Genomic DNA, 60,948 nt, shown 5'->3' with positions numbered 1-60,948 from the left:
GTCTATTGGCCTATAACGTTATAAATAATATTGCTGCCTATGAATCAAGTTGTTATCATTACCTGGAACAGCAGATGCGGTTATCTCAGCACACAGCCCTGCAACTACATCATGTTAGTAAACCCTCAATACTCAGCTTTAATGACATGAAGTCAGTGTCTGATGAATTGCAATTCAACTGACAACTCGATGAATGGATATGCTTTAGACAGGAAGTCAGTGCGTCAGTCCACGACAGAACACACACGACTGACATACCTGAGGCTGCAGGAGAGACAGGTTGCTCCACGACGAAGGAAGGGCACCAGACATGAGCGACCTTTGACACAGGCTGAGCTTTTGGCAGAGGCCAAGATAACAGCAGAGATGAATCTACGATCACTGGGTGAGGAATATAAATACACTGTACCATTTTACTCAACATGATATAATGACATTTTCTGCACATTCGTTCTACATGCATTGGTTGCTTATTGACATCTGATAATTGTTTGTTATTGTCTATGAATCTTGTTTATAATGGTATGGGTTAAGTGGCTGTACTGTGTGTTTGTACTGCAGAAAATTATGAGCGTTTGGAGGCAGATAAGAAACGACAGGTCCATATGAAGCGACAGTGTGTGGGTTCTGTTATCCGGTATCACTCTGTACTCATGCCCCTGGTGTCTGATGTCAGTCTCAAAGAGGAAAACGTGGATGTAGAGGGGTATTTCACGTTTTTTTGGTCCACCTTATAGATGGTTGGAAGTAAAGCACCAACAAAGTTTGGGTATTTTAAAATAAAACGAGTGCATAAATGGTATTTCATCTTATTACCAGGCTGGACCAAGATGCCCAACCAAATCCAGGCCCTCACCCTCCACAAACTCTCTCCCAAACAGAATCAACCCTTGCTGTACCACCTAATGCCCAATCCACTAGCGCTGCTTTTGTATATATTCTGCCACCAGGGGCCGCCAAATGTTCCCGCACCTACATTACATTCAGCGATGATAAAACCTTCCAGAGTTGCTTTCCTCAATCACCAACTCCTCGCGTTCCTGTTCAAGAGGTCTGCCCCGTTACCCATAAGCCTGCACTTTACCGAGACCCCATCACAGACATTCCGTACGCTAATGTACAAGCCTTTAGGATCATCCGGGAAGCTTATAAAAAATATGTGGCTGCCCACGGCCTGCCCTGCACTGCCACAGCGACTTCAACTGACACTGTTGCAAAAAACCTTCGTCAGAAGATCATTATCAAACAAGGAATGTAACAACACACATATAATAAATGCGAAGAGAAAGAAATGGCAGAGGTCAAACAGTGGTGCGTCACCGGAAGTTTTTGTTTCACAATCATGTCTTTTTAATAATAGCTAAATCTGTTCTTTGGTGTCATAGAACTTCATAAGACTGTCACAGTAGGCATCAAAACTCTTTCCAGTGTATTTGTAGTGGTAATGAGATGCTAAGTTTGATGTATTATTCAAACTAAACTTTTAAATATTTATTGTATTCTTTAATGTTTTATTTATTTATTTACTTTCAAAGTTTGCTGTTATAGCCTATACCCCACACTGTATTTATTTGCAATGGCACTGTTTTAAGTGAATGTGAAAGTTATGTGTCTATAATGTGTTAATATGATTGAATAGCAGTATACTAAATTGCTATTAAAATATGAAATATTGCTCTATTTTTCAGACCAGTCTACCTGTACAATGTGCCTGCAGTACCACTACTCTACGCTAGAGTTCACTTTTTCGTAATTTTGATTAAGTGACGGCAAAGATCACATGCCCCTTCTCTCTCTCTCTCTCCCTCTCTCTCTCTCTCTCTCTCTCTGTCTCTCGCTCTCATTCACAGTCACTACTCTCTCAAAGCCCAAATAATTAAAAGCTGACCTCATGAAGAGTTGCTAGTATCCCTGTCTTAGCACAGAAAGCAGGCGAGCTAGAGAGACAGACAGCACGGAGAGGAGGGGGAAAGGGAAAAGGCGACTGGGTGAGAGAGAGAGAGAGAGAGAGAGAGAGAGAGAGAGGCCATTCTCTGATTTCAAACATAGAGTTGCTGCACAGAAGATCCCAGCAGCTCTGACACTTAGTAAGGGTAGGTAGTACACAACCTGTTTTTCTGTAATCTGTGCCTGTTTTGTAGCATCAGGGACCCTAAAACCTGTTGTGTTTAAATGGTTATTGTCATGCGTTGGTTGTATTTAGGGTTTTCCTCCTTGATATATTCATATTGACTATATACAAACATTTAATAAATTCTTATTATGTTTGAGAATGTTAATGGTTTGGAGCCACTGTGTTTTTTTTAAATGTAGAATGTGTCAAGAGTACAGTTAGTATTTACTTTGGGTTAGGATACAGCTTTTGAATTCAAGCAAGGTTTTATGTGAAACATTGCAAACTGTTGAATGGCCTGCATGCGATGCACCTGTTGATTGGTTAAAGGAATATGTGAAAAAAGCAGGTTTCGACAAGCTTTTTAGGCTGTCTTGTGTACAACCTTCTGATTTATTTAAGAGATATATTGTTCTTTAACATTTTTGTTTTAAAGTCCTGATTTCCAAGACAGCTTGCAGTGTTACCAAGTACTGCAGTTTTGCTGACTTGTGAAGCTAAAATTAAGCTGGGATTGATTTGGAATTTTACACTTGGGCAGTGAGAGCTTTTGAAGTCTACTTGCGAATAGTTTAATATCTTTTGAGCTGGAAGGAGTGTTTTAATCTCAAGTCTGCAGACCTGAACTGTTCTCAGATCAGCCATGTAACTGAACTATGAATCTGACTTAGAATGTTGTTTTTAGGCTTGCTGCATGTTTTGGGAATATTGACCTCTGCAGTCATCGTGGCAGGTTCGCATTCGGTGTTGAATGATACGATATCCGACATCTCCGTGCCTGATATTCGTTCAGCACCTTGTGAAGTACCAGAGGGGGAATAGAGTTTCTGAGAACCAAGTCAACTTTTTGTTTAGTAGGGGACAATAACAGCTTTTAAGAAAAGCACGGAGCTGGGTCGTGTTGCTTTTGAAAATGCATTCATTGTTTTTTCTGCTAAAGGTCAAGTTGTGAAATATTGGTTTGCACTATTATGACATTTCACAAATGATGTCTGGTCAATACAAATTAGTTTAAGGCAGATCAGATGAGCCTGCTAGGTTCTAGGATTATAATTTAGTGTTTTTAAATTGCAATTTTTAAGATTTTTTTTAATAATGAACTAAAAATAAATTCAGTTTAAGAAATGCTTTCCCATTTGGAAAGGTCACATGTTGTCTGCTGCCTCGCGACAGTGGAATAGCAGAGATTCCTTCTTGAAGGACTAATTTAAAAAGACCCACTTCAGAACCGGAGAGGTTGAACAGGTGAACCTAGTCATTTTTAGGGTCGAGTTGGAAACAGCTGCTCTTTCCTGGAAAACAGGCACAACACAAAAAGATATCACCTGACTGACGGAACGTCATCTTTTACTTTGATTGTTTATTCTAAGGTTAAAGAAGAAAGCCTTGTTAATGCTATTTATGTCTCTAAGCCAGTGTAGTCTAAACTGGTGTATGCGAGGTGTGAAAAAATAATTGTAGTATACAATAACTTTTTAACCGAGTTCATGTACTTTTCATATGCAAAACTTTTATTTTTGCACCCTCTTGTGTACAAACAGCACAATGCTATTTTCAGTGTAAAAAAACGGTCAATATACAGTATCTCACAGGAATTCGTAACCATTTCACGAGGTGGCTAATTCGTATGACTTTGTATGTTGGCACAAAAGCAAATTATACTAAAATGTACAAAATTAGATCATACGATTTCAAGCCTAAAAACAATTAGACACCTCGTAAAATAGTTTCGTTTTTGCTGTAAAAGTGTGTTGCATGAGACATGAAGACCAATGCCACTTACATAGCCATAGCCCTGTGATGCCAATATTGGCATGAAAATCCTAATTCACACATTATACTATGTGACGTCTGTAATCTTTAGCTTTACTTTAGCTTTCTGATCTTGTGTTTGTATAACTGGCTTTACAAAGTAGCCTCTGATAGGGCAAACAAACAGCCTCACATACCCAAAACGTCTTTGAATGTGAGATCACCCTTCAACATCTCTAGTAATGTCTTATAGTCAGAATCTAAATAAAATTATTCCTAAATCTTCGCGTAGTGAGCATAATATTACAGAAAACGTTGTGTTTTGGACTACCAGAAGCAGTATGTGATGGGTAAGAGTGCAGAACATAGCAGGTCCATGTGATCCAGCTTGTGAGATTCAGCACTAATGCTTTGCACTTTCATGGATATGTTCATTAGCAAGTATTTACAGACCATGAGCTCACTTTTGGAAATCGTTTTCAATGTTAGTGTAAACATTGGTCATAGAATCTGAAAGGAGTTTCCCATTAAACAAGTAATCTGAACTAATAGAACCATGTTGGGAATATTGGACAATATTTCCTTACAGTAGCTTTAGACTGTAGTTAAAGAGGTGGTTACACAAAATATCGGTATATTGTCTGTTGTTTGTTTTGCAGATCCAGTTTGGGTGTGGTGGTCTGAAACTGTTGACTAGCCTATCACCCGGTTTCACATGCGGGCGGTGGCAGCATTGGCCACCTAGATGAGTGTGAGCCAGTGATAACTCCACACTCTTCAGCCAAACCTTCTCCTCCTTACTGTAACCCAAAACCTGAAAGTTACTGTTCACAAACTAAATATAGCCAGGATTCTCTCCCTAACTTGGAATTAAAAATGAGGGAGTGCTTTCTTTATAACAGACCATATCTTTTCTCAAGTCCACAATAACCACAAAACCCTTAATGCTTGTCCTGTAAACAAATACTTGAATTGTTCTTTTAATCCAATTGTTTTTTTTGGCATTTAACAACGTAAGCAGTTCCCTATCATGTTTCTTCAGCAGTCTTTTGGCTAGGCGAAAAGTTACTTGGAATGAAATGCCGGTTTTGCCATTCATTCTGAATTTCTACAGAAAGCTTTTAAGGACTGAATAAAACAAGCAACCATTGTTGCTTTATTGTGTCGTACTTGCGAGCCAAATGTAATAATTCAGCTCAAACCATTGCACAGCTTTCTTTTGTTTTCTAAGTGCTGGTTTGGTGGGTTTGTTTTGTTTGTTAAAGAAAGTTTTATCTGGCTTGCTCATCTCTCATATTTCTTATCTCTCTGTCTTCAGGGCTCGCTGTCTCTGGGCCAGCTGTGTGAATTGAGAGTACCACCAAGCAGCCAGCATGTCAAAGAGTGATCCGCGTGACATCGATGAGGATGCCATCCTCAAGGGCCTCAGCGCCGAGGAGCTGGAACAGTTGGAGTATGAGCTACAGGAGATGGACCCAGAGGTACAAGAGATATTGTACTGACATTTAATATACAGTCAAAATGTGCCTTATAAGGGAGAGGGGGTCCTCAGTGTAGGGTCTCAAGCCATGTCTCAAGCCAAGATTTCATTTGCAAAAACTGGGTTGTTTTGATTTGATGAATAAAAACAAAACAAAAATACAGCTAACACCCATAAATCTTGATAACAATAAAAAAATGTATGTTGGAGTTATCTGTTTTTGCACATTTCTTCATAATGCATAAAAATCTAATATAGAAATTAGAAATAATTTTAGGTCTTCAAAGTTATGCCACACACAGTTCATGCTGGAGTTATATCTTTGGGGTTTCGTAAAAACATTATCTCCTTCAGCAAAGACGCAAAAACGTAATGACATCGTAGTCTTGTGTCAGCCACCATAGTGCTTTGAAAGGGAGGAGTGGAGTGAGCCGTTGGTTGCAATTCACAACCTCACCGCTAGATGCCACTTAATTTCCTTTAAATATTATGCCATTATAGGCCATTAATTATCTCGCACATTTAAATTTTTAATTATAGCAAAAAGAATGGAGCAATAAATGACCAAGTTCAGCTCATACACTTCAAATTAACGTTCTTCTCTTGCCCTCTGTGGTTCAGAATACTATCCTACCAGCCGGATACAGACAGCGTGACCATACAAAGAAAAGTCCCACAGGCCCCTTTGATCGCTTTGCCCTCATGGATCACTTGGAGAAACAAGCCATGGAACACCAGGACAGAGATGACCTGGTACCATTTACTGGAGAGAAGAGAGGTACATCATAAACAGTACCTTTGTATTAAAGTTGATGTCAGGTTGATTGGTTTATGTATAAAAAACATACATATATGAGACCCAGTCTGTGGAAACCGCAGGCTAGAGTCTCATAATCTAACAATGAGATCAGGCAGCTTCAAAGTTTGATTTTAATCATTAATTGCAATGATTCCAATCATTGACGTGGCCTTACTCGGTCCATATTAAAGATATTATGGGATATTTTAACAAAACGCTTTTTACATTATGTAGTATGATTGTATGTAAAGCCTTTGACTGGATTTTCATAGGCAGGGTCATATATAGTTATTTGAATGATTTGAAATTACTTTTCTGTTAAGCTGCTTTCAAACAGTATCCACCGTGAAAGCTCCTATTTACATATCTAAACATATACATAGGTAAACATATAAAAAAATTCTCTCTCTGTTTGTTGTTTTTAGGTAAAGCATTTGTGCCAAAACCAGGGTCAGGACAAATCCCTATAGAAGAACAGATCACTCTGGAACCCGAGCTTGAGGAAGCACTTAGGAATGCAACAGATGCCGAGATGTGTGACATTGCAGGTGGGTCAATGATGTTCTCTTCCTGTTCACATAATACATAATAGTTCATGATTTCCGGTTCAAAGACCAAAGTTCTTTAAAGATCGTCTTTCAACTCATCTAATACTGATCCGCACCTCATAACTTAATGTCCTGCAATGGCTCTCACTCTAATCCAAATGTTGATTCTCGACTTTGAACTAATCCTCTATTTACTATTGCTGATCGCAATACCCCCCTCTTTTTCATCGGCTCTATTTGTGTTGTACAGTCAGTCTCAAATGACACCGTTTCTGATACGTATAAAATAACCAGCTGACTTTCTATGTGGAACCATGAACTGTGTAGGTCAAGCCTCACTCATGCACAGATTTATAGCTCACGGTGTCTGTTTTCTCAAGCTCAGCAGCTCACCAAAATAAGATGAACGGGAGCCAACTAGTAATAGGTAGCCAATTAGATCAAGCCATAATGTGAGAACAGAAACTGTAGTATACAGATTAAATAACAATCGGTGTTATCACTTAATAATGATTAATAAATACAATTTCTTTGGAGTGTATCACCGGGTGCAGATTATCCAGCACAGCCCCTCATTCAAAACACAATTTTAACTCTGGAGCTCATCCAGATCAGGATTAAACTTTCAATAGGGGCATGCGGCTCCGCTGCTGATGGTTTTTATGGTTGAATCCGCTTTTGATGTGCTGCTGGAAATGTAACATTGCATTAAACATATCCTGACAGTTTTACTATTCAAAGTAAAGCTAGAGGTTCTAATATAGGTGTAATACGTAGTTCTCGGAGTGGCATTGAGATCTATCTAAAGCTCCAGAGTATTTTCTGCTACTGGACTAAAAATACATTCATATTTTTACCAATCAAGCCACTGATAATTATGTGCGAATTAAGTTAAATGTGAGTCTGCTCCACCTGGTGTGCGGCTGCAACTTTGTCACAGTCTTTCACCACAAGCATTATTGTTCCATAGAACATTATCTGTTGACTTTGAAAAACATGAAATATTTAATTACACAAGAGTAACTAGATGTTTACATTGTTGACTACTGAAACTTTTATATCTTCACAGCCATTCTGGGGATGTACACACTCATGAGCAACAAGCAATATTATGATGCTCTGAATACCACCGGCAAGATTGCCAACACGGAAGGCATCAACAGTACGTATGCATCAATATAATCTGCTTCCTGACAGACAAAATGATGGTCGGCACACACAAAACGATCGTCTGCTCTCATTTAGGTGTGGTGAAACCAGATGTGTATAAGGTCTATCCCGAAGAACCTCCTAATGACACAGATGTGGAGGGAACTCTTAGCTGCATCCAGAAAAACGACAGCGAGCTGACGGAGGTTAACCTTAACAACATCCCGGTAAAAATGCTGCGTTGATGCCTGAATGGAAAATGACAATAATATACAGAAAACAACAACATTTACATTTAGGCAGACGCTTTTATCCAAAGCGACTTACAAGTAGTTTTCTACAGTGACACATTACTGCGGAGCAATCAGGGGTAAGGTGCCTTGCTCAAGGGCACTTCTGACCCCCAAAAACCTAAAGAGTTAAGCATGACCTTAAAGAGCAATGCATCAAGGGAAATTGATCTCATCTGATGCTACAATGTACTGTCTGACATTTAATCTAAATAGATTTTCTTGCAAATGAACTAATTATGAAATTATTATGTAATGTTATACGTAACTGTTTTTCTGTAGGACATTCCCATCCCAACCCTGAAAGAGATTTTTGAAGCCATGAAGCGCAACACAAACGTGTATAGTCTCAGCATTGCTGGAACACGCAGTAATGATCCTGTGGCTTATGTAAGTACTGCTGTGTGTCGTCTTTACTGTGTTTTTTCATTTGCTTCCATTTAGTATTATTGTTCCACATATGACTCTGTTATATAGATATGGTGTTGCCAGTCATGTGTTATCAAATTTTTAACCCTGAAGTCTTGCAGCATGCAGTCTCTGGATTATCACGACACATCTTGTGGAAAATTGTAGATCTGGTGTAAATTCTTTTCTTTTGGATTAGGCTATTGCTGAGATGCTACAGTCGAACACCACTCTGCAGAGCCTGAACATTGAATCCAACTTCATCACAGCACAAGGCATGATGGCAATTATCAAGGCTCTGGGTGAAAACTCCACCCTAACCGAGATAAAGATCGACAACCAAGTAAGACACTATATTGGTGTAAGAGATCGTAATGCTAAATATACGGTACATGTTTCACTCTAAAAACAACTTCAACTGATGTCTGTTCATTTAAATTCTTGCAGAGACAGAAACTGGGAGACTCCGTTGAGATGGAAATTGCGTCCATGTTGGAAAACAACCCCAGTATTATAAAGATTGGCTATCACTTTACTCAGCAGGGCCCGCGTGCAAGAGCTGCCATAGCCATCACAAGAAACAATGACCTTCGTAAGTACATTATTTTAAACATTGCAGCTTGTATCAAACATGTTCATTATTTTATGCACTTGCTCTATGTTAAATATAGTTGCATTAAGCAAGTTTTGCATTTATGTTATGCTCAGTTCGTCAGCAGAGAGTAGGATGAAAGAAGAAACTCTCAGAGGTATCACAGCTCTCCATGTGTCCCCCTGGAGTCCTGAGGACACCCCCAGGACAGATAAACCTGATATGTTGTTACAATTCACCATCAGCCATTGTGGATATCATTATCGTCAGCTTGATAAACATTGCTTTTTGTGGGTTTTCATCAAAACAAATGCTCTGATTTAATAAACTTTACCTGCTCATGAATTCTACAAGCAAACTTGTAGAAAAGACACTAATCACCCAGTCCTTCATTCATGCATTCTTATATGGTGCTTCCAACAAAGTTTTGTAAATATTTTAAATAAAATGTTACATTCTACATTGTTTATTCAGACTTTAAAGTTTTATTAAATTAAACAATGTTTGAACTGGGATTGTAAAAAGTACTGATATTAACGGAGTATGCACTTATGTGGCCAAGAAAACTATCTATATCATCTATATCTGTATATAAACTCTGTGCGAAGTAACAGTTACTGAATTGATGTATTTTAGTGAAAGATCAAGATAAAATTACAGCACTGCATAACTTCTATAACTTGTATTATTCGATTAGATTGTATCCTGTTATGACCAAACCTTTATGCAAAACACAAGTGGAACGATTTGAAACCCCATTGCCGTGCATCCTGACCTATTAATACACACAAGCCGCTCAGTCAGAAATACAGTCTCATGGTTTTGAGTTACGAAGCTCCAAATATACCCACTTATTGGAAGGGGGGAAGGGCTAGAGATTTATGCTACTCTTTGGAATAGCTACACACCTATCAAAATTATCAAGAGTTGCCAGTTAACATCGATTTTAAAAAAGAACTGTAGAAGTTTTTCAGAAGTTCTCTGTGTGGGTTATTTTTGTGGCTTAAAACACTTCACACTTTTATGGTAGAGCTAGAGCATAGAATCAAACTATGCCAAGCTTGTGCTGACAGCATTTGACAAAGGAAGCACAGAACGGAGCCATTCTATATTCTGTCCTAAAATTGGAACCATGCAACAAACATTCTATCAAGTGACCAAAAGTATAAGTAAAATTTTTTGATTCAACAAACGACATCTGACCTTTGGAAAGGTTCTAGTTTTATTTACATATATATATATACACATGTCAATTCTTGTTACATCAAGTATTTGATGAAAATATTTAAAGGAAATGGTCAACTAAAGCAAGTACACAGTACTAATAAATACTGCAAAATGCAGAGCATTGGTAACAGAGGCCTAAACCGAAAATATATCAAATGAGAGCTGTGACTACAAAGACAATAAATGTACCCTGAAGCTTATTTGGAAGTTGTTGAATGGTATCTTCAATCCTGACATTCGCCTGTTTTAGCAGAAGAGTCATTGCAAGGAAATGCAACGGGTTCATCTTCATCAGAGTCAAATTCAACGTTTTCGTCTTTTACCCATTTACCACTTTTGTCCTTCAGCCACCCGGAACTGAAATAGCGGAGACAGACAGATATGGCATAAATAGAAGAAGAGACCAATATATAAAATATTTTTTTGTTTTAAGAATCTAGTATCAGTTAATGCAAGTCATTATGAATCATACCTCTTTAATTTGAGGTAGTGTTCTAGTTCACTGCGTCTCTGCTCTGATAGAGGCTCACACTCAACAGTGCTAGATCCTTTGTTTCCCTTTAACTTTCCTCTCTCTTCCGTTCTGCTCTCTTCAATCAGGTCTTGATGCACTACAGATGACACTTAACAACACAATGCATATGATCAATTAAAAGACAACGATACCTATAATACAGAAACTAAATAATGGATTTACATTTCCACTGTACCTGTTGTGCTGGTGGCTGAGATGGTGTCAGCTTGTGCTTTCCTCACAGCTGCAGGTTCCTGGTTACTTGGCAAGGTGACGTTGCTGTCTTGATCATTTCTATACTCTTGGTCACATTTTGGGGATTCAGGTACCTCACTTACAAAAAACATTCAAACGGATTCAAATTAAGACACAAAAAAATGCTACACTGTCATTTCACAGCAAATCTATGCCCAAATATTTCAAACCATTACCTGGCCTTCTTGTGACGACTGCTGTATGGAGTAGTTCTGAGTAAGGCATGATGGGTAATTTTTCGTGTTTGGGTCAGCAGAGGAGCTGAGCTGGACGGTTCCTGAAAACAGGTAATAACAAAATGACAATGTGGTCTTGCTTCGGATAACGATGTAAGTGTATGTACTCTCATGAATGCAAATTCACCTGCCGTTTACTTTCTACGTCGACATATTCTTGATGCCTTCTTTTAACTACTTCTCGTTGTATTTCATTCTTCTTGCCGTAAAACCATTTCATTCCTACAGTTTAGCGCAAATGTCAAGTAAAAGTACAGCGACTAAATGAGTAAGTTAAATACATATGTGAGATTTCACCTTCAAGATGTCGCTTTCCTTTTCTGTGTACCATGAGCACGCCAACAGTGTCAAACACAGGACGATGGGAACACACAAGGCACGTATACCTACAGTAACGAATCAAACACACACCTGTAACGTTATTCGGTGAATGTGGTTGAAAATGCATTGACGGTTAGATAAAAGCTTCGATCACCTTCCATTTTTAATAAGAGCGGCTTCGTCATCCGGGATGAAATTAGACAAAAGATCTGCAACACGTCGTTTCTTATAACAGAAAGATAGTGAGATGAAGAAATGATCTCTGTATCACGGCGTCCCTTGTACGTTATATTGGAAGACACATACCTTTAGTAAATTCAACTGACTTGGATCATCACCCTCTCTTTTAAAAGACATTTCTGGCTAACGTTACAGTGACTTATTTTCTTTCAGCTGCGTAACGCCTTTAAACTGCTAATTTAACATATGCTATAACTATTACAAGCATCCTTCCTGTATTCCACCGTGGAATTGTGGGATTGGTGGGTGGGGCATTACTACACCATGGCAACATAAGCTAAGCTAAGCTACTGCGGTAAATAAGTTTTAAAGACTGTCTAAACTTAGCATGTCTGCGGGTGGATAACATTTTTAGGTTTTTCTTGGTGGTTTGTGTACACTTTAATGGCTGCCGTTGCCATTTTCAAGGCGCTGCTTTTGTTTAACTTAATGTTTCTTGAAATGAACTGTGTAACGTAACTAACGTTAGCCGTCAAAGTTAAAACTTCGCTTGTTTTTTATATCTCCGGATTCAATGTAGTGTTTGCGGTGGCTCGTTGACCAGTGTTTCCATGCGTCGAAACGGGTTAAATGGCGTGTTGTTTGTTTTCTGTTAACGTGTTTTGATTGATTTGTCATCGCTTCGACTTAGTCTCGCCATAATGAATGGTCCAGCTGTCGCAGACAGTCCGCTGAAGTCAAAAAGTTGATTCTGGAGCCCGGGCCATGTCCGCGGATCACACATCGTCCCTTTCCGGGACTGACGGCCTCCTTCGCGGTCACCGGACCCGGTCATACGGCAGTCTGGTGTCCTCTTCGTTATCACCCGCCATTAGACAAAGACGAATTGAACACAAAGTTAAGCCCGGTGACACTTTACAAGGACTGTCACTGAAGTATGGCGTGTCGGTGAGTATGGGTCTGTTTTTATCGCATTGTTGCTCCTGGTGGTTTTAGACGAATAAACTGTAACGTTACAAGTTTGTTTTTCTTTATAGATGGAGCAAATCAAGAGGGCAAACAGACTGTACACAAACGATTCAATATTCCTCAAGGAATCACTTTTTATCCCAATACTGACCGGGTCTTTATCTTTTACAAATGGAGTGGATTCAATGGAGAAGCACAAGTCAACAAGACAAGCACAAACGCACACCGATGTTTGTCAAGAGAGCCACGGAAGCCATGCTTGTAGTAGTTCTGAGGGGTATGCTGATCTCTCACCAGTGGAATACCTGAAAAAGATAGACAGTATGATCAGTCAGTCAAAACAAGCTGCTGTGAAGACCTGCCAGGAGGGAGAGAAACAGTAAGTCTGCCTGTCTGTCTGAATGAAATGAGTCTTTTGTTATGGTATTGCAGAATATAATCATTGGCATTGCTAGAGTTTCTGTCTAAATTGTGATGTAAATTTAATAAGAATACATTGGAAGCACGATGAGTCATATGTCTGTTATACAATGAGAATCAGCTGGGCTATTAAAATTACAAACAACTGTTTGGCTAGACATTGTTTGCTTTTGTAAAGAAACCATTTAATTGATGTGGGAATGCTTACGTGCATTTCCAGAATGACTGCCTAACTTTCACTTTTACTTTATTTAAAGGTTTTCTTTTATAGAACAACTCCATTATGACAATCTGGCTTCCAGCACAGCGTCCTACCAGCAGCCAGTACTGGGAGCTGTTCCTGTTACAATCACCAAACGCACCCGGAACTTGAGAGACAGGGAAGATGAGATCTTTCAGCTCTGATCTTGGCTGCATATTAGGACACAATTTCTTTATTTTGGACTGTGAAATATTTTATAGGGCTGCCTATCCTCTGTCTTTAAGACGGCAGCAGTGTATATATGGCGAAGGGGTTGCTGGGGAGTGCAGGCTAGTCGTTGTGTGGTATGGGAGACATTAAGTGCTTTATCATAAAACCGCAGCCAGAGTTTTAGGTATGCACATGTATTAGCACTGTAAAATGCTAATGCCTATAAGTGAATTGAAATTCACGGTTATATTTCTTAAAAATGTACTAAAGCAATGACAGAGTTTGGAGTATAATGTGAACACTTCCTTATTATTGCCAAGAGTTTAGTTTTTTTATAGAGGATTGTTTAAGGTTTAAATTAAACATTTATTTAGGTGAGAATGTGCCATTAGACATCTTTCAGATCGATCTGTAAACTATCAATCAAGCAGATTCTGTGCTGTTGCATTTTGTTCCGTTCAGTTCACAATGTGCTGTGCCATAAGCAATTAACAAAACACAATAAAGACTTTGTTTGGCTTGGTTTCTTTTGGGTTGCATGAGTAATGTGTACACTTTAAACACATACCCCAGTTAAATTTAATATAACATGCCTCACTCCTATATCCAATGCATAAACCAATTCTATTCGCAATCTATTCAGAGGTTTTTTAAAGGCATAGTATAAACATATGATTGAAGTTAAACTATGTAACTAAAGCACTATTATTAGCTTGAATAACTGCATTTGACCTGTGTTCCACCTGTAAGATGATGTTTTAGAGCGCTAATAAACATGAATTGCATGTTGCTTAAGTTGGTATTGTCTGCTGGCATAAGATGTGAAACAAAATATAAACAACACTGTATTGTATTTAAATTATTTACTAATTAATTGAAAAGACCTTTGGGATATTATTCATTTTAGATCACCCTTAGAAATGTTCAATCAATTGTCAATCACACCAAAATTTAAGCGGCGGCTTGTTGTGACAAACTTGGAACACTAGATGGCAGTGTGAACACTGTCATACTAAAATATTTGTGTGGTCTTTTAAAACACATTTTAATACAATTTGGTATATTTTACAACAGAGTGGTAGAACCCCAGTGTTTTAAACACTATTTTTAAAATAAGTAGTCTGTACAGCTGGAAACACAGAGATACAAAAACGTTCATATAAGATATTTAAACGTTTGATCTGAGCTCACTCCATTCCGTGGCTTTCTGACATTAACTTGTGTTGACAGCATCAGGATCCCTGAATGCTTAAATATTTATTAATAGTGTAGCAACACATTAAAAGGTTGAAGTGAGGTCCCTTGCCCTCATTCAATCCACAGTGTTCTTATTTTGCCTCTTTGCTTTGAGTACAGAGTATCAGTCAAGGTGTTCCAGCATGCCAATCCTTTTTAAAGACTGTCAATATGACACTGTTCTCATATCGTCCCATCCTCAAGCAGTTTATTAAGTCCATTGCATATTTTGGTGAGGTGGGGCTTGAGGGAACCAGATGGATTGTAAAGCTGGGTGAGGAGCTCTGGATCAGAGTAATGGTTAAAGACGTGGTTGATCCGTCCATGAGATTTTGCAGTGAGGTGAGTGTTTACAAGCTTGAGGAGCATGTCCCTACTTTCCTTCAGTATGCCTGACATAACTGTCTTGTCAAATGTGAAGTCTACCTGTAGGGGGAGAAAGAAGGAAGTTTAGTTAGCATAAAATGAATGTATGTTCAGGCTGCCTTTGTTTAAAGGCCCAGTGTGTAATTTTGGGAGGATCTATTGACAGAAATGCAATAAAATATACATAACTGTGTCTTCAGAGGTGTATACATTACACAATGAAGCGTTATATTTTGGTTTAACCTTAGAATTAGCTAGAATTGGTTGTGCTGAAAGGTATTTTCAATTGGTTGGAAAGCTGCCTGTTTCATATCAGCTTAAACGCCATTGGCCCACATCCAAACCAACTTTTCATTGTGGTGTTTTGAATCGAAGATTTTAAATATGAAACCAAGAATCTGCAGTTGATTTTTATAGGGATGTTCACGAATGTTTGAATATTCGATCCGCAATAACTATTCGAATATTAAAAATGCTATCTATTCAAAATTTTCATAAGAATAAAACTGCGTCACCACAAAGTTAAGTTACCGCTACAGTAGACCTTAGAGTTGTCACGTCTTATTTAACACTTAGTCACGTCATCTCTTATGATTTTATACTATCCATAAACTATAACAAAAAATGCCCGATGCCCGGATCACGTTTCTATGCTCAGCTCACATAACCATATTAAAATGTTTCAAAACTGGTGAGCCACAGAATTCCTTGACACTGTGGCATTGGGTATAAAAATACCATGTAATATTCAATGATTGACAATAATTAATTTATTACCATAACTTGTTCGGAGAGGTTGTTAGTAAATACATTCCTTCTAGAAGGTCAAATAGAGTTACAGCCTCTAAATACATTTTGCATGGATGCTTCTTTTGTTTGTTTTAAAACACGCTGTGATTCCTTACCTTAGTTGAAATAAATAGGCCTACCATATTTATTGAGTGAAATGCAATGCAAAGCTAAACAAGACAAGAACAAAGAAAACTATATTTATATGCAGAGCTGATCAGCAGGAATATCTTCCTCAGTTGAGGGTCACGTAATAAACAGGGAAACAAGCACACAACAATGGGTCCGTCTTTGTTGGGGGGTATTTTTAGGATCTTAACAGTCGACATCGAGGTATCAAGCCCGTTTACTTTATTTATTATCAACATTATAAACAACAAAGCCAGATATTCTTGTCCGAGTAAAATAGACCTATATGCTTGTTTTCTTATCAAGAACAAGCGTTTTTTATTTTTCTATATTTCAATATTACAAACCTTTATATATATATATATATATATATATATATATATATATGTAATATGAATGCGTTATGAAAATTTAATGATAAATATAAGCTTGATGTGAAATTGTGACTAAATTAAAACGTAACAAATTACGTCATTATTAACTAAATTTAAATAAACGAATATGAAATTATAAAAAAATGCCCATCCCTAGATTCACAAAGATACTGCAAAGAGTCTCTTAAAATTGGCCTCAACGTGTTCTGAGGTTTGAGTTCCCTGTGAACACCGGGCTGTCAGTAAACAACTTATATTTAAAGATTGCGTATCAAAGGCAGTTTCTGCCAATCGGAATTTCAATCCGAATTACGCTTGTTTAGACAAAGTCGGGCCGAGCACCAAAACAACCCTGTGTTACACACACACCATACTGCAACCTTCTTTAAGTTGAAAAGAAATGAGGTATGTGTGTGGTTATCGCTGATTAGTCAACTCAGTTGTCAAGGAAGAGCGCCTTTGACCAATGGGAAACCTTTCGGCACAGCTCCCACCTTGCGGCACACGCATTTCTCCGACCTGCAGAGACCCCTACTGGAAACGATGGGGGGAGTGAGCCGTTGGTTGCAATTCGCAAACTGACCGCTAGTTTGCCACTCAATTTCTTACACCAGACCTTAATGTAGCTTCTACAGATTGAATGAGCAATACATTGTCAATAGGGGTTCAAGTAAATGAATGCAAAAGAAAGTGGCAAATAAAGGTAGTGTTTTCTCCCTGGAGTTTTATTTATGGATATAGTAGCTGACAACCGATCATCAATCGTGTCTTTTTCATCTGCTACATTCACGCAACGCATTGTTAGCAGTGATACACATTTTATTATTTAAAATTATTTATAGACAGATAACATTTGACATTAACATCTTGTCAACATTAAATTCCCACGTATGTTATCAATAGGCATACAATTAATTTGTTTATACACTTAAAATGACAATTTAACGTTGAAGCGCACATTTCTTGCGTGATAGGCAACATTAAATGCAAGAAACGCTGCTTACAGGTGTTGCAGGTGCAGTTTACCTCATGGAAGCTGATGGCTGTCATGGCTCCCTGGTGCAGCTTCTTTTTGAAACTCTGTGCCAGTTGTAGCTCCTCGTCGTTGAATCGACTGTGTCTGAACAGAACAGCGATCTTCACCACCACTTTAATAAGATCTTTCACCACTTTAGAGGCCTGGGAGCGATTTCGAGTGTACTCCTTCGACACGCTGTAAAGCTCGTCGAGAATCTCGCTGCTGGTTTCGTCGATAAACATCTGCGCTACGGACTTGGTCGCCATTTGGCTCAGAATCTTCTTCTGGATCTTGAGAGCCATGTCCTTGGAGCTGAACGTCTCCATTTCTAAGGAGGAAAGAAAGGAAATCGAGTAAGTTAAGGCGCTACTATTTCTCTTGATGCTTGATCAACGTTTTGCCTCTTCTTGCTAAAAAACAAATTCTAACGATTTATAACGGTATAAATACCATTATCAAGCATAGTGTTTTATTCTAGTTTGATTTAATGGGTATTCCATTGGTTCCCATCCAGCAGATAAAACCCCAGCAATAGACCCCAACTCATCACCAGCACAGAGACCAACAGAGACCATGATGCTTTCCACTGAAGCCAGTACAAATCCCTTTAATGCCATTATAATGTCAGTGCTGGTTTCTATTGTGTAGCCTTGAATCAGAAATGTATAGAAATTATATAACTTCAAACAGGATTTCAAAGATATTAATACTATAAAATACTAATATTTATACATAACTTTTAGGATTAGTGTAAATGATGGAGACAGCTTGACTTTTTTTCCTCTCCCTCATGCTTCTTGGCATTCTCTCAGTCTTTCATATTGCTTTTGGGTGACTTTGTCCTTCCTGAGGTTTGTTTCTGTTGAAATTCAACAACACAGACTGAACTGAACCGACAATCTGTAAAATTGTCAAGGAGAAGTCCCCTTATAGAGTCCCTCCACACTGGGAGTCCCCAAAGACTCTTGTCTTGAGTTCAACACCTTGCCTACCAGGGGAAGGTCCTGCCATGTCACCATTGCCAAAACATCACATGAACAACACTAATTGTTCTCTAGACTCCTTTGAAGTGTCATTATCTCCAGCATTAAACACTCGTTAATGTAGACACAATGACATTCAATAGATTTCCATTATGAGGTTAATGTTTTCACTTCATATTCATTATGAAATGCACTAATATAAGCTTATATTTTAAGAATGTACCTTAACTTTTATGCTAGACTCTGGATAGGCCAACAAAGCATAGTTTAAGAGTGCTTCACAGTTTGTATAGTCGAGGAAACATGCAAAGGCAAGCATAGGAGAGAAGATCAAGTTCCTACTTGAAACAGTAAGATTGTATCAACATCCAGGCATTTATGTATTTTGAGAAAGTCTATCATTTTTAAGTGCTTAGTATGCTTTTTTTGGCCTATAGATGCCTGTTTTGCTTCAGTTATTGCGCAGGGCAAAAATTCTTAGATGCTATTGTCGTTTTTGATTAATTTTCTGTGTTGCATAACTTGCATTTATTAAAAACTATAAACTACAAACTAATTTGCTCAGAGATGTTCTCATTACTGCACCTAGTCCTTGTTTGCTCTGCAGTTCTGTTACAAATGCAAACGTATATTAATGTGCAAATGATCCACTCTGTTCTTTTAAATGAACCGAGACAGGCAAAAAATTATAAAATCTTGCGCTTGCCATCAGCTGTGTTATGTTTTTATATCCAATTCTGTTTTATGTAGAACCAACCTGATTGAATTTTAATTCACTTAGTTTCATTTTCTAATGACGTTCAATTAGGAACGTTTGAGTACAGTAGATTGTGCATTACTGTTAGTTCTGTGATATGGAACACCAAAACATTTGCGTTAATGCTGATTTGAGCAATCAGCATTTTGTACCCTTTAGCTAAACTGAAAAAGCAACTATATTCTGCAGTTTAAAAGCCACTACTTTTAAGATCTGATTATAGTGCAATGGATAGATATCTGATATTTGAGCCAGTGTTGTGATGGTGTTTTCTGTGATGACACTATTATGCTGACATCACCAAGGTCCCTCGGGTTATAGGATAATGTTAACTACTAGCCACACAGATATTGTTTAAAAAATAACTGGAGTTTGGTTTGGGCTTTATTCTGATGTGTAACGCCAGCTTTTCACCATTCAGTCTATTTCAGATTCAAAAATCAAGTCCTGCTTTGTTTAACATTCTCTTTCCTTAAAAAATATGTTTAGCTAGTAAAATGGGTTTAAAATGGGAAATTACAATGACATTTCTAAATTAGATTAATTATGTTGACCTTCTAAGAAGCTGTTTCGTTTTTTAACATGTTCATGGATTTGTGAGGCCTACATCCGGTTCAGTCAAACCTGACAAGATTAAGATTGACTTTAAGTCTTGAATCTTAGTCAATTTAAGAAAAGCTTGATCCTCATCTCCAGTGCAATGTGCATTTACATTGAGATGAAACGGCTGCCTGTATCTACTGCACTGATTGAAAGGTTTTCACACACAAGGTAAATATTTAGCATTCCACAGATGACTTCAGCCCATTGCCTAGGGTTGTGTCTGAGGACATGTGTGTACCTGTGTGTGTATGTGTAGATAAAGCCCAGGGAATTTGTAGGAAGTTAGGAATCACTCTGGTGTACCACAGTTGTCACTCTGTCATAAAGCAGCAAGTCGCAGCACAATCCCCAGTAGCAGCATATAAGGACAGGTCAAAACCTGTTTACTTTCAACATTGGACTTTAGCTTGTAACTGGCAGCCCACTCTGTGGGTTTTCTTATTCGAAGGGGACAAACCTGACTTTTACAACAAGTTTCATAACAATAGGAGAGTGTGGAAAGTCCTGTTTTATATGTCTGTGGGGGAGAAGTCTGTTTTTGTTCGCATCTAGGTCTGTCATGCATATTTAGATTAAAAGGAGAGCAGCAACCTGCCTTTATGAAAGATTACATATGAGATCTCTGAAATATGTTTGTTGTTACCGCAGTGAGATTAGATATTGATCAAATGAAACTTGTTTAATTCTTCTACTTCTCAGACCCTGGTAGTCTTACCGGGTCTACTCCGGGCGCGACCAGCACAATGAGACAAGACAAAAGACATTAGAAACGCATAAGAACCCATTATAATTTTAAATTGTGTCCTCACTGAATGCAGCTTGGCACGACAATCCCATTAGAACAAGCAGTGTGTCATGTCGCGTCGCGCCGTGTACGGTGTAGAAAGTGAAAGTTCACCCTCAAAAAGAAAATTCTGTCATAATTTACTCACCCTTTTTTTCCATTTCAAAACTGTTTGACTTTCTTTCTCCTGCAAAACACAAAAGAAGATATTTCAAAGAACACTGGTATCCGAACAACGCCAGTACCCATTGACTTGCTTTGGATTTGTGTCCATACAATAGAAGTGAATAGGTACCGTTGTTGTTCGGTTACCAACATTCTTCAAAATATCTTCTGTGTTCTGCAGAAGAAAGAAAGTCATACAGAATATTCATTTTTGGTTGAACTATCCCCCCTCCCTCTAATTATTACTACACCTCTGCCACATCACCTGAACTGCAAGAATTGACTGTGATGACATGTGATGATGTCACATACTGTCATTGCGAAAAACATCCTTTATTACGTAACCCAACATGTCCCTTTTCACCGTTTACTTTACTAATACTCTTTTTAAGCGCGAAAGCCTAGGAAACTCATCAGTTGTTTTTTCAAGACTACCAAACCATGTGCATAACTGATCGTAAAGGAAGTGAAACTGTGGCACAGCTTTCAGATCAAATATTTTCTGTTAAAAGCATAACAGCTAACCTCGACTCGCAAACTGTTGCTGTGAGTTTGTTGAGGGCTTCAGAGACAGCAGTGCTGATAAATCCATCATTAGAAGTTTAAGGGAGTTATGATGACATCACACTTTTTTGTTATCAGTAAAATCATCTCAACTTTAACTAGACAATACTTAATGGACAATGTAAACCGTCCGCCCGATGAAACATCAACTATCCCTGTGAACTGCACATGTTTATATGGGAGTGGTTGAACAGCAAAACAGGTGTAGACTTGAAATTGTTGTACGAAACTTCACCGTATTTTAAGTAGCTTTAAACAAATCTATAAATGTTAAAGGTAACTTTCTTGTTGATACAGTAAAAATATTATTAACATCCTCTCGTAACATTTTTCATTGCTTTTAATCACAAGTAGTAACATCAGTTCTTTCTCTGCATGTAAGTGATCATAGCTCTCTCTGTGTGATGATGGAGGAGAGTGCCGAGATCAGGACCATTGAGTACTCACCTGACTTTTCTCTTTTTCACCCTCCTTCCTCAAACTCGGTCCTCCGTCTGCGCACGGATCAGGTGGTTAAAATCTAGTGCTCTGTGATAAAATCTCTTCTGACAGGTTTAATCAACTCAAATCCTCAGCAGAAAATATCTTGTTCACACAACAGTAACAAGAACAAGCTAATTTGACTTGTACTTCCTTGAGGAACTAAATGTATAAGACACACCCCTGAGACTATCTCTCTCTCTCTGTCTCTGTCTCTGTCTCTCCGCCCTGTCAGTATGTTAGCTGCTGACATGGTGTCTTTGCTTGCCCTAACAAGTGCAGCCCTTGTAAAGAATTTAGCAGTAATCCTGGATGCAGCCCAGTGAAAGGGGAGGTTTTAGCTTCTTTGTGATCAGTAGATCTGGTATTCAGCCGCTCACTTTTTTGCCAAACCAACCCCCCACCCATCATATTTTTATTAGGAAAGAAGCGAAGAGGCCCATTGCCACTGTATACACTGGCAGACTTAAATGATCCATCATTACATGGCGGTGTTGTGTTTGTTTTTGTGTTTCCTCTATGTCTTCATCGTCCTTATCCATAAATATATTTATTTATGCATTTTCCTGTTACTACTATTGATTTGCATGACCTGGACCAGTTATGGCCAATTATTTTATTATACAAGATGTGGGAATGATAAGAGGGACATAAAACAAGCACCGTGCAGTACTGGTTGTTAGGGACGATGAGCAATTAAAGCTCATTGTACAAAAATATCTTACCACGGAATGATTTGACTGACCAATCACAATGAAGTATCCCAAAGGACTGTATTGAGTAATTCTAGATTTAACTTTTCAAACCATAACATGATCACACGAAAACCTATTTCAGGTATCAGGCAGTGTAGAGAGGCACACAAACTAATTCCAAATCACTGATTCGCTTATTTTTATCGTACTTTTTAGATGTACTACATGAGTAAAACCCTGTTGTAATAATTGTTTTAACTTTTTCTTATTTAAGTTCCTTTGACTTTATTGACTTAACTATAATATAAAATACAATATACTAATGTGCATAGTAAAAAGGTTTGTTTGTTTAATGTGCTGTCATTTATGACAAGATGGATTGTACACTAGGAGCTTTTGTATTGTATTTTCTATTGCAAACTTATGTTATTGTTTAGTGGCTAAAGTTTGAAATCACTGGCAAAGAATAGGTGCTTTGTGATAGAAACCCGCTCTTTGGGTTCATGTCTGTGCATTAGTAATGGGAGCCAATGGCTGATCTGTCTGTTATCTGAATGGAAACCATCTGGGTGTAGGTACTTATGCATATGGACTTTAAAAGAAATCTATGCATGTGGTTTGGCTCTAAAAATAAAGACATGGTGTTTACATGGTGTAGTATTGGTTAGATCCTCATCTAAGCCAGACTCATTTTTAAGTATAAATAGTAGACTAGTTATGTCAATTCTAACATGCTCACACAGCAGTTTTGAGTTTTTCTGTAAAATGTTGGCTTGTCTCCATGGCAACAGACAGGAAGTGTAGTTTAAGTGGTTTCCTGATGGCTTCCTCTTTATCACTGAATGATATCTGTCATGTTGTGTGTCTGCAAGTGTGTAATGCTTTTCAGAGACACCGCAAGTTTAGAAAGCTAAAAAGCTTTGTTTACTGAATTAAATGTAGGCTTGGCCTGCCAGGAAATTGTGAATATGTAAATAACTGGTTTAATTCACAAAGAATACACGTTTCAAGATTGCATTTTGTTATGATATCATTAAATGCATGTTGTTGTTATCATAAACACTATTTAACTGTTTATGATGTGTGCATCTACATAACTACGATGTCGATGGGATTTTACTGGTCATACTGGTGTGTTTCCTGGTTTATCTAGTATCTCAGTGTGTTTACATGTACAAGTGTTGTATTTGTGGGCGTGTGTTTGTACATCTGTGCCTACCCTATGTGTGCAGATCTTTCTAAATGTAGTTGCATGTCTTTTTGATTTGCAAGGGCTCACGTTTCATTTAGGACGGATGTGTTTTCTCTTAGGTGAGCAATGTACCTGTTTTACTATGTCACAGTGCTCATATAAACAGTGAATTAAAAAAGTGTTATGTAAACAATCACATTTAATAAATATGAGGTAAGTTAATCAAAACAATGATTCAGCACATCATGTGTAATACTGAAATAACATTTCAAATCTTAAATTAAAATATTAAGAGACAGTTTTTCAAACTCTTGAAAGAGGAAGTGGCAACCAGACTGTACTTGATCTGCTGGCAAACTGATACTTAAAGAGAGTGTTATGATTTGTTTTTATACAGATTTATGTTTATACAGATATATGTTCTTGGATTTTTTTTAACAGTTTTTGATCCATATGTTATCATGTCCTGCTCCGTATCCAAATGCGAGGACAAAAACCCCAAAACCCAGAAACCCAAAATATTATTCAGATTTATTGACTTTCATACCGAAATGTCAAATCATGTTCCAGAAATATCATGCAGTTTAACTTCCCAACAAAGCTACAAAGCCAATTATTTTTGGCAGATATGAGAGAAATCTGCTTTGAAACTTTTTATTTATGTGCCACAGTCTAGAATTGCAAAATTTGCTCACACAAATTCAGTTGTCTGATCATTCTCTATCTGATCTGATAATCAAACATGGGTCCGTCTGATCTGAGCTGTAAGTCCTTTCTTTGGAACATGCCAGCTGTGTTCTAAGTCTGTAGACCATCTTGGACCAGCAACAATCCAGTTACCAGCTGGTCCACCAACTCAGACCAGCCTGAATCCAGCCATGATGTACCAAAGCACAGCTTCGATCTCAAGATGGATTTTCCAGTGGGGAAACACAAGTTGAAAAGAAGTCTGCACGGCCAGTCGTTTTGTGTTAAACTATCATACCAATTTCTCCAGGATTGTCACAGCAGACTGCAGGCTGTGCTTCGCATGGGGAGATTGGCTGGCAATTGTGAGTATTGGCTTCTGAAACTGTGCTTTTTGTTGTTTAGCTCTGGAGCTGTGTTCTCCGGACACCCAGCAGGGGAAGTGCTCTCCTGTGCATTACCAGATGCATTGTCTGCTTTTCCTCCTTTGTTATTCTTTGTCTTTTTCGCCTTTTCTTTTTCCTGGCACTCATTGATGAATGTGGTTGGGTCTGAGGCGCCCTCTAGTGGTGGTAGGGTGTCCTGGGGAAGGTCAGAAGGAGTAGGCTTTCCCTCAACCTGTTCCTCATTGGGGCTATTCATGTCAGATGGGGAATGTTTACTGTTGGTACTGTTGGAACTAAGGGGGTAAAGACACATTAAGAGAAATAGAAGTTTTTTGAACAAAGACAAAACACTGTGCATGCTGTAATGGTGTTGTATTTTAAAAGGACAGTTTACCCAAAAATACAAATTCTGTCATTATTTACTCACCCTCGAGTTGTTTCAAAGCTGTTTAAATGTCTTTGTTCTGAGGAACGCAGAGAAAGATATTTGGAAGAATGCTTGTAACCAAATATGCCACCATTGACTACCATAGCAGGAAACATTAAAATGCTAGTCAAAGGTGCCCCTGAACTGTATTTTAACATTCTTAAAGATATCATCTTTTGTGTTTATCAGAACAAATTCATGTATAAAGCATTTTTAGTCAATGGTGCTAGCCAAGAACGGTTTGGTTACAGGCATTCTTCCATATATATATATATATGTGTTCATCGGAAAACTAAAACATCACATAGATTTGGAACAAAGTGAGAGTCACTAAATGAAGACAGAATTTACATTTTTGTAACTTTTCCTTTAAGTTAATCCTCACATACCCGTTTGAGCTTCTGTCTTCAGAGTCCTTCTGCTCATTGTTGTATCTGAGCTCTGCTGGAGTCTTAAAGGAGAGGTCTTTCTTTCCCTTGAGCCAGTATGTCTTCATATAACCTTTACCCTTTATCGGGAAAGATTAGAGTTCTTTTTCACACCTTTCACACTGATTTTATAATAAGCAAGATTAAGGAGCTCTCAATATTTTTTCTGTATCTGCCTAAAAAGGTGTTTAATTTTACATGCAGTAGACCTACTATAACCTTATGGGGCTCACGTGAGATCTTTTTTTCTTAGTAACTCTTCTGCATGTGGAATAATGTAAAATATTACCTTTATGGAATATTTGGTAAGACATAAACAACTGGCCCAGAAGCAGTTTCTGTTTTATTTGTATTACAACTACAAATGTTAAAACCAAGTAAAATAACAACTTAACTATATTTGTAAATAAATAGATTAGAGATGCACCGATACTAAATTTCTCAATAGATATGATAACCTATTGTGATATCTGCTGTTACTGATTTTGAAGATTAAATTAATATTTCTTATCTTTCTGAATGTTATGAATTCATAAAATGACTATTAATATTGAACATCAAACTGGTAATGTTACTTAATCTTTTCTATATACACAGAATACATTCATTGCGTTTTCCCGTCCCCTGATTGACAGGATATCTCAGCCATGATCATCGGCTGTTTCTAAACTATCGGCCGATAGTGCATCACTTGTATTAATCTAAACTTAGAGGATGTGAATATGTATACTGCATAACATAGATGATGGTAGTGGTGATGATAATAGACAGCATTACCTTTACAAAAATCTTTCCGCGTTCCTCAATGATGTATGGCTCATGCTCTAAATGATCTTTGGTGGTCTGACTGATGTGGATCTGCATACCCTAACCACACACAAAGGAAGAGAAAATTAGTTTTCATCATTTGGCCAAACAGTCTCAGAAATTTCTACTACTGCTATACAAGAAAAAAGCAAACCACGCCATTTGACTCCATCCGAGATGCTGTGTTTACTGTGTCCCCGAACATACAATATCTTGGCATCTTCAGACCCACTACACCAGCCACCACCATCCCAGAGTGAATGCCTGGGTAAAAACTACCACAAAATCACTGTTTCAGTCAGGAATCTGTAGCACCCAAAAGCATTTAGGTAGACCGTAATGTCAATGATATTATAAGATTTATATTCTTTTACACTTATGTAAAGATGTGCGTAGGTACACTCACCCACGCGGATCTGGATGTTGTCTTCAGTGGAGGGATCTTTCAGGTGATCGATGGAGCTCAGCATGTCTAGAGCCTTGTCACAGATGTGATGGGCGTGGAACGTGGTCTTATTGGGCACACCTGCCACCACCATATAGGCATCACGTATGGTCTCCACCTGTGGAAGAACACTGGTTATCATTCACTGAGGCTTTCAACTGCCGACGGATTGCTTTTGTTGGCGTTACTTTAATTACCTTATAAACGTTGTGCTTCTCGCTGAGTGTGTCAAAAACGATGTAGATTTCATTTAGCATGTCCACCACCTGCATAGGGGTTATGTGGATACAGATCTCATTAAACTTCACCACGTCGCTGAACAGAATGGTCACGTCTGGAAACACCTGCAGAAACATGACAGCAAAGTGAAGATCAAGAACAGAGTCTATTTTCTGAGTGCTTTTCTCATATTTAAATAGGGCTGGGCGACATGGCAAAAATATAAACACGATGATTTTTTCCCATGTTGATCGATAACAATATTTATTTCAAGAATATCCCAATAATGACTGAAGCAAAGAAACCAATGGGTTCATAAAGTATATTTTAAATAAGAAATGTTAACTTTCAAAGCAGTTCAAAATAAATGAAACCGTCATTGATATTACCTTATTAGAAATGCACTGTTGCAACACATAGGATACTAGACCATGAATGACATGTACCAGTTCATTCAATCTCATCTTGACTATTGATAATAGTAAGGGCGTGTTTGTTCAGTACATTTAACAAATTAAAAGGCTGTAAATGTAAATTTTATCATCGTTATCAACATGAAATTTATCACGATATGATGTCGTTTATCGGCCCAGCCCTATATTTAAGTTTGCATTTTTAGATTTTAGCCTTTTTAGAGTCAAAGTGCCAGTCTATACCAGGGGCACCAAACTCTTATTACATTTATTGATGGCGGCCATATGCATCACCAGTTTTTTAAATGATTTACACCATCAAGCTTATGCCTTTTTTATCTAAACGTGGTCTTAAGGCTAATTCACACTGATCTGACAAACACCAACAAAAACGACAGTTGTGTTTTCCAACATTAGACTTACAGTGTTCCTTGTGTGAATTATCCTTAAATATGTCTGTTTTGTAAATGCATGGTTGGAAAAGTGTGTGTGTAAATGTTGTGTGTATTAACAAGTGCTGTTGGTTTTTGTGTAGTAGTGTGTGTATGCGGCACACGTTTCGGCATGTATCCGTACCTGACATGTCTCCAGGGCTGTTATTCTCTTGCGCAGTCTGTCTGCCACGGCTTTGGGTATCATTGCGTACAGTAGGGAGTCCCCTCTCTTCTTCTCCTCATCCAGCTTTTTAATGATCTCCTGCAGCTGCGCATACTTCTGCTGCTCCTGTAGGTGGCACAGTGGGAGATAAGGCCGTCACTCGCATGTCAATTCTTCACACACGTAGACTCGTAAATTTGGAGGAGAAATTTGGCTGCAACAACTTCACTGTAGCTGTGCTTTGCATTCTTATCCATTGAAAGATTTTAAGTTATGTTTGATGAGCTGGACTCATACCTGGTCAAGTGCAAGCTGCAGCTCGGCCGACTGCTGTGTTCCGGACAGAATGAGCTCTCTGCTCGAGTCGTGCAGGTTTAAATCGTTAACATAGACGCCCATTTTTATCATGTCCTCCACTGTCTCAATACTGGCAGAGAGGAAAATACATTTAAAATTAGCATTCGCATTGCTTTAAGTTTTACTACTAATCTTTTTACTAACACACTTTGTTTTACAAAACAGACTGTGGTTCAACAGCTACGGTTGAAAAGCAATAGAAGCAATCACACAAATTCTAATGGTTTCCATTAAAATAGCATTATAAACCATTAGCTTTTCCTTTAAAACCATTACAAAATAATTTTATGTAGTGTGTTTTGGACAATATTCCAATACATTTGACTTGTGTTCTGTTGGTTCCCATCTGCCAGATAACATCCCACCAAAAGAATCCTTCACATACCAGTAGACACCACTATAGTTTCCATTTAAACCAATACAATTCCAAGTGTAAACATTATATGTATTCGATTTTCATTTGTATTTTGGGCAGGGTTCTCCTTCCTCCTTGCTGAAAAGAAACTATAGAAACCATTTCAGAAATTATATTGGTTTCCATTAAATTACCATTATGAACCATTAGCTTTTTCCATTAAAACATTTTTGCAATAGGATTTAACATTCCACCAGTAGAATCCATCATATACCAGTAGAGCCATCACAGTTTCCACTAAAACCGATACAAATCTTTTTAAAACCATTATAACTTCTTAAATAGACAGAAAAACCATATTTTAATGGAAAATGATGGTTTCTATTATCTTTTTTATCAGAATCTTTCTAGTTTCTGCAATTGTATATCACCTTTAGGATCCTCTCATAGCCATAATTTCCTATCCGCTTGACCATGTAGACCCCAAAAGCATACATGAGCCAAGGACAGTCCTTAAACATCTGGACTTTAAAATACTCACTTTTATTTTGTTTGGTCTATTGTTCCTAAAAATCCGTTTTTTATGCTATAGAAACTGAACCTCTGTCTTCCCCTAGTGCAGACTGCTATACTGTAAAGAGGGGTGAGATTGTGAAAGCTTACATTGGAGTTCCAAGGAAGATGAGGGAGTCCCACTGCGAGACGTATTTCATCTGACCCTTCAGATGTAGAGGCTTTTTAGGGGGCTCCCGCATGTCTTCAAATATGGTTTCGCTGCACTTACCTGATCGAGAGAGAGCAAATGTATTTTTTTAACTGCTTTTACAAAGGATCTAAATTAGCGTATTGATATGAGTGATGTGAAGGCCGTCTGAGCACGCTAATTTCCAATTTATCTGGCACCGCTCCCAAAACACTTTAAATAATGAGTGTAATCTCATTCATTTGATAGAACTCCAAGCTTTTGTTTTGCATCAGTACCTATGCCAGAGAAGTGTTTTCTCAAAAGCGTTTTATATCACACAAGCAAACAACTAGATCTTCAGAGATGCTGATGGAGGCCATTAAGGGCTGCACTTAAGAAGATCCCTAACCGGTGACTGTCTGAAAAGCTAACAGCTCAATGTCCTCTCCTCCCGAGTTTGCCGAGCTGTTGTATTGAGGCAAAGCACTGCTGTATTCCTGGTCCGTGCCTTTTATCTCCTCCATCACCTTAATGTCTGAGAAAACGGCACAGGAATCGAGATGAGATGTTTTTAAGCCGTTGCATTACTCTAAATAAAGGAGTATACATGTCTTATATATCGCAGCAATTATTAGACAAGACGTTGTTTGCGATCATTGATGCAGGAAACATACCTCTCTCTTCCTTTTTGGGTTTCTTGCTTTCCTCCTTCTCCTCTGGTTCTTCTTTGGTGAGTTTGGGAATGTTGACTTTCTGTTTGCTCTCTACCACAGCTTTAGACAGCAACTCGAACACATTGTTGAGGTGGGTGTAGATCTAGACCACAACATATGAACAAGTAAAAACAAAACACAACATATGTTGGTCACATCAGCAGGCCTTTAATCTAATCTGCTACCGTCCCATTTCTCCCCATTCACTCACATTGTCCCAGCTGAATTCCAGCATGGGTCGCACCAGTGTAAATTCTTCATTGACTTTTTTGCCCTGCAGATCAGAAAACACCTCCTTCAAACCGTCTCCGATCCGATACATGGTCATGTCCCTGCGGAAAATCACGCTGAAGGGGAACATGTCGAAAAAGATTCCTCTCTTCATGGGCAGTTTCTCATAGCCTGGAGCTGTTTTCTGTTGAGGCACACGGTGCTTAAACGCAGCGTTGTCAAAATTCATCTTGTACACCTTCGGAGGAGGTGAGAAGGTACAACAGTGAGAATAAAGAACAATTTAGCAGGGTTTGTGTATACAGAGGAAGGCGAATGTCTTGTCCCTTTGGTCTCCTACCACATATGTCATTTTCTCTGTTTCCTCTTTGGACAAAATTTCCACCTCGATGTCTGTGTTGTAAAACTGTCTGCCCACCTGAGAGAGCTGCCCTGCAGAGGAGTGACAAGAGGCGCTGTTTGAATTTTAAACAGCCTGGGAACACTGTGGACTGACCAGCATTCTTAGTCTAAGGTCTGAACAAACATCTCTGTCTTTTGATTCTGGAGGATGGTTTTAATATCTAAACAATGATTATGATGCACGTTTTGTCCTGTCAACATGGTAACTGTGTCAAAATTACTGTGATGGTTGATTCTTGAAGTGATAGTTCATCCAAATACATCAATTCTGTCATCAGTCACTCACCCTAGAATTGTCATTTCAAACCTGTATAACTTCTTTCTTCCCCAGAACACAAAAGAATATATTTTGATGAATGTTGCTAACTGGCTCCCCTTCACTTGCATTGGTTTTGTGTCCATACAATAGAAGTGAATGGGGGCCAGTGCTTGGTTACCAACTTTCTTCAAAATATCTTCTTTTGTGGTCTGTGGAAGAAAGTCATAAAGTGATAGTTCACCCAAAAAGGACAATTCTGCCATCATTTACTCACCCTCTTGTCATTTCAAACCTTTTAGTATAAAAATGTAACATTTATTCCCCCTCATGTCATTTCACACCTATATGACATTCTTTCTTCTGCACAACACAAAAGATGCTATTTTAAAGACGGATGGTCCAAACAACACTGGAACCCATTGTATAGACACAAAACCAGAGACATTTCTCAAAATATATTTTGTCTTCCACAGAAGAAAGGTTCATATACTGTACAGGCATTAAAACATCATGTGGGTTAATAAGTGATGACAGATATTTTTTGGGGTGGACTATCTCTGTTAGAAACATTGTGATTTTTTTAAACAAAAAAACATGTAGAAATAATCTTATATTGCAACAGTCAGTGCAGAGCAGACTATTGTTCACTTATTTCATTACTTCATTATTCAGAAAAAGTTTAAGGATCAATTCTGTAATATTCCCAGTGAGTAAAAATTTCATTTCCTTCTGTTTTTTACAGAAGAAAGTCATATAGGTTTTGACTTACTTGACGGTAATGATATAGAATGATGACAATAAACATTTTTAGTAGTTACCTTTGACAAACTGCGTGAAGCCTTTTCTGGTTGAGCGAAAGTGCAGGGTGAGGCTGGTCTCACATTCCTCCTCTACACAGAAACTGGGTGGCTGGACTTTTGGGAATGAGAAACGGAAATACTCGTGCAAGTTATCCAGCTCATTGATGAAGTCGCGCACATTGCGCCCCAGTACCTGAGACATATACTGTATATTATTCTTAAAACCTGTTTTTGTAAAGTATATAACATGTTGTACTACATCCAGTCATGTCTACAAAGATTGTATATCACCTTTAGGATCCTCTCATAGCCATAATTTCCTATCCGCTTGACCATGTAGACCCCGAAAGCATACATGAGCTCATCATGAGTTTTTCTCAAAACTTCCCCAGCTGCCTTTGCCAATCGTAGGAAAAGATTATCACTATAATAACAAACAGCAATACAGTAAAACCGCAACTCGAGTGTTTGCAAAATGCAACATGACATCCAAATCCAATACGACAAAGTCAATATGACATGTCATTTATTAGATATCTGACTCTGATTAAGGTACAGTATGAACTCACTTGTACATCTGGTGTCGAACAAACTTTAGGTAAGGGATCTCTGCTCTAGCCTCAATTAGTCTCCATACGTCCTCTCCGTATGATTAATTTATGTAGTCATTCACCGCTTCCAAATACAGGCCATACATCTCTGGAACCTCCAGTTCACTGCCCCAGAAAACTGTTCAGCCAGCAGTGGGCAGTATAGAGTGGGTAACTGTATCTGCTGTATCTGTTATGTTGGTTGGTAACGAAAATCAATGTAATCGGCAAAAATGAAGCAAACCCAAATTAACAGACTTCATTATGCAAGAAGACTCAGTTTAATCAGTATTATGACTAAATTAAATAATTACAAATGAAATGTACTTAGTTTAAATAGTGCACAAAGCTTTGTTTTGTTGCCTACACTTATGAGTAATGTAAAACAATCTGAGATAGAATCAAAAATGTGTTACATGTACAACTCTGTCTGTTTACATAAAATGCTTTTGATGGAACTAGTTCGTTGTTTTGCATGGCTGTGCTTACAACAACCATGTTCAAATTACGTTCAACACATCACATGCCGTGTAATTTAAAGTTTTAAATAATGTATGATATATCAATCACTTTTGATAACTATTCTACCAAATGTATTTATTAATCAATAAAAGATAAATGAAATGTACAAAAGAAATCGTATGTGGCTTACCTGCAGATCCACAGTGCTGTGTACTGTGTAGAAAATGTGTAGAAGGCTGTAGAGGAGTTTGGCTAAAGCAGGACTCTCTCACTCCCTTTCTCTCTCTCTCTCTCTCTCGTTCTCTTTTTGGCCACCTGTTTTTGGCACCTGAAGCACTTCATGCTCTTTTGTGTCAGGACAAGGACCACATGGGCTAATACAAGAGAGCAGAGGTGTGTTTGTGGCAGGTGCTAAACACGACACACGACACTCTCTGGCACCTAAATATTAGGCAAACACAATTTTTCTAAGACCTCCTATGGAGATCTGTCTAGAAATAAATTCATCCTTTCATGTAAAGCATGATAATTAAAGAAGGCAAAACATTCACACATACTCCATAAATACCTTTCATTAAATAAGGGGTTGGGGTACTCAATATGTGGTTACCTAAATCCCTGAATACTTGGCAACGTATTGACTCTTTAAATAACAGGCTAAGTGGACAAACAGATGGACAAAGCTTCTGTTGTTTAAACTGACACAATCCAACTAGTTTCTGTATAAATACAATTTAAAATATTTTTCTTATTTTTTGTATATTTGTATCTATTTAACCATTACAATTATTTTTATTATATTTGCTTTTAATGTATTTATTTATTTACTATTATTTTAAAGGTAAACAAAAGATTTTCTCCCTTACCTTTGAAGACTTATTGTACGAATGTGCAGTACCGTAAGTACACGCTAGGGGCCACTGTTGATACATCGTGGCTAACACTAGAGTCAACGCTCAAATGATTCAGGTTTTGTGCTTTGTTTTATGAAAACCCATTATTGTTGGTGTCTTGGAACACAGTTGGCCATCTTACATCATATTTTGCCTGCCCATAATGTGTGTATAAGTGCACACGTGGGCGTGCATGTTGACACATGAGCATCCTGTCAGGAGTACAGGACCGTGCAATAAGGGGTGTGTGTGACACAAACCTGAGAAGAGTGAATGATGATCGTGTTGCCCTCAAAAAAGCAGGCCAAAAATGAACATGTCTTTGTTTCTAAAGTCAACCAATACAACTCTCTCAGCACATCATCCTCTCTCACTCTTACACATACTACCTCTCTCCATTTTCAGTTTGAAAATAGGAACCGTATTCATATCTAGTCTCTGTTAGTTAAAGCAGCAGTTGACCCCCAAAATTACAGTTGTGCCGGTATTTTCATTTTTTTCGTGGAACACGTTTTTTTTATAAGAACTTTTACATCACCGTCTCCATATAGTCGGAGATTGTGGCTGTGAATCATCTATTCAGTGAGTTGAACTCGAGGGCCAGATCAGTGAAAGCATCTTACTAGCCGATCCGGTTCATTAATTGAACTAAAGAAGAATTCTTTCATGAAATAGGCTCACTGTTCAACTCACTGACTCAATGAGGCAGTCCTCACAGTTATTGAGTTTTAAGCTTTCTGGAAAGAAAGATTATCAATGAATAATGGCTTTAATTTCAGTCTATTCCATCCTTTTAGAAGACACATTTAGTTCACCAGGCACATGCACTTTGCTATGTGCGTGTGGTATTTTTTAAAACAACAGATATGTTTGCTGCGAATTGAACTGTCCTTGCATGGAAAACGTTTGTAGAGATTTATTAGAAGATCTTATATTTTGCCCACAGCAGCATACTTTCAACATGCTCCTGAACATTTATCTAGTTTCTATCTAGTGAGGTACGTTTGCCTCTGAGTTTTCTGAATAACAAATGCCTCCATCATTTGTGTGCATTAGCATTTTAGTTTTGTGATTCGTCTCTCTAAAATGATTTGTCAGTCTATCTGTGAGGCAAATCAGGACCTCTCAGTGGAGACTGATGTGTGTGCGTGTGTGGTATTTCAATACAGCATATGGGAATGCGTGTGCATGCATGTGTGGGAAGACAATGTGCTTACGGTTCCAAAAGTCAATGCTCTGAAAACCTCCTCAGAATGTTTGTGACGGTAAAATAATTATGTGAGACGTTTTATTGATTTGTTGTTTCAGGTAATAAAATTGAGGCTCTTGAATCAAGGCATGTTTTAATTGAATCTTCAAATATATAAAGAAATACAGTTTCATGACCTCCAGCTGGTGCTGTGTATACTTGCATAGTGCTTGTGTAGTTTATGTTTTGCCTGTGTCTAATCCAAAACTGAATGATGGATGACTCGTGTTGCCATTACAGTAAAAATATTATAAAAATATTAATATTACATGGCAACACGTCCTGTGTTCTGGCCCTGATGGATTTAATGCATAATAAGTCCAGACTCGTGAGTACCGGCAGTAGAAGGAAGGAATACAAATATCTCCATAATATCTAATATGTTTCCCCTCATAAATGGTAATTCAATGAGTGTGCATATTTACCACCGGAATGAGTTCATGGAAATATCGCCACATTTTAAAATATGAACTCAGTCAGTATTTGGAAAATCATTGTGTGGTCCCTGTTGGAGAAGATAAGGAATGAGTCTGCCTCTTGCTTAATAGGAACGTGACCATACAAAGGCAATGTGGATAATTCACACATTTTGGAAATGGAAATCTCTTGGCAGACAAGCCAGAAGCTATTATGCCCCATAGTTGAATCCTGAATACCAGTCTGCGTCTGTTTCCCATTTGTCCTCTCTTTTTCTCTCTCTCCACAATTCACACAGTGCCTTTAACTTTTTAGTCTATCAATAGGATTGTTATATCAAGTTTAACCACACAAACTGTTACTGCATCTCTGACCAGTTCATTTCTAGTTCTAAGGGCGTCTGGATGTCTCTTCTCGATCTGATGGTTGTTTGATACTACCCCAGTAATGTTGAGTTATAGGAGTGCAAAACCATTTTTTAACAATCTCTGTTTAAAGAAGTAGACTGTAAAGCCATTTTGAAGCTCGTAGTCTTTATCCTGGGCTCTTAAAGAAATTATTAATAACAAAGTGTGGAGTTCAGTCATGCTATGATAAAGCATTTAATTTTAAGTATGAAGTGCTTAAAACCAGCTATTCCGGTTTAGTCGATTGTAGCTTAACTTAAGTTTTACTTTGAGGTACCTGCTATTTTTTCTGCAAGCGTTTATGTTGATATTTAAGAGTTCAGCATTTGGATTAACTTCAAACTTGAATAGAAAAGCTGTTCACAGTTATACAAAAACTAAAATGTATTTTTACAGTTTTGAAACCGTAAAGTGCATTTATGCTGTTAAAAAACCACAACATACAGATATTCTTACATCAAACATGCAGTGAATTATTTAGGTTCTTCTATGAATGTTTTGTGTTTCTCAAATTAAGCATCAGAGACTTTAAGGACACTCTTTCATAGTTATATCTGTAATAAAAGTTTTCCATTATTCTATTTGTCAGCTATTTGTATCAGGAATATATCGCTGATGTCTTTCTGAAAGCTTGGATCTCCATATTTTGTGAATATATATGTTTTGCCATATTATTAGCGTCGTCCTTTATATTTGTCACAGGGTTTCGCAGATATTTAACCAACAAAATGTTTTAAAAAGTGCTTGTCAATGTTGAAAACACAGTATTAAAAAAATGTGAATTTGGACATCTGAGGTTTTCTCAAAGAATAGCTGTGGCTCTTCTGCTGTAACCACCAATGTTAATCAATTTGAAGATTCCTAATCATTATAATGCCCTTAAATATAAATATGCACTCAACCATTTAAATAGAGGTTCAGAACACAGCTTCAGCCACAACACTTTACACTCTAGAGCTGATGGATGATAAGTGTGGGTAGGTGTGTAGAGATTCATGGTGTCCTTGGCTAAACTTCACATTACAGTTATGCTTTTATCAAATACCTGATACCAAAGTAACTTATCTCAGTATATTAATCGCAATAAAGAGAAAGTACAGCGAGAAGATGGGATGACCTAAGTGTTTCCACCACAGTTGCTCTTCCTTGCTCCGCAAGCCTCCTAAAGACCTGGCTTTACCAAGTTAGCACTACACGCTACCAGGCATATTTCACTTGAGAACACATGATGCTCACTAAACTAGGGTTTTTTGCCACATACGAGAACCAACAAAACCAAAAGTTTGCACTACGCGCTACCCGGCATATTTCACTTGAGAACACATGATGCTTAGGCCTTTTTACCACCTACGAGAACCATCCAAACCAAAATACAATGCTGTCCATAGCAACTCCCTTTAGACTATACAGCAGATCTCACAGCTCTGAGTCAAAAGCAGGGAATCAAGATTACGTATATCTGAATGACATCAAATACAATGCAGAAGGATAAAGAATGCAAGGAAATACAGACAAAGACAGACAGAGAGAGAAAGAAGAGAAAGAGAGAGAGGGATAGAGAGGCAATCAGAGGATGAATATTCCATTTACTGCGCTGAGCACTATAGCACTCCCTTTATACCTTCAACCGCCTGATCTGGAAATAAAATTACTAGAGCCAAATCTCTTTTCTTCAATTCCTCACTCTTCCCTTTACTGTTCTCTGTCTTATCAAGGCTGACACTAATCCAATTTCAGCCCTGCTGGGGCCACAGCTTGCATGGTTATGTATACAGATTCTTCCTTCAGTACTCACACACACTTGCACTCACTTATGCACCTTTGTGATATGCACAACAGCTGCTCTGTAATTGCATTAGTGGGGTTCATTTTGGCCACAGCTGTTTGAGAACAGGATGGGCAGGGTGTGTTTATAAAGGTGCACCCTGTAGTTTTTCTCTAATTTTAAAAGTTAAATGTGTATAGGAATGCTACTATGAGTAATGTGTTTTCCATCACTCCAGTGAGGGGAACAGGTCGCTTCATGCCACGTTAAGATTACATGATTCTTTTTGTCTTTACACTATAGTTGTGAGTACATTTTGCATCATTCAAAACAGGCCATTTCTACAATGGCATTAGTATCTTCGTGATTTTACGCATACCCTGTAGGAATGCGAGAAGGTTTATGAGTTTTGAGAAAACATCTCATTTGCTGTATCTGTTATTAAAAAAAAAAAATACTTGCACAGCGAGGTGTTTACTTCTTAATGATTGTTCAGATTTAGGATTAATAGAAAAACAAAGGAAGATTAGCCTGGCAGGACTAACATCTGCCAAAAATATAATTGTGCAAAGATGGCATAATCTGTCTGTGCGACGTTGGCTTTATGTTTGAAATTTCATACGGAATCAAAAAAGCCATGAGGCTTGGGAAGCTCCTGCAGATCAATTGACAGAAAGGCTTCAGGATGGTAGAATTTAACAGGGATACAATTTGGATTTAGACCTCTGGTATGTGTGCTACTTATATATCCAAAGGTTTCCATGCTGTTATGTAGTTGTGTGACAAATTGTGTGATGCTTACATCCACACCAGTACAAGAGGCACAATATTGGTCATTTCAGGTTTACTATTCTTTCGAGGAACTTTGGTTCCCCAAACAATGTATTGTAGACAAAACCTGACCCACTTTCTCATCCGCTCAACCCCCCAACACACACAATCGCGCACAATTTTAATGGCCTTTTTAGTGGCTTTAAATCTAAAACAAACAGCCATGTGAAAACACAATCACCCATAATCACCTGTGGCAGAGTTGGCGGCAGCGTTTAATCAATCATAAGAGCCTGTTTTTCTATCAGACAAAGCATTATGGTCCTGTTTCTCTGCAGCTCTTTGTTGCTTGCGTATAGCTGTCGAGTATAGATTATTTGCTCTCTTATGCAGTAACATAAAATATAACATGTATCTGCAACGCCCTTGGCCGGGGTTGGAATAGGGAGGAATCCATATTTCCCTTTAAATCTATCGCTCTGAGGGGCAATCATTTTGTCCCTTTTATTCCTGTTGCTGTCAACAACAACAGTTAGTGTGTCCATGTGTAGTGTATGTGTGCGTAAGTGCTGAGTAATGGTGGGTGGATGAAGGTCAGCCAGTCCTTGCAGAGGGACTCCAGGGAGTGTGAACGGGGGGGGGGGGGAGTGGATATTAGATTATCCACGCATGCAAATTACAAGCTAAAGCAAAAGCCACCCTGTAGATTCAAATCACAGCAGTGCCACTTATTTGTGGGTCTATGTTTGGTTGTCTTCCTTTGAACGGGTAGAATAATTGAGGATTCAATGGTAAAGAAGATGTCTGGGATTTTGCCGTCAATATGTTATTGGTTATTTTCTAAAGATGCAGTGATATTACATTTACAATACATTTAGCAGACGCTTTTATCCAAAGCGACTTACATTGAATTATCCTATACATTTTACATAGGTATCTGCAATCCCTGGGATCGAACCCACAATCTTGCGTTGTTAGCGTAATGCTCTTACCACTGAGCTACAGGAAAGCTACAAAGGAAGATAGATTGTTGATTGAAAAAATTAAATATCAATATTTTTTTAACATACATTAAACATTTTAAAAGAAATGTCAGCGTGAGGCGAAGCGTCATATCTGCCCTGTCGCATTTTTGTTTGATGGTCAACTCTCGCATTTTTAATCCCTTCATATGCACTTTCACATGGCGTTATGCGAGCTCAGCTCAATTGGAATGGATTGAAAACGCTCGCCCGGCTCCGCAAGCGGCGCAAATACAACACTAGAATCAACAACTAGAACAGAAATTCTATGCCCACTGGATGCAGCGCAAAGAGATGCAACAAACATCTTGTTCGGTTTACTTTTGCTTAGCCACGTTTCATTGCGACGCTCGCATGTGGTGTAGACAGTGCAATATGATAACGAATCAAACTTGTTCTAGATTTGTATGTTTATCCTTGAAGCTTGGCGCTGCACATTTTGCACTTGACTGTAATGCAAGTTTGACAACATGATGAGATCTTTCTCCTTTGTCAGGCACTAGTGCTTCAAAAGGAAGGGGTAGAGTGAGCCGATGGTTGCACTTCGCAACCTCACCACTAGATGCCGCTAAATTTCAACCACTCAACCTTTAACATAATAAGTCGATTTCTAGATGTTAATTTCGATTGCAATTGTTGCGTGTATGTTTTTTGTCTAAAATGCTGCGAAATAAATCAACCATGTTATAATGTGGCTTAAGTCACACTTACCCCACCACAGAACTTCATAATCTATGCACTCCAGTGTTTCTCCAAACTCGCAGGACACAAAAACATAATTAACAAAATGTTAGTGTCGTAATAATGTGTATGATGTGTTATCGAGATTACAAGTTGAAATCTTGCTTTTTCCTTTTTTTGTTGATTACATTCAGTATTTTAACCCAGACCGTCTTGCAGACTAGACTTGCATGTTATTAAAGATCTGCTGTTGTTAAAAAGTGTTTGTGGTGAGGAAGGCGGACGAGAGCCGTGACGCGGGGCTGGTGGCGTGAGACCGGGAGCTTAAAAGGACGACCGGCACGACTGTTGACGAGAGAGGACAGGGCCCGAACATGTGTGAGGTTTGTGTTTGTTTTATGGCCGGCAGTCGACCGTGAGGTGGCTGTCGGTCTTTACTTCCGTCCCTGTTTATTGTTTGTTTATGTTTAATTAAAGTTCTATTATTCAAATGTTCGCTGGTTCCCGCCTCCTTCCTTCCCTTCTATGGATCTTCATTACAGTGTTTTTAGATTTATTCCGTCTAAGGCACCATGTGTGAGAGAACTGCCATTGGTGTCTCCAACAAATTAATAAAAACAGGTGCATAATGCCTGGGTTTATAAATGTGGGGAAGATCACAAAAACAAGAAGCCAAAAACAAAAATGTTTTTGACAAGCGCTTACATTTAATAACATGTGGAAAAAACAAATACTTTATATTACATTTTCTACTTGTTAAACGCTAGGGGAAAGTTTGTCAACAATTTTCAAAAATGCAAATCAATGCATTATCATACACGCTGTGAGCATTTAGCGTTTTAGCCACTTCGTCAAATGAAACAAAACTGTGAACCTGTCCTTCATCTGTTTATTCCCTGTTAATCCCTATTGGATAGAGCACCCTCTTTATAAATTTAGATGTGCAGTACACAGCTAAGTTTGACATGGAACTACTGAGTTGAAGGGCTTACTTGTGTCTGTGTGTTAGTGTGTGTCGATGTGCAAGAGTGTAAGTTGCTTACTTGGAAAATGAAGGGCTCCCAAGAGTGTTTGCTTAGGTAGACTTTTATACTATAACTGAAAATGGGCTGCGCTGTCATCTTTTCCCCCTCAGGCGCAGACAGAGAGAGAACGCGAGCAATAGAGAGAGAGGAGAATTGTCCCCTGCTAAGCTTCAACTGCTTCTGCAATACAAATGTAAACTGAAACTGAGAAAAAGAGAGGGAGAATTTCACTTTCAGTACTTTTTTAGTGCATCAAAGACTCTCTGCTATACTTTTTCAGACTGCTTTATTATTCCATATAGGAGTTTGGAAACTGTGTTTAATGGCAAAATGGCCATCAGTGAAATCGTAAATTAAAAGTTGTTTCGCACACTAGTTTGGAAAGGGTTTAGCACATACAAATGTGTGAATTAATTTACATGTATTTGCCGTTTTTGGTTATGTTGCTCTGGATGAATTTCCTACCTGTAAGACATGATAGCTCTCAATTCTACTGTACTTCAGTGTTGAACGCCTATAATTAATGTTAAAATAAAGAAAAAATTCATAAATTTAATGGAGACATCAGTTGCAGTAGTAGTATCAGATTGTTGGCTTTCATCCATAAAATGATCCTCTGAATATGTTGTTTCTACATTAATTTGGAGATAAATAATAAATGCATGTAAATATTTCCTAAATACGTAGACATTTATGGGTACATGTTTATAAATACAAAATAAATATGCACTTGACACAGACATACTATATTATGTGAACACAAACTTTTATTCTCTATGTGATTAATCGTGATTAATCGTTTAACAGCCATAATTTGCACCAATCCCAGTGCCACATTTTTGTGCCACTGGATTTTTTCTTACTTTGCTGAGCAGTAAAAACTTGCCTAATGATAAGTTATGATTTTGTTCCTTCACCGACCAATTAAAAAAAATCAACAATGTTTGGACATACATATATTTCCCAGAAGGCCTGGGAGCTCCGGGAGGTAGGAACCAGAGACAGACTGATGATCTCTTCTGCACCTCCCATCTGTGCTTTGGGTTCCTACCGTTCCTTTCCCTGCAGGGCCGTATGATGTAGTGCAGAGGAAGAGGGCCTGTGAAACGTTGTCTGCTGTGAACTAATGTGCTTGTGTTTCTCCCGCAGCATTGCCTCTCTGTCTTTCTCTCTCTACATTAATTTGCCTCCACTCCTTCTGTGAATCTGGCACCCGATAGATCTCCTGCCTTTCATTCCCCCGCTCAAAGAGGGCGAGAGAGAGAGGGAGGAAAACATAATGAGGTGGAAAGATGCAGAGCTAGATAAAAAAAGGAAAGATTAAGGGTCAAAGTGGGCAGCAGAAGGAGAAAAAAGCAGCTTCAGAGAGATGGGAAATGTGGAGAGAATGATCAAAGCCAGATCTTCATCAGGGCATTTAGTTTGCGTGGTAAACGCTCTGGTCCTCAGCCAAGCGCGCTGAGTCAATGATGCTCCTAATCTGGATTCAGGAACACATTATCACGGTCCTGGAGGAATCTGGACCCCGCTTGCCCATTGAGGATCACCTCTCTGCCAATCTCTCTTCCTGGTGTGGAGCATTGATTTGATGTAGAGGCTTTTATTTCTCTGTATCGCAGCGGGCCTACACTCTGCCCTTTGTCTGGCTGACTTCAGCTGCTAAATGATTACAATACACACCTGATTGCTTTTGTACAGGTGTCAACTAAACATCACAGAATATGAGATCATTACAGAGATTGATGGATGAATAGACGTTGAAAATTGACTTTAAAATGTTGAGATGAAGGTACTTATTCTATTGGAGTTTTCGCATGGTAAACATCTTGTAGGTTGCTTGATATTTAAATCTTGAATTATGGGTGTCCTTTATGATTTAAGGAAAGATTTCATGTACTATATAAGAGTATTGTCCTGAATCAATCCGTTCTGCTGTTGGAAGCAGCCATGTGTGAAAACAATCCAATGTACTCGCGGATATTGAGTTTTCAGTAACTTAACTCGGATGCAGATTGAAACAATAGGTGACTGAGCTCAGGAAATTTTTTTTGTCTTAGAATAACAGTATTTGTGTGTGCAATAACTGGAGGCCACTAATGAAAATGTTTCTATTTAGCATTTTTATAGTTTCGTTCCTTTTCTTATTATTTTAAATTACATCATCAGCAAAGCAATTTGAGTGAAAAGTTGCATTAGAAAATAATATCAGTATAATTTTAGTATTTCATAGCGTTTGATATGTACAAAACCTGATAATCTATGTTGGAACATTACAATATGCAATGGAAGCAAGAAAATGTTTTTCCACAAATGATAGATGGGTTGGTTTATTCAAAAATGACACCCTCATGTGATTCCAAACTTTCTAATTTGCAGAACACTGAGATATATTGAAGGACATTGCGTCCCCATTCACTTCCATTGTGTGGACACGAAGTCACTGAGACATTTCTTAAAATATCTTCTTCGTGTTCCACAGAAAAGTAAAGTCATACAGACGGTTTCAGCAGCAACAACATAAACAAATGTTATGTGGCCCAAACTTAACTTCCGCAAAGAAAACTCTTAAATAGGTAATACTGTTGAATAGTTGAATTTAATACAATTAGTATACAATGAAATGTTAATTAATTATTAATATGAATTAAATCTCAAATAAATAGGTATATTATAAACAAACAAAGTCTGGAAGTTAACTTCGGGCCAGCGTGTATGCCGATGAAACTGTCTATACATATTTTGAACGACGTGAAGGTGAATAAGATAACCAAATATGTTTTTTTGGCTAAACTAGCCTTTAACATCGGCAATCTTACAAATGTGCTTATTGGATTTCTGTACATTTACCAATCATAAACACGTATTTCCTGGTTTAAATAAATGTTCATTGTGGTTACAGAACCCATACTGTCTGCTCTATAATGTTACAATGTTATAATGTCAAAATCTGGACCTCATTCTTGTGAATACATGTATATATTTCCCCTCTAATTTACAATCTCTATAAAAACGGCAACTTTCCCAACAATACAGTTTCAATAAAATGCGCTCGTGCTCCTCACTCCATTAAGCCAAAAGTATCCTTGTAACGGCCGTCTCGGGACTGTAGCCTCCAGTGCAGTGTGATCAGAGAGTTCCTGTCGCTGCTGAGTGTGTTTGCGGTGATCAGTCGGCGGAGCCGTTTCTCAGACGTTTCAAAGACAAGAGTGACACTCATTTACTTTGTGAAGATCCTTCTCGCTTTGTTACTGCCTCACAAATCCTTATGATTCTGTCACACTTGGATCGAGACTAGCTCTAAATCTCCCTAGATAGAGAAACAGGCACACACACATAGATTTCGTTTTTTGGGGGATCTTTGTCTTTTAAAACTCTGGGCGGTGTGATAAACCCTCTCTGACTGCTGCATGTTAAACCGCCCTGCTTCTGCCAGTCGATCTAGTTGTGCCAGCCCAATGTGGGCATATGCCCTCTCCCCTGACTCGGGCCCGGATGCTGACACCATCTGTCTAGATGTCACACTCGCGTTTTCCAGCCCATTTCTTTTCACTGTAGGATGCCGTCAAGGTGTTTAACGTTTGTGAGGTTTAGAAAGGAGAGGAAAGCATTTTCTGTGTTGCTGTTGAGCTTTTTTATGGCACGTTATTGTGGGCCAGACACACTCAGTCATTCAGAGTGGGAAAAGGGGATCAAATCTAATTCTCTTCAGCTGGATACGCAGGGAAACCAATCAGTTTATGACACTGCTGGGCTGTGTAGCAAAGCGGATGTTTAGAAGGGAAATGTATGCCTTTTCAGAGTAATCAGCATGTCTGTGATGGAGCATGCATCTTGGAGTAAACGCCATACGGTGGTCTCAAACGGCATTTGGACCCTTGGTATCGAAAAACGTCTGAAGTACACAGGTGTTCGAGTACAGGCATTACAATCACTACAAGCTTATTCATCACATTTATCATTGACATGTTGCACTACTGCACAGTATGTACTGTATTGTCAGAGTATTTAAGTGTGTTTGTACTTATGTATATACAGCCACGGAATAATAACAGAAGAGATGCTCTGTATTTTTTAGACCTCAAGTACTGCAAAGAACACAAGTTCATATTCACTTATAAGCAATACAACAGTTATATTTGTATGGAAGGTAAATCCTGCATAATGTATTAACAAAACCATTAAATGATGAAAATTAAAACCAGATTAACAATTTCTAAAAAAAAATATATATATATATATATATGAAAAAGAAAAAGCAAATGTGAAAAAGAAAAATTGCAAAACGATGCAATGGTTTTTGTTAAGGCTCACACAATAGTACTGACACAATTCAAATGAAAAAGTAAAGTTTATTTTTAATTATATTTTCATTTTTGTTTTCATTTCGAAAGTCATGCAAATGACATGTCAATAATCAGTGAGTGTGGATGGGCGTCTGCATTACTGGGAAATCTGGGGAAAACAAATCATTCGAATGAACGTGAGACCTTGTTAGGCGCTTGGTCTCAGCTCTTTGTAATGATTAAAACTGACCTGTGTGATGTTTGTGAACATTCGTCTAAAACTTAAACAATCAAGTGCCCTGCATCTAATAGCGTTGCTGGCCTGCGCTTACACTGTACATTACCATCCGCACCCAACGAACCATATAACCTGCGGCTGATTTGAAAGCAAATTGAGCCATTTACTCATTGCTTGCGTAAGACTATGATATCATAAGCGGATTGATCTGCGCAGCCTGCGCATGAAGTTTAACACATGTAATAAACCTCAAACCCACTGAAAGAGATTTCTTTGGTAATGTACAGTGTGAGCACAGGCCAGTGGGAGTGGGGACACTATTAGATGCAGGCCACTCGATTGCTTTAGTTTGTTTGTCTGTTCAGACATCTGTTAATTTACCAGACATGCAGAACAACATAACAAGTTCAACACACGTTCATTCGAATGTTTTTTTCCCCCCACGGTGTAAACAGATATGACGTTTTAATTGTTAATCTGGTTTTCCGTTTCATCATTTAATTTATTTACTTAAATTTGGCAGGATTTACCTTCCATATAGTGAATACTTCCATATATATGTATTTAGGAAAGTTAAAATTTATTTTGATGAGGTTTGATTTTGTTGACATTCAACAGACACTGGACTGGAATGGCCACAGTACATCTAGAAATGCTGATTACACGAACATTTGTAATTGTCGTTTTTATTATTATGGCTGTGAATAAATGTTACTGTTCATCACTTTCACCACTAAATGAATGAGACATTTCTGAAACATTAGATGAGCCAGTCCGAATTATTATAATTCCTATACCATTCCAGATATACGATTTGCAAATGTCATGCATAATTATATGCTTAATATATTTTTCCGGTTTTCCTCAATCAACTTTTTGCACTAGATTTTAGGATTATTGCTCGCCAGTAATAACTTCCAATTGAATTGTAATCATAGCCAGCAAGTGTTCAAAAAGCAATCTTATAAATGTGAGAGGAATAATTAAGTTCTGCTTTATTGTAATTTTGATACAGATTAGATATTCTCTCTTTGTCTTTATGTAAATACAGACACAAAAACTGCTTTCTTTTATTAAAGATGAGCTGCCCAAGGGGGAAACGTATTAAATATTTCATCCACAGATATGGGGCTCATTACACAAGACTGTTTTGACATTTTTTAATGCTTTGGGGCGGTCCCGGCAAAGACTAAAACATTCTCACACACACATAAAAACAGTTCCTTTGATGGCAGTTTAATCGGAGAGAATGTACAAAACCTTTTGACACAAATAGGATTCAAACAATATGAAGGAGAAATAAATGTTCATCTCCACCACTCAAATCCAATTTCCAAGGCACTGAATAATGCAGAAAAAGCTTATGGCAAACCACATTTTTAACCAGTAGCTATAAAATATCTAATATTTTTACACACTGATGAATCAGGTTCATTTCTGACAGTGAAAGATATTAAAGTTTCTCAATGAACGTTATTTACATTATTTACACACCCTCACACTGATCCGACGCTGCTTTTTTCCATGACATTTGTCTCCATAGTGAATAAAGCTTGAGATCATCAAAATGAACAAACATTTGATACTTTAAAGGGCTAGGTTATCCAAAATAAAAATTCTGTCATCATTAACACGTCTTCGAGTGGTTCCAAAATGATATAAATGTCTTGTATGGAAGAATGCTTATAACCAAACAGTTCCTGGACCCCATTGAGCACCATAGTAGGAAAAATAAATGTATATTTTTTTATGTTGGACACAAAATAAGATATTTTAAAGAATGTAGGACAGCAAACCGTTCTGTGGCACTTCTGACTACCATTGTCATTTTTTCTATTTATGGTAGTCAATGGGTCCAAGAACTGTTTGGTTACAAGACTTTGAACAAAATCTTTTCTCTAGGGTTTTTCACAGTTAACCCTGGGTTATTCTAAACCTATAGGTAAACTGAATTCTGGTTTATCTGTTTCACGTTTCACACTGCTTATGATTTGCCAGGGGTTGAAAGATAACCATGGGTATTCATAACCTGATGTTTCACCCTCTTGAGGTTCCTTGAGATTGCATCTGTGGGGGGTTCATTTTTGAAAGAAATTGGAACCCTCTCTTAAAGGTGCATTAAAGGGGTCATATGGCTCGAACACAAGTTTTTCTGTGTCTTTTGTGTGTTATAAGTTGGTGATACATGTATTAGACATGTAAAATTACAAAAATGAAAGTGGAACAAAAGATGCATTCTATCTAAAAGCGAATGTTCACCCAGATCTGCTTGAAAAACCTTGTGTAACCACACCCCCACAAATCTACTTCAGTCCGTGGTATGATTTGACTAAAACCGCCCAAATGTATACGCAAGTAAGTTGGGAGTACCTGTCAGTACAATTGCTTTGGAACCACTTTTCCAAATATGGTAAGAGGTGTTACATTTCCGTCAAATGCTTGCAGTATTTGCCCTGGTTAACTGGCCAATCGTAACACGCCTCGCTTTTCAGAACGATGAGCTTTGTCAAAAAATCTGCACGTTTCAGAGAGTTGGGGCAAAGAGGAGATACAAACATGCACGGTATGTGGCAAATACAAAGTTTTTGAACCTTAAATCATGTATACTCATTGCAATACAAGTAAAACAAATAATTTGTAGTAATATTTGTTTTAGTCGTGTCATATGACCCCTTTAAAGTTCCTTTTGGAACCTTTTTCTAGTCACCATTTTGTTATAACTACTATTGTTATTATTATTATATTACACAGTATACTATAACAACATTTTATAACACGGACACAACAACATGATTCTCCATTAAATATTTATTGCGCAGCGTAAGCAGTAATTAGCAACCCCACCTCACTGCATTTATATAAATGTATTTAAACAAACAGAAATGGCCATTTTAATCTGTAATATCTGTAATGATCTGTGATCATTTACTCACCATCGTTTTCCAAACGCTCCTAAATTTCCTTACTTAGCAGAGCAAAAGAGATATTTTTTGGCTTTTGGACTAGTGTTTTTCTATGTAAGTGAATGGTGTCAGTCAGTAACGTTCTTCCTAACATCAGCCATAAACAGAGAGAAAGTCCATAAACTGTATGCAGTGCAGAGCTGTGTAAATCCCAGTTGAATGATCCTTCAGTACTGGAGAGTGACAGTTTTAGGACCACAGTCTGTTTTTGTTATTTTATTCCGACAATAACACAAATTAACACTAAAAACACATTTAAAATTTCCAGCTGGACTGATTTATGCTTAACTGACAGCAGAGAGAAACAAAAACAGACTAAATCACAACATAACAATTAACTAGAACATCTTCAACTCTGTAATTTTAGATTAAGAGTTTAATGACATTTCACACAGTAGATCACATCTTAATGACATCTCACAAAGAGGGATGTGTATCATCAGTAAACAACAAGATGCCACAGCCTTAGGTAATGATAAGTATCATAAATCCATGTTCATATTGCTGTTTTTGTGCTTTTTATTTTTATTTTATTTTGATGCTTTTGCATCATTGTTTCAAGAAACTATAGTAAATAAATCCCTTTAAACCAAAATACTGAATAGAGGGAGAGGCAAGAAACCAGAATATGTTATTTGCCTGTGATGGTAATCCAGATCATTGAGGAAAATTTACCCAGCATCTTACACGGACAAATTCTGCAGCACAGCCAAACCGTATATGGCCCACTAAATGAAAATATTAATTTAAATATATACGAATACAGAATAGCAAACCACTTTACTCAGATCTTTACATAAATTCACAATAGTAGACATGACATACCGTACAGTGGGCTTTAAAAGTGCAGAGCAGGAAAAGGCACAAATGCATAACATGGGTGGACACAGAACAGTGAAACCTATTTATGTTGTGTCCTCTGTAGTACTCAGCACTCCTTTAGGACATAATAAATATATTTCCATTAAATAATGTTGGCTACCATAGTAGGAAAAATTACTTCATAATTTTTTTTGTTCTGTTGAACATAAAAGAAGACATTTTGATTAATGTATGACAGCAAACAATTCTGGGGCACGTTTGACCATCGGTTTTTCCTACTATGGTAGTCAATGGGTGTTGGTTATAAGTATGATTCCAAATATTTTTCTCTGTGTTCCTAAAGCACATCATTCCAAAAAAGTGGCTCCTGGCGACATGTTGATGTCTTGTGAAGCGAATAGTTCGATATTTTCATTAAACTGATCGTCATTTTTAATAGTATTCGCCATACTGTGAAGCCTCTGCACACGTCCCGATCGCGATCTTCTTGTAGTATTTGGTGGCGAATGGCATACCAGTGTCTGGTGCGTTTAGTGGCACATGCAGATAAGGAGTGTTTAGCAAATGTCCCAGAAACATTTACCAAACATTCTTTTTTATGGTTCTACTCAAGGAAAAATGTCACCTACATCTCAAATGGCCTGGGTGAGTAATAATGCTTGTCCCTTAATGCCTTTTGAACATTGAACATAGATTTTGTGTAAATGTAAAGTCAAGTCATGGCGGTTTATCATGACATATATGCCTTCTCAGAAACTATGTATGCCTCTTTAGGAAGCAATTCATGTAATTTGTGCTCACATTGGTATTTAGAGACAAAAATATTCTATCTCGGCATTTCCTCCTCTATGACCTCACATCTCTCAGCAGGTTAAACTGTAAGAGCATTGATTCTGTAGTAAACAGAGCAGGCTCTTTTCCCAGTTTAAATGGTACATTAATATACCGCGGGTGTCTCCTGAGGGAGCTTGCAGAGGCTCTGCCAACTGAGCTCCAACATGCTCCAAATGACCGGCTGCATCCCACTTATTATCTCAGGAGTCCGTCTGAGAGTCCTTCCCTTTGCTCCCACAACGCTGCCTTCTTTTAGATCGGCTTTACCCTGTGAGACTGCCGATGGCTGAGGATATATGTTTTTTTTGTGGCAGGGCCTTCATTTGAAGCTCTGTCATTGGCCGTCCTTGAGCCGTTATCTTCCTTGTTTAATTTCCATTGACCACACACCCATATTGAATACTTAAAAATGTTTATGAGCTGATGGAGACATATTAAAGGTATAGCTCGCCCAAAAATGAAAATTCTGTCATCATTTACTCACCATCTTGTCATTTTAACTTCCCATTCACTTCCTTTATGGATACAAAACCAATGCAAGTCTATGGATACGGCCTTTGTTAGGCATTATGTGTTTATATTTATATGTGCAGCTAAACTTCACAGATCAAGTTGCCAGCACCACCCGGTCCTGTAGATTCATCCTCTACAAAAAGTTCAAAGAGGTCCGGTCTTTATATTTTCTTCTAAATGGAGGTCCGGATATGCCTTTTTAAAATAAATAAATGTTTAATAAATTTAGCCCACTTGGGGATATATATATATATATATATATATATATACACTCACTGGCCACTTTATTAGGTACACCTTACTAGTACCGGGTTGGACCCCCTTTTGCCTTCAGAACTGCCTTTTTCCTTCGTGGCATAGATTCAACAAGGTACTGGAAACATTCCTCAGAGATTTTGGTCAATATTGATTGACATGATAGCATCACGCAGTTGCTGCAGATTTGTCGGCTGCACATCCATGATGCGAATCTCCCGTTCCACCACGTGCCAAAGGTGCTCTATTGGATTGAGATCTGGTGACTGTGGAGGCCATTTGAGTACAGTGAACTCATTGTCATGTTCAAGAAACCAGTCTGAGAAGATTCGCGCTTTATGACATGGTGTGTTATCCTGCTGGAAGTAGCCATCAGAAGATGGGTACACTGTGGTCATAAAGGGATGTACATGGTCAGCAACTATAATCAGGTAGGCTGTGGCGTTGACACGATGCTCAATTGGTACTAATGGGCCCAAAGTGTGCCAAGAAAATATCCCCCACACCATTACACCACCACCACCAGCCTGAACCGTTGATACAAGGCAGGATGGATCCATGCTTTCATGTTGTTGACGCCAAATTCTGACCCTACCATCCAAATGTCGCAGCAGAAATCGAGACTCATCAGACCAGCCAACATTTTTCCAATCTTCTATTTTCAAATTTTGGTGAGCCATGTGTGAATTGTAGCCTCAGTTTACAGTTATTTGCTGAAGGAGTGGCATCCGGTGTGGTCTTCTGCTGCTGTAGCCCATCCGCCTCAAGGTTCGACGTGTTGTGTGTTCAAAGATGCTCTTCTGCATACCTCGGTGACGAGTGGTTATTTCAGTTACTGTTGCCTCGAACCAGTCTGGCCATTCTCCTCTGACCTCTGGCATCAACAAGGCCTTTGCGCCCACAGAACTGCCACTCACTGGATATTTTCTATTTTCTGACCCTTCTCTGTAAACCCTAGAGATTGGTTGTGCGTGAAAATCCCAGTAGATCAGCAGTTTCTGAAATACTCAGACCAGCCCGTCTGGCACCAACAACCATGCCACGTTCAAAGTCACTTAAATCACCTTTCTTCCCCATTCTGACGCTCTGTTTGAACTGCAGCATACCATGTCTACATGCCTAAATGCATTGAGTTGCTGCCATGTGATTGGCTGATTAGAAATTTGCGTTAACGACCAGTTGGACAGGTGTACCTAATAAAGGGGCCAGTGAGTGTATATATATATATATATATTTATGCTTAAAAATTTATCTTTGATGCTTGTTATCTATTAATTGATAATGAAACTTTAGACTGGGTTTTCACATGGTCACAAATGTTTACATGCTGATCAATAATGCTAATGTTAAATGTAGATAAAAAGGTTGTGGTTCATAAAATATCACAAATCTGTTCGAAAAGTTGGACACATATAGCAAACAGTGAACAGACAAATACTAATTGCTGCATTTTGTTTACTGTTGTGTGTTCAATTACCTGCTCTGCGTGTCTGCACTGCTGTTGTTAAAATAAGCAGTTAAGGATGTATCTGCTGCTCTTCATGGCACATATTTGGCAGGAGAGAAGTAGAGCGCGTGGAGCGAAAAGGGTTCAAACGAAGCGTGTTTGGGGCTTAGAGGATATAACGGCAAAAGATCAATTACATAAATGTTCCTGAGAGTGCGTGTGATTCTCAGTGTAGACGCACAGCTCAATTTAAACAACCGAGACAGTCAAATGTTTTTTGTGTCTCGTGGTCCGGATGGCACGAGGCATTGTCTGGTTCTTCCCCACAGTCCGCCAATGGGCCTTACTGCTCTACAACAATTGGTAAATTAGACCATTCTTGTCAGAGCATGCTACGCAAGTCCTAGTCCATGCTCCTGTCATTGCATTCGGAGCATTGCAATGCGTTACTGGCTGGACTCTCAGTTTGCACATCCAAACCTCGACAGATGATCCAGAATGCAGCTGCAAGAGTGGTCTTCAATGAACCGAAGAGAGCACACATCACTCCTCTCTTCATTAAGTTACATTGGCTCTCTAGTCGCTCGGATCAAATTCAAAGGCCTACAAGGCTGGTTCGGCACCCCCATATCTTCACTTGCTAATACAGACTTATGTACCTGCCAGTCCCTACGCTCGCCAAATGAACGACATCTTGTAGTGCCATCCCAAAAAGGGAAAAAATCTCTCATACACCTTCTCTGGATCTGTTCCACATTTGTGGAATGATCTGCCCGTTGCTACAAGTTCAGTAGATTCTGTAGCCATCTTTTAGAATCGGCTGAAAACACATCTCTTCCGTCAGCACCTGACTGATTAGTTGTGACTTCTATTTCTCTGCTACTCTTTCTATCCTTAAAAATAAAACTTTTGCTCTGTACTGTGGTAGGCTAAATGAGACCAGTTTTACTGCACTCATGCTTTTTGTTGTCCTTATGTTGTTCCTATTGCTTCTATTGTTTACCTCATTTGTAAGTTGCTTTGGATAAAAACATCTGCTAAATGACTAAATGTAAATGTAAGCTTGGCGGATAGATAAAAATCTTCTCCATTCTGAGCCATAAACTCGTTTTTGCTATATGCATTAAGCGGCCTGTGAATATCTCCATGCGATCCATGGATGTCTGGAAACCTCATTTTGGCCGAGATGTTTCCTTAACCTTTGAACCTTTAAATGGGCTTTGATCATTTTCAGATATGTAACATCAATTAAATGTTTCCTACAGAACTAAATGGAGTGTTTGCAACCAAAAAAGGATTTTTATTAGTAGCGTATGATTTGTAAATCCATGATATTGACGTCTTGCTGCTCTTGCTCTGGATTGCGCAGCCATGGCGGAGGGAATAGGGCAGAGAGCAACTTGAATTTCTTTCTCCAATTTAAACCCTGGGTGACCTCACAGTCTGCCTCCAGGAAGACTGTGGGATTTGCCAACGTTTACCTACCCACAATCCATTATTTAGTACTGGATAAAGGCTGAGGGCGGATTCGAGCTTTTCTGCTCCCTCTGTTCGACTGCAGTTTTTTATAAGAGAGCTCTGAATTGCGATTGCGTTTGTTCTTAGGTTATATTTGAATGTATCTTATGCATCATTCAGTTATTTTCAGCGCGCAGAGCAGAGAAACGCAGGCAGACGGCCATCGTTGTGCTAGGAAGGCTTTAAGTGTTAAATCTTTCTCTGACACAGCTCTTCAAGTTCTGCTAATCCTCACATTTATTTATTCAAGATGAAAAATATATTTTATAACAACATTTGTTATGCATGTTGCACTTGGCTCTTTCCACACACTGTGAGAGGAGAAAAATTGATGTGAAAATGAAAATAAGTCTGTATCATTTGCAGTTCAGAGCACCATATTGTAATGTGATACTTTAAAAACACACACTCTTGGGTTCCCCGTGGCTTACTTTGGCTGAGAGAGTTTTGCAAAATTGCCATACTAAACTTCAGTGGGTAACAACAAGTTTTTTATTTATTCCATTTTCTATTTTGAAAGTGGTATGGCAGGGACTCTTTAATGACTGCTTGAGCAACATCTTCACAGCGGTACATCAGTACGCAATATTCCAGCCCATGTGGCACGTTTCCGCCTCACTAGTTATGATTCCAAAAAATACAGTAATTGATTAAAGGTTTTGAAAAGTTCACTGTCAGCTTTATGTGTGACAGCAAGTGTGACAGCTGTAGGTGAGGCGTCTTATACAAGCAAAATGTTGTTTAACCGTGAACAGATGTTGCTCTCTGCATTCTTATGTGCCACTTCGAAGGGTTTTACTATATATGTGCTGTCAAATATATGGAAGTCTGGCGTGACATTTCAAGCTGTGACAACAGTGTGACATGCTGCACTTCATCTAAAACTGCTTTAAACAAGACATTTCTAATCTTTGTATATTTATTATGCATATAATTTGGTACAGAACTTGTTAATTGATAGATCACATTGACAACTTTGCCATAAATCATTTGTCACATTGCATGACATTGCAGTTTAATGGCGAAATGTGCCTTTTGTTTTTCCTTTGGATGATTAAGCTAAAAATAGTTGCAAAACATGTCCCAAAAAGCCCAACATCGCAAAATCATCCCAATGAAACAGCCTTTACTTCTACTAGTTCTTTATGAGTGCACTGAAATTAAAGGTCCGGTGTGTGACATTTTGCAAATTGGAACCAATGGCTCACTCCACCCCCCCCCTCTTCAGAAGCACTACGGTGGCTGTCACAGGATTAAAGTTTTCACTTCTTTGCCGAGGGAGATAACATATTTATTAAACACGCTGTGTAGAGCAGTTTGCCGTTTACGGTTATAAACAACGTAGCGAATTCCATGAAAGGCGACTCGCAGTGTATGCAGATCAGCACTGATATAAATATGGCAGCACATTGATAACATGGAATCTCATTGGTTTTTGCATGGCTTGTGATGAAACATTTTTGGATTTTTGTCCTTATTCACTATCATGTAAACAAACAAATATGGTTTGTTCACTAGTGCATGAAATTTGTGGCCAATGGAGCAGAGGAATGTCATTACAACACCTGACATTACGACAAGCAATTCTGTGATTCTCTCAGCGAGAGCCCAGATTTTGCCTCCTTCTTCTTCCTTAGCATTTGGCTGTAACCTTTCCAAGAGTCCTGCGTGAGTCATTGAGACGATAGGTGCCTCTGCTCTCGCAGAACAGTAAGGGCACCGAGCCCAGGCCTTTATGACTCTGACCTTTAACAGACAGCTACAAAGATGAAACTGCACCAGTGAAATGAACAGCACGTGCGCTGCCCCGGCAAAATGAAAAATCATACGGTGTATGGCACAGATTTTTTTCTTTCTTTCTTTGGGGGGTCTTGAAGAGGTCAGTGGCTTCGGAATACGAGATGAGTTCCATGTCAAACAAATGCGGCTGTCCCACATGGCAACAAACAGATGAACGTTCCAACCGAAACTGACTTTCAGGAGTTTGCAGTTTGTTGGGATAATAACTTTGAACGTTTAAACCACGTCACACATGGCTTTTCGAGCCACCAACTGACCATCAAATAGAAACCCCCATGAAAGTCTTTGAGCCTTGAGTGCTCTTTATTTTAGCACTGTGACTGAATGTGCGATCAAACACGCAAGCCTCTCTATTTGTTTGCTGGTCTTCCGTCCAGTGGGAACGAAGTGCTTAGATTAATTTTTGATGGAGCGAGCCAGCGCAACCTTTCCTGCTTTCCCTCAGGTAGGAAACTCCTTACTGACCTTTCAATAGACACCTGTCACCACACTGCTGTTGGCCCAGCTGCTCCTCTGAATCTTAAAGATGAACCGAGATCAATATGGAGCACTCACTGTAACCACCCAAGGACAGAAGTTTTGACTCACCGTCAATACCAAGCATGGTTCCATCAAGCAGAATCCATCGTCACCGTAGGCTGTGATTTCACACGTTCCCCTGACTCGCTTTCTGTTCAGACCAAAAACTAATTATGACCATGAATGATTAATTTAGTGTGTTTTAGTCCTTTGGCAGATATATGTTGTATATGGTATCTCTTTCTAAATTCAATATGCCATTATTAATTGATTTTACCAAGAAGAGAGGAATGAATAGATGTATAGAGCCATACTCTAATCATAACTGTAAGATACCAGATGGTAGTGTGGGCTGAAGATCCATTTTTGAAATGGTGTATTTAAAAATGGAAAGTCCAGAGCCAGGGTCGGTGTTTGGCTGTGTTGCATCAGCGATTAATCCCTGTTGGTAGATGCTGTAACTCCAGTGTTATGCTGGCAAAAAGCCTGTTTCTCCATTGAGGAGCATTCAAAAATAGCTCTGTGTTTGGATGAAATGAAAAATTCATTTTATTGCAAGCAACAGCTGTTCAAATGAAAAGCATGATGCCTAAAACTCATTGGTTTAGATCAATTGTGTGAACATTTGATTTTATATACGTTTCTTTTTTTATTTGTGATTCACTTTGGAAAAAAGTTTCTATTAAAATAATAAATGTAACAATTTTCAACAAAAAGGGTCAGCTGTGGCGTAATGGTTAGAGCGTTGGGCTTGAGATCAGAAGGTTGCATGTTTTAATCTCAGTGCCACCAGGTCATGACTGAAGTGCCCTTGAGCAAGACACCTTACCCCTGATTGCTCTACAGTAATGTGACACTGTAAAAAACTACTTGTAAGTCGCTTTGGATAAAAGCGTCTGCCAAATGAATAAATGTAAATGTAAAAACAATTCTAAACTTCAAATTTGTCTTATTTAAACTGATACGCATTTATATACTTTCATATTATTTTTATTGGGCTTTAAAGTATAATGTTTTCTGTCTGATGGAAGATTTAGGATTTGGTATCGGTTTGCTTTACCTAAAACTGAATTTTAGCTCTGTCATTTTTGCAGTATATTGAAATAACCAAAGACGCACTCTGGCTGCTGCTTACTGTTCCTTTTCTCTCTATTCATCTGCTTTTTCTATTTCTCTGTCTCGCCGAGAAATCTGCTCGCCGCAAAGGGAAAAGCCTCTTCCAAAAGGTGACAAAGAGAGGGACGTCGACTTGCTACATTACTGAGGAACTGATTTATTCTTCTGACAGCTCAGACATGCAGAGCCTTTCACTGTGAAGATTTCAGAAAACTCTAACAAAACTAGTTTTTTTAACATTTCATTTTGTGTTTGAAATGAAAAAAGTCCCCTGGACAATCCTCGATATCAGTTTTGTTTCAATAACAAAAACATCAGATGTGTCTTTGAATAGTTTACATTTGTGTTGTGTAGAGCAGGGGTTCCCAAACTTTTCAGCCCGCGACCCCCAAAATAACAGTGCCAGACCCTCACTATCCTCGAAATGCACAAATACGCACATGCACCTATTCTACCCAAACACGCATAGTGACAACACAAAAAAGCCAGTCTAACATAATGTTTTCTCAACGTTTTATTTCGACAAATAAGAATATCATCAACTTCTTTATTATAACTTAACTAATATTTTTATATTTTTTTACACTTATTGATAGTGATACGCTATTTCTAATAATAAATAAAAATGATCTGGAAATCATATTGCGACCTTTCCCTTTAAACACTGCAACCTCTCCCTTACAACACTGCTGCTTACATGTTTTCATTTATTTAATGCATGCATATTGTATAACATAGCATAGAAGATACATAATAAGGTTAAATAATAAGTTAAATTAATCTGTAAAATTATATTTTTGTGATCCGTTGCACTACTAGTAAAATCTTAATAAAGCCTGTATTCTTTGTATGACACATTGATGATTTTCTTATTAATATTTATTTATCTAGCAAAAACGTTTGTCCGAAGTGACTTGCAGTCCATTAAAAATAAATTTGTATTAGTTTGTGTGTTCCATGGAAATGAAACCCATGACCTTGCCATTGCTACTGTATAGGAAGTCGCACTAGGGTTTGGAGCCAAGGTTGACTGGCTAGTCTAGCTAAAAGGTATCAAGAAATAAGGATTTTAGAAAGAGGATTATTGTGAACTTGCCAGTACTAAATTGAGCTAAAACCTTAAACTTGCTGGGTTGTAATAACTGCTGATGTTTTTGCACCCATTTCAAGTTCTTACATTAAATTTGTATTGGCTCTATACCAGTTTTTTGTTCTAGGTCGACACTTGACAGTAATACTAGCAACTTATATTAGGATAATTATAATCATAGGCCTAGTGTTTTATTGGGTTCTTTGGATTGTTTGGTTGGCTCGTGCTATGTTGAGTTGAAGAACTTTGTGTTTTTTTGGTCAGATAAAATGTGCTGAGCTGGAGGGAATGGTTTAAAGGGATAGTCCACCCCAAAATTAGTTTTTACTCACTCTCTAGTTGTTCCAGTTGTTCCAAATTTGTATAAATGTATGTGTTCTGTTGAACACAGAGAATATAGATATTTGGAAGAATGTTAGCAACTGGCAGTTCTGGGGCATCATTGACGTTTATCGGAGGTCAAAATTTATCTTTATGGTTTTATCTTTTATATTACATTACAGTTTCACCCCGTTACCTAAACATGTAAGAAACCAATGGCGCTGTCCATGTCAAAAACCTATGGTGCTGTTGCGTTACAAGAAGTACAGTACGTTTGGCAAGAGCTTCGATATTTATTCTTTCCCCACCCTTCTGTATAGCATGTTCACGTTAAGGGGAGTAGGGATGTCTCGGTTCTCTTTTGTTTGGAGGGATGGGGCAGATTAGATTTTTCGGGACTTCACTTCAAACTAATGGGTATGACATTTTCCAACATGGCTGCTAATACGAGTATAATGTAAGCCTTTATTTAGGCTTAAATAAGTATATATACCTTTATAACAAAGAAAAAGAAAACCAGATAAGCCAGATTCAATTCACAATTAAGTGCAAAATAAACATCTTTAGGCAAAATGTCTGAAATGTGGGGGAACATATATTCAAACACAAGCCACAAATAGTACAATAAATGGAAAATCTAACCATTTAAACAGTCAAGAAGTCCCTTTCACCTTTTTTCCTGTGCACTCTTTCTCCATGGTCCTGACACGCACACTTGCTTTCAGTGCAGAGAATGATAAGTTCTGAAAGTCTGTGCTGTGATTTTGGATACATTACCTTTTTTTTTCATGCAGCACAAAAAGTTCAGTCTACGTAACGAACCACGTGCATTTATAGACAAATTGTTAATTCATATTATATGCCCAAACATTCAGTATGTGGCATATTTTTGGGAACAGTGTACAGATTCATTTACGAGTCATCTGCGGGTGTGTGCGGAACGTGCTACTTCTCTTTACCAGTCTCACAGAACAGAAGACGCGAGAGACGCTATCCAGCGCTGGGTCATAGCCCGAGATATACGGAATGTGATCACAAACACCAGGTTAATCAAAACTGGCTCTGCCTTACCCGGCCCTGCTTGCGACCGCACTCCGGAGACTGCGGACCGGGGGGTGTGTGGTGAGCTGCTTTTGACAAAAAGTTCTGGGTCACTTTTTAGGCTGTAATCCACGAAACTGATATGACTACAGCTGACAGCAGCATCTTGGAAGTTTGTGATAAACATTGCCGCATCTCTGTAGGATCAGTGACGTATTATAATGACGTATGACAGTAATGTTTTTAGCCCCTTCCCCTTCCTCTCAGTTTAAAGGGACAAGGTGAAGGGCGAGGGGTATGGGAAGGGGTATAAAATATAATTGGGATTGGGCCTTTGTTTACATTATTTCAAGTCACTTTCACATTCTGAATATACCTTAAATGCATATGGCAGGCTTTAAAGTACACATAATCATTTCTGGGGAAAAAGATTTCACAATAAATATTCCTTATACATTGGGAGCGCTTTGGCTGATGTAGGACAAAACAAAGGGGGCGGCGGGCTTTGCGAAGGGTCAATTGTCAGTTGCTAACATTCTTCCAAATATCTTTCTTTGTGTTCAACCTAACAAACATATGTATGCAGGTTTGAAACAACTAGACATGACAGAATTTTCAACAACATGACAGTACCGAGTCAGTGTTGACAAATGTGGAGAAGGAGGACCGCTCAAAATTAGTTTAATGTTCAATGACACATATTCAATTGTCTTTGTGTCAGTTTTTAGTTTAAAATGGTCATTTCGTGTGCGAATCCTGGATTTGACGTAATACGTGAAATTGTGAACGCGTTTCGTAGAACAGAGCAAAGCGAGCATTTGTGTTTATAAAGCATATACATTTTCTTTTTAAATGACGTTTAGCTAGATCAGACACCCTTAGTCATTGTCTGATG

General features: G+C 38.3%; 5 protein-coding genes across 9 annotated transcripts; 2 read left to right on the top strand and 3 right to left on the bottom strand.

Moving 5' to 3' along the window:
- The first annotated feature begins 1,847 nt into the window (after positions 1-1,847).
- tmod4 (tropomodulin 4 (muscle)) lies at positions 1,848-10,555 on the top strand. Of its 2 annotated transcripts, XM_079469142.1 has the most exons (11): positions 1,848-2,093; positions 4,525-4,616; positions 5,184-5,346; positions 5,967-6,123; positions 6,570-6,692; positions 7,762-7,854; positions 7,938-8,068; positions 8,414-8,521; positions 8,739-8,882; positions 8,987-9,131; positions 9,248-10,555. In XM_079469142.1, exons 3-11 carry the CDS (start codon positions 5,239-5,241, stop codon positions 9,268-9,270), a joined length of 1,032 nt encoding a protein of 343 aa, XP_079325268.1. In that variant the 5' UTR covers positions 1,848-2,093; positions 4,525-4,616; positions 5,184-5,238; the 3' UTR covers positions 9,271-10,555. The 2 variants fall into 2 exon arrangements, with proteins under 2 accessions (XP_079325268.1, XP_079325267.1); XM_079469141.1 differs by lacking the exon at positions 4,525-4,616 and having other exon boundaries at positions 1,850-2,093.
- Positions 10,332-12,198, bottom strand: scnm1 (sodium channel modifier 1). The gene is made up of 8 exons (XM_079469143.1): positions 11,991-12,198; positions 11,839-11,909; positions 11,661-11,749; positions 11,491-11,585; positions 11,304-11,404; positions 11,069-11,205; positions 10,831-10,981; positions 10,332-10,715 (listed from the first exon to the last, which is right to left on the bottom strand). Exons 1-8 carry the CDS (start codon positions 12,039-12,041, stop codon positions 10,583-10,585), a joined length of 828 nt encoding a protein of 275 aa, XP_079325269.1. The 5' UTR covers positions 12,042-12,198; the 3' UTR covers positions 10,332-10,582.
- lysmd1 (LysM, putative peptidoglycan-binding, domain containing 1) lies at positions 11,327-14,189 on the top strand. Of its 3 annotated transcripts, none has more exons than XM_079469145.1 (4): positions 11,327-11,414; positions 12,556-12,812; positions 12,902-13,212; positions 13,511-14,189. In XM_079469145.1, exons 2-4 carry the CDS (start codon positions 12,630-12,632, stop codon positions 13,656-13,658), a joined length of 642 nt encoding a protein of 213 aa, XP_079325271.1. In that variant the 5' UTR covers positions 11,327-11,414; positions 12,556-12,629; the 3' UTR covers positions 13,659-14,189. The 3 variants fall into 3 exon arrangements, with proteins under 3 accessions (XP_079325271.1, XP_079325272.1, XP_079325270.1); XM_079469146.1 differs by lacking the exon at positions 11,327-11,414 and adding an exon at positions 12,137-12,219; XM_079469144.1 differs by lacking the exon at positions 11,327-11,414 and having other exon boundaries at positions 12,147-12,812.
- A 325-nt stretch (positions 14,190-14,514) lies between these two features.
- tnfaip8l2b (tumor necrosis factor, alpha-induced protein 8-like 2b) lies at positions 14,515-22,149 on the bottom strand. Of its 2 annotated transcripts, XM_079469148.1 has the most exons (3): positions 21,881-22,149; positions 17,586-17,905; positions 14,515-15,327 (listed from the first exon to the last, which is right to left on the bottom strand). In XM_079469148.1, exons 2-3 carry the CDS (start codon positions 17,901-17,903, stop codon positions 15,085-15,087), a joined length of 561 nt encoding a protein of 186 aa, XP_079325274.1. In that variant the 5' UTR covers positions 17,904-17,905; positions 21,881-22,149; the 3' UTR covers positions 14,515-15,084. The 2 variants fall into 2 exon arrangements, with proteins under 2 accessions (XP_079325274.1, XP_079325275.1); XM_079469149.1 differs by lacking the exon at positions 21,881-22,149 and having other exon boundaries at positions 14,693-15,327; positions 17,586-17,924.
- A 2,653-nt stretch (positions 22,150-24,802) lies between these two features.
- On the bottom strand, positions 24,803-32,708 carry LOC306901417 (soluble guanylate cyclase 88E-like; the record flags this gene model as incomplete). Its single annotated transcript, XM_079469140.1, is given in 17 exon segments — positions 24,803-25,166; positions 25,690-25,808; positions 26,506-26,595; positions 26,690-26,799; positions 26,942-27,098; positions 27,178-27,324; positions 28,189-28,335; positions 28,507-28,636; positions 29,585-29,705; positions 30,016-30,141; positions 30,281-30,422; positions 30,531-30,788; positions 30,891-30,982; positions 32,030-32,204; positions 32,303-32,435; positions 32,581-32,663; positions 32,667-32,708. Coding segments are annotated over 17 exon segments (2,436 nt in total).
- Positions 32,709-60,948: the final 28,240 nt, after the last annotated feature.

The sequence above is a fragment of the Barbatula barbatula genome (genome assembly GCF_947034865.1).
Source record: "Barbatula barbatula genome assembly, chromosome: 12".
NCBI classification, from domain to species: Eukaryota; Metazoa; Chordata; class Actinopteri; order Cypriniformes; family Nemacheilidae; genus Barbatula; species Barbatula barbatula.
Note: the sequence above shows the minus strand (reverse complement) of the source record. Positions and strands in the feature narration are given on the sequence as shown.

Coding starts and splice junctions, on each gene's coding strand:
- tnfaip8l2b (XM_079469148.1), bottom strand. CDS start 17,903: ATGGAGACGTTCAGCTCCAAGGACATGGCTCTCAAGATCCAGAAGAAG. Junction 15,328..17,585: donor CAGCCATCAGCTTCCATGAG/GTAAACTGCACC, acceptor CTCCCCCTACAG/GTAGACTTCACATTTGACAA.
- lysmd1 (XM_079469145.1), top strand. CDS start 12,630: ATGTCCGCGGATCACACATCGTCCCTTTCCGGGACTGACGGCCTCCTT. Junction 12,813..12,901: donor CACTGAAGTATGGCGTGTCG/GTGAGTATGGGT, acceptor TTTTCTTTATAG/ATGGAGCAAATCAAGAGGGC. Junction 13,213..13,510: donor TGCCAGGAGGGAGAGAAACA/GTAAGTCTGCCT, acceptor CTTTATTTAAAG/GTTTTCTTTTATAGAACAAC.
- tmod4 (XM_079469142.1), top strand. CDS start 5,239: ATGTCAAAGAGTGATCCGCGTGACATCGATGAGGATGCCATCCTCAAG. Junction 8,069..8,413: donor TTAACCTTAACAACATCCCG/GTAAAAATGCTG, acceptor GTTTTTCTGTAG/GACATTCCCATCCCAACCCT. Junction 8,883..8,986: donor AGATAAAGATCGACAACCAA/GTAAGACACTAT, acceptor AAATTCTTGCAG/AGACAGAAACTGGGAGACTC.
- scnm1 (XM_079469143.1), bottom strand. CDS start 12,041: ATGTCTTTTAAAAGAGAGGGTGATGATCCAAGTCAGTTGAATTTACTA. Junction 10,982..11,068: donor CTCAGCCACCAGCACAACAG/GTACAGTGGAAA, acceptor TGTGTTGTTAAG/TGTCATCTGTAGTGCATCAA. Junction 10,716..10,830: donor CACTACCTCAAATTAAAGAG/GTATGATTCATA, acceptor CCGCTATTTCAG/TTCCGGGTGGCTGAAGGACA.